Consider the following 69,319-nt stretch of genomic DNA (forward strand, 5'->3'; position numbering starts at 1 on the left):
ATGTACAACTCCTACAATTCACCTTGCCGAAATCAGGAGAGGTGGCATCATATATGTGCCTACATGCCTTAGTACTATACCTGATAATATATGAAGCTGTCTGTTCATCTTCCCCAGCTGTATCCAATACAGTGTGTTATTTGTGCACTATCCAAACTCCTAAATGGTTGCAAACATGAATATCCTCAAGAGCTTTCCTTCAACATCCTAGTAAAGTACTTTACAAGCAGAAAATATTGTGTCTCCACAACATTCCTGGAGGGAACAATTTCCTCACTCTACACTTTGGTAAATTATGCACACAAGCTACAGGCACCCATCAATTTAAAATAACCGATCTGAGACTTTTATAACTTTACTTTTCAGGAAAAAAAAAATCTGTTTTGTAGCTTTATAAGCTTAAAACAAAATTCCAATAGCTGTGAATGCTCAGCATTTCTACAAAACAAGCCACAGGCAAGTTGTTATGCCGAGGAAACAAACACATCTGATCAATCATCCTTTGTGAACATGTCCACGTCTAAGTGACTTCGCTTCTGCGTAGGTGAAGGTGCGTAAGTTCCTACCTCTTTAGGGCAGAGGTAGAGGTAGTTTTCAACCACAAAACATAGTCTTCTACTCCTTCATAGTACAGCCATGGATCATTTTTAAAGTCTGTTGGTCTGCTTCATCTTCAAATAATACGAGAGCGCTGTAGGAGACAAATCAGCATATGACTATGCTTAAAGAATGTATATGTCAACAAATTTAAAGTTACCCAGAAATTTTTTTTCTATTAGCTTGAGTGCTCAGCTTTGCACTCTTCTTTTGAGATAGTGCATGCTTATGCATGCTCCTGTATGTGTGCATGCATTTTCACTCCTCCACTGAGTTCTTCTGTCCCTTGACTGTTGTCCTCTCTATGGACCAGTGTTAGAGGACAATAAGAAATATAGTTTGCTACTTATCTCATAATTATTGTCAAGAAAGCAATGAAGAAGGGACCTGATCTGTTCTAAGTTCAGTTCCAAGTTCTGGAAAAGGACATGTCTAAATTCTTAGACTCCTGTATCTCATTGAGTCAGCCTCTTGCTATCCCTGCTTCTGCCCCCACCTATCAAGTACCTTGACCAGTGAACCTATCTACCCATCATTTTCTCTTTCCTGCACATTCAGTCATTCCCCCAATCTTCTGGAAGCGCTCCTTTTCTCCTACTGCTACTTACCCACAGCTCCTATCATCTTCCCATTACAACTGAATGGAAACACTTGAACTTCCCAATGGAAAAATTTTAAGAGTTTAACTGGGATTGAAAACAAGAAATAACCCCCCACCAAATACCCTGCTCCAAAACAACACCCTATCCCCCCAAAAGTCTCAGAAAAAGCTAAGTTGCTTTAACTAAAACTTAAAAAAAACATATATAAGGTGGACTTTAAATATTAAAGAAAATAATTTCAGTCCATGGAAAATAAGGTTGGAAAAGTTCCCAGTGCCACTGATATGCACAAAAATCCCAGCGTTTCCAATAACGTGAATGATTTGACCATAAGATAACAAGGATAGCCATAGGAATGGCACTGCAATTCTTTGGATATTTCTTGACTGTAGGCCAATGTGGCTGAAACCTTTTTTTTTTTTTTTTTTAAATACACAAAATCATTCATAGCATCCAAACAGAATTTTTAAAGGGTGTTATTATATAATTATAAACAGAGACACAGATGTTTCAGTTAACTTTCTTTTGAAAGGTTTTTAATTTATATTAATATTTACTATAAATTGCTACCCTCCAGGCATACAGGTATTTTACTGGTACAAAAGCATGAGTGCTTTTCACATCAGACAAGACAATATGAAGTGGCTTAGAAAAATTGTGACTGAATTATGTACATAATTTATGTTTAAAGACATATTTTCTATGATCTGGCATATTACAGCTAAAATCCTCTTATAAAAGCATCTCTGGGGTGAATTTACTCTGAAGACAGAAGATAACTTCACACAGGAGATTAGCTTCATCTAATAAATAATTTCCTCTAAATATATCTACACGTTCATCTATACAATAACACAAGAAATCTTACATTGCAGTCTTTCTCCATCATTGCCTTCTTGCTTCAAATTTTCTTCATCTTTGTATGCACACTTGAATTTTGCTTGATGCTTATTAGATAGTACTAAGGTCACCACAAGGAAGAAACACTAACCTTAAATTCAGTTAGTATTACACCACAATCACCTATAAAGAAATGTCTCCTTTACGAGATATTGTTGTGCAACACTTGCAAGCTTGGCTATAATTTGTAGACAACATACTAGCCTAATATTTGACTCCCTAAAGTCAGTGTAAATTTACAACACAAAAGTAAAGGACTAAGGACTAATCTGTTTCCTTAATGGTAAGGCAGAATCTTTCATCCCTGTTGCTACTAGCTGAAATCTGGCTTCTGTTAGGAGCTAATAAAGTATGGTACAATTGTTGTTTAGCCTGTTGATTTTTAGTCCTAATTAAATGTTCCATTTTCAAACAAATTTATACATTTTTGGCAGCATCAAAAAATGTATTACTGTTTTCAGTATTTGGTGATGATCTCTCCTAAGCAATATTAAAGCACAATTAGAATAGCCTGAGGCACTCTGCTCTGTCGCCCAAGGTGCACTGGTTCAAAAGGTGAGAGATTTAAGGTCCCCAAGACAGTCACATCAGCCAGTACAAAGCTGTTTGATGCAATGAAGGTAGATAACAGCATTCACACACTCCACAAAGGTATTAGTACGAACAAAATGTGTACTGAGATTAGAATTGTGCAACTAGCACTTGTATCACTATGGGCTGGCAAACAACATACTTTTGAGTATTGCTTCAAATTGTTTTCTTACACATTTATCATCAAGGGAATTATTTACATTTATCATTGCACATGCTAGGATTTTCTGCAAATACAGAATAGACACGTACAAGGGGACAAGGAAATACTGGTTTTGTTTATATTAGCCTGACAATAGTTTCTAGAAAAGCCATAGTCAGGTTGGTCTTTTGCTCCCTCTCTCTGTAGGTGCCTTGCAAGAAGGCTACAGGTTGTGAAACACCTGCCTGCATATACTAGCATCTTGGGGAAGACAGGATCCTACATTTTAAACAGGAAGGTGCAGCTCCCTTCCTGGAGGGAGAGAACATACACCAAGGAAGAGATGGGGAATGGCTGGCACATGGTTGGAGCATGACAGGGGACTGAGATAATATGACATAACAGGCCTGAGGTGGCTTTCAGCCACAAGCTTCCCCCGTCTCCAGCACCACGTCAGATAAATCCCTCCCTTCTGTACAGTGAAAAACTCCTGTACAATCATATATAAGTTTTGAGGATCACTACACAAGCAGTTATCAAATGTGTCACTTAGGACAGAAGACTGAGTGACCAAGCAAGTCACTGTTGCACATGAAACCCCAAAACAAGAGTCTTAATACGCTAAAACTTTTAGCCCTGTTCATCCCCTTATGTAGCTAATCTAAAACTAGAAACTTTTATGAGAACCAAGGTAAAAATAGCAAGTTAGTCTTGCAAATACTTACACAGAGCATGTCAAAAATGTGAGACATAGAACAGCAAAAATATCAAAATTCCACCCCTTTTTTTTTTTTTTTTTTTTTTATTTTTTGAAAGTTTAAGCATCAGGATCTCCACAATGGTTTCCTGAACTGGCAGTAATATGAAAAATAAGTATCAGAAAGGACCTTGACAAATGCAACACATCAACACATGCACTTCATGCTTCATTCAAGAATGGGTCCATACCATGATTCTTGTCAAGCGGGTCAAGCAAGAGATACACAAAGCAGCTAGATCGCTCTGAAGTAATGGAAGTTATATTTGAAGCACCACTTTGAAGAGCTATGAAATGTTAAACTGCAAACAAGAAAGAACTGGAACATGAAAACCTGCAATAAGACTGGAGTACAGATGACATCTAAAGGGCTCAAGGGACAGACAGAATGCTGCTACTATTTACACTGATCAGAAAAGGATCAAGACATGCAGGTATTAGGAAGAAATGTTAAAAGCTGTCATGCTGATTTTGAACAGAGTTAGATATTCATGAGGGAAGAGTCAGAATCAGCTGAAATTTTGATGTGAACAGAAAACATGCCCATAGAATGGAGAGGCAATGTCCGGGTCTCTGCAGAAATCTGGAACCGAACCTGTATGTATTAAAGAGGCACAGTAGCTTGCTAAATTCCACATGCATACAGGCTTTTTTTTTTTTTTTTAAGGTGCTGATAAATGTATTTTGTTGCCTTGAAAGAAACAAAGCTGAAGGTGTTACTTGAATATTGTCCACTCAAATGGAAGAAAGAATATACACCACAGCCTGTACTGACATGCAACCACATTTAATATATGGATACCTGAGGGTGTTTCATTTTTTTGTGGAGGTTCTACAGAACATGACCTCTATTCCCCTAAACACATACACTCTAAAACTGGTTAACATTTCAGTTTTTCTCCCTCCATTTGCTTTCCTAAACCTCTCCTAGGCATCTGTATTATGTTATCCAACACACTGGCTGCTAACAATACAATCAATACAAAAGGTTATTTCAGGGGCATATCTTTTTCACTCTGTCTTCAAAATGAAAAGCCTATTTTAATAGGGATTTAAACTTGCTCATTGTGAAAAATGTCTTAGAACTAATTGAGAAACAAAAGAAAAATTGAAGCCTACTGCAATTCCAATTTTCTGGAGTAAAAAAATAGGAAATTTACTTTAATAGTTTGTCTTCATGTCAGCCTAACACATTTTTTTAAATTTCATAATGCAATTGTAAAATTTTATAGGAAAGGAATTTGGCATAGGAGACTGTGGCCTATTGTTTCACAGTTTTTAGAAAAAGAATGCCGAACACTCATGCATTACTATCCTCATGTAGTATTAACACATGTATCCCATACTGTTGTGTTTCAAATATTGAAATTTGTTCTTACCACAGTGACACTGACCTCAGTCAGGTTACAGCAAAGATGAATATATTATTTTATTTACCAAGCTGAAGGTAATAAACATTCAATCAGGTAACAGAGCGATCTGTGTTGATTTGTACATAGACACTGTTCCCCTTGTGCATATGTATTTTGTACAGCTTTGCTTTGTGTCCAATCACTAATATGAAAAAGCAGATCATTAAAAGGATTTTTTTTTTAATGAGACAATCAGGTACAAGCAAAATTATTGTACCAGTTTGTACATTTTAGAAAAGTGTGGTTAAGTTACATAACATGGGGATACTTTCTGTAAGTAACAGTGCACTGCTTCTATAGGTCTCAGTGAAAATATTCTTATCTACTTTCATTTAAATACTGTAAAAAGTCCCTCCAACTGCTTTTGAACTGGAAGGAGCTCATGCAAAACAAAGGGATTTTCAAATTAGTTTTTACTAGCTTATAAAATATTACGTGACCCAGACACTTTTGGAATTGTAAGGAAGCAGCAACTACCAATGACTGAAAGTTAAGATATTTGTACCATGGTTTTTCTTTCTATAAAGAAGTTACGTAATCTTTTATAACATGTTAACTAATGAATGAGTATATGGATTTAGGTTTTTCATAGCTAGGCCCTCATCCAAAAGTATATAAAATTTTCTCATGCATTGGATTAATGTGTGTAGGATTATAACATTCAACTGCTCAATTTACGATTTTCAAAATAAACATTTGCTTACTACAGTGGGAAAAAAATTTAATTGTATATTTAACTGTCTAAAATTAGACACCATTAAAACACTTGCCATTTACTCTGCCTTCCTTCAGACTACGTAAATTAAATCACAATTCTGCACTCATCCACAGCTCAATACACAGTTCAATGGCCTAACACAAAGTTAAAAAAAATCCTACTGAGGTTTCAAATCCCAATTACTCTTTAAAGTAGAAGGCAAGCCAAATGGATGTATGCTCAGAGCTGCTTTACAGCAGAGGATGAGATCTTCATAAAGTCTTCAGAAAAGGAGGCATGTTTCAGGAACAGCATTTGCATCAGCCTTAGTAAAATGGCACTGACTCACAGGGGGCAATATCTACGTTGTGTCATACAAACTATAGACAAAACGGGAACAATGCAAGCAATTTGAGATCAGGAACACTGATCAGAACAGTTGTTTATGCTTATAAATGAGAGCGTTAAATATAATGTGTTTTATTACTAAATATCTTAGTGTTCACCAGCAATAACATACTTTTTGCATTAAATAAGGCCAAAATATATACTTTTCTCTTAGCAACCAGGTATAAAAAACAATGCTCTCCAAAGCAACAGTTGGAGCCTGTAGAAGTGTTCCTGCAGCATGCCAGTTTGCTGCTGACAGGCCCTGATCCCCTGACATTTGTGCTACTGCAATAACTATCAGCATTATTGCACCAGGAAATATGTCCTTGTTACAAACTACTTTCAAGTGAGCATTCAGGCTCCCACCACACATTATGAGCACACGTACTTGCTTCTTAATCAGAATTAGCATGGAATGAGATCAAACAGTAAAATACAGACATGGTCTTGGGAAAGTGTGGACTGCAGGTATAATCAGCTCCTCCAGGAGTCAGTCTATCTACAAATCCATCAAAGTACGTGCTGTGAAAATACACAGAGGGGAACTCAAGCTTTATAATCTAAGCCCACACGCAGAGGACACCAAACCAATACTGGCCAGAATGCCTTAGATATTTCAGGAACAGCAAGGTGCATTTTATTCTGAAACTATTTTGCATTTTGAACTTCACAAAGTTCTTGCTAATACAATCTAGAAGTCATTTTAAGGCAATATTTAGCATCTTTGTGATGACTTCACAGCATTTCTTCAGATTACATTGCTGGGTTCCTGCTTCATACAGGAGCACAAGAATTTAGGCTTGGAAAGAACTACCAATCCATGCAAAACCACTGAGACTGATATTTCAGTCCAGGAAAGGAAATTCTCTTCTGCACACCAGAGCCCACAAAACAGACAGAAAAGATTGTTCCAAGATGCATCATCCTTATTTCACATAAAAATAAAACCTGCAAGGGAAGTTAAACAGTCTGACCAAAGACACAGAAAGTTAGGGTCTGCCCACTCTTCAAGTTCAACCTTGCCTATCACATGCTCTCATGGGACAGGAAAAAGGTACCCTTAGGGCAAAGACTATAACTGGCTGCATTTTAAAAAGTAATCCAAGATCTGTATCTGAAACCTTGCAAGGTGAATCAATCAATTTGTTTTTTATATAGCAAATCTTTAAAATACCAGCTAGGAGGAAAATGTGAAGAAATTGGGTCTGTTTAGTCTAGAAAAGAGGTCTGAGAGGAAGATGGGCTAACAATCTTGCAGTATGCAAGAAGGAATAGCAATCACTTGTCCTGCTTGGCCAATCTGGATTAAAAAAGTAACTTTTAGGCAAGATAAGCTTAGGCAAAACAAAGCTTATGTGGAATTTTGTTCATGGGAAGTTTTTTTTAAAAAATAAACACTACAGACAGCATAAAACATTTGAAGTCTTATTCAATTCTCTATTGATGACCCTGCGTGGATTTTAAGGTCACATTACAAAACAAATTCTAATTTGAAACCTAATCATTTTGGTCATAAAATCAAGATGTCAACCCAGCTCTTTCTGGAAAACAGAACTGTCATTCCCTAGTATTAATATTCATACAAGTGTAAAATGACAAAGTAGCTTATTTTTAAAACTAATAGTCTTGAAATTGTATTAACATATCAATTTTCACAGAATAAACACTGCCTAACAAATTTGATGTTGTGGTATACAGCTCTCCTTATTTGAGTACTTTTTCCTAAATGTAACTAATCATATGTGATACTGATTAAGAGGAAATGCATAATCCAGCTATTGTTGAATTCCACTGAAAGCTTCACTACTGTGAACTATTTGTAGGAAAACCTTGGAATGGCAAGAATGCTGAGAATCTCTGAATGTTAAGAATTATTCTAAACTTTTAAAGTGTTAATTGCAAACTATTTCAAATGTCAAACAGGAACTTACAAATATTCATTTTAACATGTGAACAAAAAAACATATTTACAATAGAAAGCACTTTGATTAACCGCTTCCACTTAACATACGTTCCTTCACATAAGTACAGGCTTGAAAAGCCTCAGTCAAGTAAACTGCTTCCTGAATACACAACTAATAGATCATAACCTGGGAAATGCAAAACGTAAATATAGAGAAAAAGGATTATATACAAGAAACAAAATGCATTTTCTCTTATTTTTGGCCTACCATAGTTTTACTTTCCAAACATTCATTACAATAGATCTATTTCCCTTGAATGCTTATAGTCTTACTGTGAATGTTTTACTATAACTGAATTCACAAATTTTAATGAGTTACTTATGCACCTCTGAGCATTTGTAAGCAACCTCCCTAGAGAATATCCACTTTACTACTCAAGCATGATTTCACAGTTACTGTCCTCAGAGGTGGCAAATATTCTCAACAGATTTTTCTGAATCAGGATTATCACATTAGCTCATGTGCTCATCCATTCAAGCCAGCAGCAAAACTCCCAGTACTTTCACTGGGTCAGAACAGTACCGACACAGCGCTCCTACTCTGCATTATTGGGATCAATATTTCACTAGATACATGCAGAAACTGTCTCGCTAATTAAGATGTGATGTATGTAATGCATGCAATGAAGATGTAATTTTCTCACAGTGAAGAGTAACAACAGTTAAAATGTTAAATGAAGCAGAATATTCTACAAAGTTGAATAGTTGGGCTGTGCAGAACTGTTACTTCCCAAACTGCTATTAGTTTTGAAATACATGAAACACTCCTTAAAGACATATTTACAATTATGAGCAAGCCAAATGTCTTGGCTAAATGTATCAATCTGCAGTGTATTAACAATTCTTAGACTTTGACAACTGTAATTCAGTGTTCATGTTGCCATGTGGCTTTGAAATAAAAAAAGGAATCCCACTGTTCATGTCAAGAAACAGAAGCATACAATTCCAAATCCACCAAAAATGGATGTCTGACCTGTATTTCATGTGAATCTGAATTTGATCCTATTGTATTATCCTAGCATAATCAAATGAATCTCGTTGTACTGCAAACCTTCCTGCAGGTTGTGAATACCAAGGTGAACTGCTTACAGAGTATCAATTTTTGTAATGCAATGTATCTGACTTCTCAAAGGTCTTTCTCTGCAGCACCATAAATACATTATGAATTTGAAAATTCTCTTCTCATGCTGCTATAGATCTTCTGTCCTGATGGACTCTTCCACATGTATGCCATAAAACTCCACAACTTTTGTTCTTTAAGCACTCTCAAGAGAGGGGATACTCACTTTTACAACTCCAGAGATGTTATTGGAACGCACCATACTATTTTTGATTAGTTTTCTCCAAGTTTTCTCCATTAATATATATTGAGAGAAGTAGAAAGGGTACAGCTTCAGGTTTCATCTGTTCGATACAAGAGACTACTTCCAACTGAAGTTTAGAGAGTCTGGAGGTAGCTAAGTAAAACCTGGACCAGTTTGGTAGAATTTTATTAAGGAAAAAGGCTAAGTTTTATTTTATCCCAAGTTTTGGGGGAAAATGTTCTTTTTACTTTTCCAAGATGATTATCTCAGCATTAACACTCTACTGGACATGAGTGTTTTTCCTCTTCCACAGATTTCCCTCATTTTTTCCCTATTAATTACAAAACAGCCTCATCTTATCAGTGTGTGGTTGATATTATAGTGCTTCACACTAAAGAGACCATTGGCATTCACTAGGTTTATGAGAAAATGTAAATTGTACCAACTGAAGTTTTCCATTGGGTCCTTCTCCAGCTAAATTTTAAGTTTCATCTAGAAAGGTAAACTCAGTTTAACAAAAGTCGTCTCAGGTCTAGTGTTTGCCCTTGCTAAAACAACCACAATTTTAATCAAAAAGACCTAAAACCTTACTGCTTTGGATTAAGGAATTTCATTTCCTAACCATGCAGGCAGGTGAGAGTAACTTCACGTAACTGTAGACCTCTAGAAGGTGAATATCTGAACCTGATTATTTGTCTAAACTCCCTTTGTAGTCAGAGCAAAATGTATCTAAATTTGAGAAGACACTCAACTCACTCTCCTGTGTCATTTTGTTAAAATAAATTCCCGTATTTCAGCCAAATTACAAACTGTTGGAAAACTTCAGTTTGCACACAGATTGTTTCAGTTCTGAAAAGTAAGATCTACGTGGGTTCCATCTTCCTGTGCAATCTTAATCCACCAGATGAACCATCAACAGCTATCACACACTTCCTGCTTCAGGCTGGAACAGAGCTCCAGCCTGAACACTTCAGATGTTCAGCTCCAGCCTGAACAAGAGTTCAGATGATTAATCTGCTCTCATCAGTATCTGTGAAGCCTAACTGCAAAGCATGAAGCACTGTACTCTTGGAGTGGTCCTTAAGTAGAATGAAATAGTATGAAGTCTTATAGTTGAGAATCGAAAGTTCAGATTGTGTATGTAACTACATTTCCACAACTATTAAAAAAAAATAAAAAACATAGCAATGCTCTTTTCCTCCCATTTACCTGTAACAGATTTCAGCACTTAAAACAGAGGTTTCAATCACTTCCATGCAATCAGATTAAGCACCCAAAATTAGAATAACTTTTCACCATAATTTCTGAATTTTGAAAACAATTCTCCAACATGTATTACAGGAGTCCAGCTTGTGCATGCAAAGAAATGGCAGCCCTCCCAACCAAGGTCTCCTAAGCACAGGTTGAAAAGAGTTGCTCCAAATACAACAAAAGCCCTCTTCTAGCTCACCCTATCAAGCAGGCATACATTAAGTTCTATAAGATCTAAGAGAAAAAAATAAATAGGTGACTGAAATCCCTCTGCAAAACTACTCCCTGCTGCTTTTACTTCCAGCAGCTCTTCAAGCCCAGGTAGGTAAGCAAGCACATACAGCTTAATGCAACACACTTCAGGTACATCAAAATGCCTCATGAGGATGATGGGAGCCATTCACCAACTGGCTTCGATTTCAGCACGAACACCACACACTACGTAGCCCAGAATCCAGAGCCCGCCTCATGAAAGTGTGCCAGGCCAGCCAGTTCTCTTTTGGTCCACTAGCAGCATAGCTTGCAATTGATCTCCAAGGGTCATTTTGTGTGTGCTTACACAACTTTGGACAGCAAGAACCAAATTTCAATCTCAGCAGTACACAGGCTGTTGAATCCAGGTACTAAGCTCCAGTTTGGGAACCCATTTCCTTCTCTGAATTTAACTGTACTAGAATGGAGCATCAAAGAAAAGCAAGCTATAAATGCTATTATCAGACATATCTAATCATACACTTTTTTTAGAATGCAGTTGCAAATAGCCTTATAAAAATACATTTAAGCATACATGTCCTTTATTTGTTTTCAAATGGGAACCAAAACTCTTCGAAGCTGCAACTTAAGGTAGGACAAAAGGGTAGGTGCGCTTCAGTACACTTCTATGTACAAGGGCAAAATATTTAAGCTATTAGTCAAACTGAACTAAGGAAGCAAGTTTTTCAGAGGCTTTCAACTCTATTTAATAATTTTAATTTCTACTTTCAGCATTTAAAAAAGTCTAGTAACTCAGTGAAAGATCTGCAACTGAAACTTCTACAAAACTGATTTTTTGTGATTTCAACTATATTAAAAAAGTGCTGAATAGAAATTGGTAAAATTCATACATTTGTGTGAATAACTTCCCTCTATAGTATCAACCCCTTTATCTATAATACCTGCTTGATATGAATTAAAATGTTTGACATTAGTGTTTAACATCTCTCTACTGAGAAATCAGACAAGACTAAATATTTTTTTTAAAAAACCAGACTTGAAATTGTTGACTCCATGATCAAGTACATCAAGAATCAAATACAAGAACCTCACACCAAAAGCCACTCAACCCTAGCTGGCACTTTCTAGCAGTTAGGCAGTCACAGGGCCAAAAACTTGAGCTGTAGGATAGTGCATCCAATCACCAAGCCCAGCTTCTGAACAATACTCCCACATGGAGGCAATCTCTCCCTACTACCTCCTACTACCTGTGAGATCAGGGGTCTCAGAAGAGGGGTTCCATAAATGGTAATAGCAAGTTTGAGCTCAAGAGCTTAAGAAACACATTTGACTCCTCAGCCTGCAGGGGCCCAGCCCACATTCTTCATAACCTTCATACCTTATTTATCAGGATAACAGAACTCCTCATTACTCCAGTTACAGCTGCTCTACTCTGCAAAACAGAATTTGAGAAATATGCAAAACACAGATAGAAAAGGAATGAATGTTGAACTCCAATTCCAATCCTGACTTATTTTCAACACAAGAAAATGAACAAAAAGTCAGCTCAGGAGTTCAGCTACCCAGCTGCCATGATGACCAAAAACTCCTACAAAATTGAATTTAAAAGTATGAGAATATTTCCCATAAGTAGAAACTAATTCAACACACAATTAGCTTCAGAACTGAGTGAAGAAAATATACCTAGTCCTATAAATTCTCTGCACACATTAAAATAGCATTTAAGAAATTCCTGCAACATCTCAGAAGATTTGGGTAACAATTCAGGCAGTTTTCCTCACTTGTTTCAGTAGAGGGAGCCAAATTTTCATCACAGATGCAGCAGTACTTCAGATTTTCCCAAACATGTCACTCAGGAATCACTGCAGCAATATAGGCCCAAGCACTGCCAAGTCAGATGCAACCAAAGGCAGTTTCAGTACTTCCGCAATTCATAAGCTGTGCAAACCTCTGTTAGTTGTTAACCTCTGAAGCAGAAGAGGAAACAGTAGCACCCTAGATTTAAGAACTGCAGGGACACCCCACTATTTTCTCAGGAAGCAGACAGCATTGAAAGATTAATGAACTACAGCAAGACCTATGGAGTCCTTTCACCTTATTATCCTTATAATACAAAGCTTTCTTCCACAGGTACCCACCCATCAATCACACATACACTAGTCAGGCTCAATATTTATTTTTCATTCATTTCTTGCACTTGAAGTACTCTTCGATGACATCTTTGGCCTGAGATTCCTTGCCATAGTCCTGTTAGACAAGAAAAAACACATTAATATCATACAGACCCATTCAGAAATTTATAACCTATGTTTCTGAAGGCACTCCCAAATACATCCCTCTAACCAGGTAACCTCAAGCAGAATCACATTTGCCAGCTACTTTTTCCTAATTCACTAAAAAAGGACTACTCTATTCAAATTTAACACACCCAGTGGTAGGGATCCAAATGCAATGTCTTCATCTCTGCTTAAAGGAACTCAAATCATTATATGAGAAGAGTAACAAAAGTATGAAAATACATGCAGAAGTCAGTGTTTATTAGGAAGATGTAGCCATCTCTTGGGACCTCAAAGACAACAAAGTCTTCAAGGCTCGTACTGTGGCTTTACTTTGCCAGCCTTATCTTAAAATGTGCTCTGCAAAACATTGTCAAGTTAAGCAGACATAACTAACTGGCACTTATTTTTTCAAGCAGAACCTCATATCTTCCAGTAATAAAAGTGTCTTATTTAATGTTTACTGGCAAGTGAGCATATATACTTGAAGGACTCCAACATTAACTCACAAAATGAATAAAAATACAATTTTAAATAAATGTTTCACAAAGGTGAATATTGAACAAGGAAAAGCAGGCTTGTTTTCACTATCAACAATGCAGAGCAACTATTTTAAAATATAAGCATCCTAATTTGTAGTTTAAATTTAAAATATTTACTGCTCATTTTCAGAAGATATAAGCTAGAATTAGCGTCATCTTACTTTGACAACCACACAACTGCAGCCCACTACTTTGCGAGGTTTTCCTTCTCTGTCGATCTTGCAGAGACCTACCCATTCACCCAGCTTTTTGTTGTCATCAACCTGTGTAAGACATTGCATCACATTAGGACTGGTCATCTATAACATAACTAAGTTGAACAAAAAAGGCTGCTGTACTCTCAGAAGAATTGGGTAACGTATGGCTGCTTTCCTCACTAGTATCAGTAGAGGGAGCCAAAATATCATCATTGTACAGCCCTCCTATGTGTTTTAATTTGAAGACTAAGCCATGTTAAGACTTGCAGCAGTATCACTGCAGTATTAATTCTCTCAATTTGATGCTCAGCTGACTCAGAAACAAATTTCAGCTTTACAAAATACTCAATAGTATCCCTTCTCTTTGTTATGTCCAAGTTTCTTGTACTGCCAACATGACCAAATAGAAAGGCGGGGGGAGAGGGAATCATCACTGCTATGAGAAAATATTTACTTAACCATATATGGAATTACAGCAAGGTGCTTCAAAGATTCAGCACTCTGAACTGAAACAAGTAACAGACCGTAAACAGTTCTTCTAAACTTCACCGCAAGTTCTAATACTCACCTTTATTAAGTTGATCTGATGTTCTGCACAAAGTGCTTCAACTAACTTTACATACATGGGTTCATCACAATTTGAAGCCAGAACACAGAGATGGGCTTGGCGTCTAAAAAAACAAAAATTGTAATTTCAAAGGCTGACAAATTTCTCTTTAGTAGTCAAATCTCTGAAGTACAAGAACCAGTGCACGTATTTGTAGATAGCCACTTTAATTTTTGCTTTTGCTATATAGACTTTTACACACTAAATATAATTTTGATATACTTAGCTACCTATGCATTTACCTTTTCTTCACATATATAATACACTAATTAGACACTATTAGCTTTATTATCAGGATTTACTCATCTTGAAAGCTTTTTAAAAGCCCACTGAATAAATTCCCAGTCTTTGAAAATGATGTAATGACCAGATAAACACCACGTCCTACAACCAACCAGTGTCACCACTACAAAGCAATCAATTTACACTTTGCTTCTATTTTTTACTTCAGATCACGTTAATTCAATATTAGAACTGGAATTATTAAATTATTAAAAGCTTGAATTATGTCAAACTGTTATAAGCTCTTCAGAACAATCTTTTCTACTTACGTCCAAAGAAGCTGTTATGACAGGGCCCCAATTCTAATTAGGATCTTTGTATACTGCAGTACAATGTTAAGAATATCAAAGGGGTACCTGACAACAAAGAGAGCTGTATAGGTCTTCTATGTTTAACTTGATATAATTTGACCACTATAAAAAAAAGTCAGTCTTCTGTCTTTTGTCACTACCAATTTCACAAGATTGTTTCAGAAACAGTTTTCAAGCAAAAACATTCCAACAAAAATCCATAGAAAACACACACATACAACCACCTCCAAACACGTACTATGTAATAATGTACCTTAAATCAATAGAATTCTTAGGAATCATTTTCTACTCAGCAAAGTTTCACTTCTCTTTCCTCCTCTTTTGTTTGGTAGCTCATATAAGAGCTTGTAATGTACAGGTTTGTCAGACTACTGTTATCACTCATAAAAAGAGTGAAGGGGTATCCGACAAATTGGAGAGTCATCATTCAAACACTGTAGCTTTGCCTTTAAGCATCAAGTCTATTCTTAAAAGTATTTGTCTACACTATCTCATCTTGTCAGCGACCATAACTGAATGCTGCTACTGGCACATGTATAACAAGTTTCAGTTTAATACTGTTTTGGTATAGTATCTCAAAATTCCTTAAGTTTCAACACAAGAAAATGAGGCTAGCAAAAAAGCTATACTGAATTTCAGATTTTCCTTAACTACAAAAAAATCTTCCAGTTTAAGTATTTCAAACATATATACTACCCCTCTCAAGTTCTTCAAAAATTTTACAAAATTTTAAAGTTTCTTAAAACAGAATCGTTGCAACAAGATTCCTGAGACTCAAATTTCCCTAGTGTATACTGCCAACACCACTTACTTCAGAAAACTCAATCCATTTAAAAATTCTGTGGCACTAGGATCACATGAAAAAACAGTCTCACTGGAGACTGTTATTCTTGGGTCATCTAATTTAATGCCTGTATTTTAAGGTCATAATTAAAGGCCTTGAAATACAAATAGCAAAGCACTGACCTCACTGATAAAAAAAAATTATCTTCCAAACCAAAAAGCTTTCAACTAAGTATCTAGACAAAGCAAGCACTGTGCACGCAATAACATACCTTTCCTAGCTTTACTATTCGCTGTCTGCTTAGGGAAAGCAACACTTACTTGTCCAAGGCTTTGGCTGCTTCCCGAATACCACGAGCTAGGCCATCATGGATGAGTGCAGTCTTCAGCACTTCTTGCAGGGCGGTGTTGACATCCATTACACCTCCAGCAGTAATGCTGAACAGAAAATAGACATTATTCAGCTATCGCTGCTACTATCTTCACAACACGAAGCAGAAGCTTTCCAATTCTCCTGCAATCTCCAGTCGTTACAACACTGAAGGACAACAAACTAGAGAATAACACGGATTCTAGTGCTGCCGGTGAGGCAGCCACCTGTGCTCCCCCCACAAATACGAAGAAAGCCTGCACACCACCAGAGCACCCAGCTCCTCGCCAAGAGGAGGCGCGGGCAGCAGCATGCAGGCCGGCAGGGCTCGGCTCTCAGGGCACGGCCGGGCCTACAAAGCGAGGCCGGGCGCGGCTCCCACGCGACACCCCCGCCCCTAACGGCCCTAACGGCCCCAACGGCCCTGCTCACCCTTCCTCGGCCATGGCGCTCTCGGTGGGTGCCGCTCCCGCCCGGCTTCCTGCTGTAAATACAGACACAGAGCGGCGCGGTGAGAGGCGGCGAGCGCCCCGGCGCCCCGGCGCGGCCCTCCCCCGCCGCGATGCCCCGCCGGCCGGGCGGATTCAGCCCCGCCGGGCCCGTCCGCCGCCGCCGCCTCCACCACTCACCGCGCCGCCGCCGCCAGCCAAAGAGGGGGCGGGGCTTCCGCAGCGCGCTCTTATGGCGCGCGAGGACCCCGGCGCCGGGGTGGCTGCGGCGCTGCCTGAGCCGCCGCCGCCGCCGCCGCCGCCGCGCGCCGGTCCTGCGTAGCCATGGAGACGCGGTGCGGCGCGGGCGGTGGCGGCCGCGGGCTGGGCCGGGCCGCGCCGTCCTTCGCGGAGCGGCGCCGGGGCCCGCCGCTGTGCGAGCGGGAGGGCGGAAGAAAACCAGTCAGTTAAACCTCTGCCGCGTCAACAGCGGCTGGCTGTAACCGTGGGAGCCACCTCGCAGGACTGCGTGCCACCGTGTCACTATTCTGTCCTTTCCAGATCATCAGGAGATAACAAAAGGGCCCTGGCCAGCCATAAGATATATTAATACCTCCTATATATGCGTGCAATGTGTAGTCTATGTAGGAGATGAAAGTATGCACACCTGGAAGACTTGCGTTACATCTAAGGAAGGAGATAATGACAGATTGTAGTACAATATTCTGCACGTGGAATACGCAAGAACAGTTTTCTTAGTTCAGTTGCAAGAAAACAAACCCACACTACGATAAAAGTCATCTTTATGCTGTGGGGAGGTTTTCAGCTGTGCTGAACTCTGTGCTGAAATGTTCATTTATACAGTGCAGTAAGTATTTGCATTTGTGTGTAGCACGTAGTGAACGTGCGTGATCCTGCTTGAAGTCCGCTCCACAGCAGCGTGCTCATGCGACCTGTTCACGTGAGTGCTCTGCCTACGCTGCTGGCACTGCTCCAGCTGCTCTACTCTTCTCCCCTGCTTCCTGCAAGGAGCAGATAGTTTATTAGACTGCATTTCTTTCGTTTTGCAGTTATGTAAATAACCCGCCATTTCAATGCTGGCACAAAAACAAGTTTGTATGATATCTGTTTAAACCAAGGACAGCAGTCCTGTGCTGCTTAGCGCAATGATAACTGCATTTTTGCACCCTATATTTCCTTATGGAGTTCTACAGAGGCAAAGGATCTCCTTATCTCATCATTACTTGCAGAAAGAAGGCAGAAAGATATAGGAAGTTCTTGAATTATTACATTGCTAGGAGAGTACTAATAGTCTACTTAGTTTGGTGAGTGGGGTAACAAGCAGAAGGCTAGAAAAGAAGAGCTTCCAGATGCAGTGCAACAGCCTGGCCAGGGTGTTGAGAAAATGCCAGTGTGAACACTGGCCTCGTGTTTTACTGAATTCCCTGTCACAGGAATTTATTCAGTCCTCTCAAGATCTGCTCATCTTACAAATAGTTACTATAATGTGCTGTCTATAAAGTTGGATTCAGGGAGAGGAACAATACCTGCAAGATGCTGTCATATAACTTTCAAGCAGTTGGATCTCATCGCATAGACATTTTTGGCGATTTATTCAGACTCATCATCTCACTGCATGCATTTAGAAATATGTTGGTCATAGCTACTGCTTTTGCTGCTTTCCATTCTGTTTCTTGATTTCTCCCTGACTGTCTCCTCTTTCTACTGTGGCAACATGCCTCTTTTTTTTCCCAGTATGATCAAAACAGCAAGTGCACTTTGGGGGCTTTTTCAAAAGTGTGGTGCTGCAGTGAAGATATAATGATTTGTTGCATCTCAGCCACCCTCTTCCTTTCTCAGTTCGTTCGCTGGTCTCTTACTGTGGTAACTTCTCTACTTTCACCCTGTGCTTACCCTGGCAACCATGACCCATCTTTTCTTCAGCATGACAGCCTTTGATCATAGTTTGACTTTAAGTGCCATCTTACAAACCATAGAGATTTAGCAACTGAATGACGAGCAGTGCAAACAGCTGCACAGTAGAGTGAGGCAGTCAGATAGCAGAGAGGGTTAGCCGTTAAAAACTGAGCTGTATCTATTCATCAGAGTCCCAAGAAAGGTCCTGACACTGCTAGCCTCTAAAGTTCTGAACAAACCTTGCAAAACTTATTTTCTTCTGAACTCTGTGTTTCTAGGAATACAAAATACAAGCAGTGCTGTGATAAATTTCTAATGTCGTAAGACAGAATTGTCTCACCTTTATTCCAAAACAGCCTAGACTTCTCAGGCTTGTGAAACATCACGTTGGAAGCCTCTTCTCAAATAACGTCAGTGCACATTCCACCCTAGTCTTCCTAAACAATCATCTTATTTATTTCCTGGTCACATAATTCAGAAGTATGTTCTGCATCATAAATATTTTTGTAGAGGGAAGCTCTATAAATTTTTTTACCCATTTTCTCACCACAGATTTTTTTTTTTTTTATCCATCTTCTCATCCGCATAAGTCCTGCTTACCAGCTCAGAGGTGGCAGATGTAAATTTCTTAAGCGCCTCCAGGAACCAGTTCAGAACAGCTAACCAAGTGCTACTCAGGAGTACAAAAGCCATTTGCATCAAGTTTTGAAACCTGTAGAAAGTACGGTGAGACCATTCTACAGTCTCAGAAGGTGGAGAAACTATGGCATTTCAACACTGACCAAAAAATCTTTGCTGTCATGACAACTGAAAAAAAAAAAAAAAAAAAAAAAAAGCTTGCTGATTTTCTTTCCACAGGTTTTGTGCCAGACTGTCATGAATGTGGTTATCCTGCATGTAGTGGAGCTCAGGAGGAGGGAGAGAAGAGTAAAGATTTCTTGATTTTAGTAAAGGGAAGCTCCATCCCAGTTTGCAAACTTGCATCCCAAGTGGCTGCTGATTACATTACAGCTGTTATAAACTTGCTGACTACCTGGATGCAGCCACTATGACTTCTGGCAATGGGTAATGTGATGCATTGACTTCTGGCTTCTAATGCAAAAAATAATTTTCTAGGATCTCTACAAACACAGAGTACAATAGTAAGGGATGCATATTCCCACTTGTGCTAAACATTTCAAAAATATAATGGCTGTCCATACAGCAAGTTGTTCTTAAAGCAATTGTTCTTAATTTGTTTTCATGTTGTGGACATAAAAAAATGTATGCAGGCTTTATTTACAGTATTTATAGAGGGTTCGTTGCTCCCAGATATGAATTCTGCATATGACCTAGTATCTGAAAGATAGATTTTTTTAAAGTTGCTACAGACATGACATAAGAACTAACTTGTATGCTTTTAAAAATCTTCTTCTTGTTAGACTTGAAAAGGCTGGTAATGAATACCAGTTCAAAGGCTGATAGATATTTATAGTTATTTTTCAAATTTCCTTTTTTTTTTTTTTGAGGTATATGAGGAATTAACGAGCATGTCCCATGTAACCAGTTTCCTCTTATAACTATAAATACTGCATTAGTAAACTGTATACAGACGTGCAGAGTTCATAGCCCCATTTCATTATTTAAGCCATAGCTCTCAATAATCACAGCATATCATTGCTACTTACTATAGGTATTAAAAATTCCAACACTTTGTCCTTTTCTTGCACATGTTGACTTTATGGAAATCTGACTAAATAGGCCTTATAGGAATTAATCTTTTTTTTGTATGTAATTGTTAATGAGAAGAGGACTGGGTCTTGAAAGTAGTTGGAAGCTATAGACCGAGCAGAGTCTAGGCTGAAGAGAGCAAGAAGTGGAGCTCTGATTGGCTGTCTATCTCAAGGCTTTATTTTTTCTTCTCAATTTTAATCTAAGTTTCTCTTATTACCTGTAGTTGTGTCTTATGCTTTACATATATCAGCATTTCATTATTGTCCTCTTGCCGAACTCAGGATCACTTACAAGTACCCTTCTTTCTTTTCTGTAATGTTGAAAGAGCAGGCTCTATGAAAAGGATTTATATCTATGTATTTTTCTGGAGGCAAACAGGAAAAGATGAAGGCAATTTCATAGCCCTAATATATGCAACATATAATATGTTGTCAAAATGTTTCAGCAAAGGAGCGTGTGGTTGCTGTTCTTTGTGACTGCTAAAAGGTTTTGAAGTTTCTTAATCTTGTGAAAAGAATTCACACATGGTGTGTGGGATTCCAAAGTTAGATAAATGGGAACATTTGCTCTGAAATGTCCTTATTAGGAATTTTAATACTCTACCTACAGCCTAGATGGAATACTGATAGGATATTTTGGCTTAAAATCCAAAATAGTGCTTTTAAGAAGTAATTATTTATTATTCTCCTCAAACAAAAGTTGTTTCTGTTAGTTTGAACCTTTGTCCCTTCCTTTCTCCTGAGGTTATTCCTGGTCTTCTTCCTCACTTTCCTCCCCTCCCTACAAAAACTTGTGCCAAATGTGTTGATTAGATTGCCTCTTTCTCATCTCCAGCCTGCATTTACTCCTGGCTAGTTTATAACCATCAATTCTTGGGACAACTTTGTCATTTAGCTCTTCTTTTACTGTTTTATTGTTCCTGTGACTCACTGAATTTCCTCTGTGTAGGTGACTAGTGATCTTGCTTGTCCTACCAGTCTTGAAGCGATCTAGCCTACTAACTATACTAAGTAGCAATGATGTACTTTGATCACTGAATCAGTAGAAACGTTATAACTCTTTAAAAATAGATTAACGGTTGTGCTTACAAGATAAATTCAGCAGTCTTAATGATCAGCAACTGCCAGTCACATCTGAAGAATCTTCTGAGTGCAAAACTTGGCCAAAGTGGTTATGTTTCCAGGATATGTAATCAGGCCAGTCAGTTATACTGAAGTGCAGTCCCTAGGGCCAATCCCTTCGTCGCCGTCAGAGTTTCATTTAGCTGCACAGAAGTGGCCAGTATTTCCCGAGTCATCAACCTCAGCTCCCTACTGTCCATAGCAATCACAGTAACATAATGTTCATAAACAACTTTAGCCCATACTTAGGGTTTATACTTCCATTGGGAGGCTTTTCTAGAAATTGTATTGCTCTGCTTGCTGCAAACGTCTTTCTAATGTCAAAGTTAAATTTACTCATAACCAGCAAATGCCCACTTGTTCCTGTGACAGCTTTTCTTGCTACCTCCTCTGTTACCCTTAACCTTCAACCTTTACCTGTAAGCTGCTGTATCCACAGCACAAGCCTCATTTCTTGTTTTGCCCAGCCCAGTAAGCAATAATTAATTCAGCTAAGCCAGATGTGGAGTACATATTGGGTTATTATCCGGTTATTATCAGACTGTGTGAAGCCTGGTGGCAGTTATACCACCACCTGTGTGACTGTCGGTACCCCCCCCCCCCACACACACACACACCTGCAGAAGGAAGTTTGGAAACACCTTTCAGTTTCAAGTTATAGGTATGTCCAAAACCGGCTGAAATTCCTGGAAGTTCCACGCAGGAATGCCGCTACCGGGACGAGGACTATTCGGCGTCTCCTCGTGCACACTCTGCTTTCCCGGCCAACCTTTCCGGGCGTCCTCGCTCCCGGTGCTCTGCCTCTCCGAGCTGGCAATCCCCGCCCGGGGCCACCGGCGCCCGACAAGGCCCGCGGCGGCTCGCGCTGCCCCGCAGCGCCCGCCCGCCCCGCGCCGCCTCCGGCCCCCGCAGCCGGCGCGGCCCCGCGGCGGCGGGCGCGGCCCGAGCATGCGCAGTAGCGGCCGTGCCGGGCGGCGGCGGTGGCCCCGGCCCGTGCCGGCGCGGGAGCCGCAGCCGCAGCCGCGGGCGGAGCGGAGCGGTGCCGGGCGGCGGCGCGGCCCCCATGGGGAGCCGGGCGGCGGACGGCGCGGAGGTGCCGGCGCCGCCAGGTGGGAGCGGCGGGGCCCCCGCTTTGCTGCGGCGGGGCAGCGCGGAGGGAGCCCCGCCGGCGGCGGCGGGTGCCGCGGGGAGCGAGCGCGGGCCGGGCCGGGCCGGGCCGGGCGTCCCTCCTCCGCCCCTTGTTTTTTCCCCACCTGGAAACCCCTTGTAGGAACGGGGCGGGGTGGCGTTTGGGGAAGGCAGCTGAAGTGCGCAGCGTTTAACAGTCCGCTGGTGCGGGGAGAATCGAGCCTCGGCGGCTGTGCCAAGGGCTGAGCGGCCGCTCGGCGAAAGAAGTCGGTCAGCGTGGAAGCGGCGGCCGGGAGACTGCCGTCGGCCTTGCCCGGCTTGAGCAGAAGGCGGCGAGTCCGGACCCGTTGTGTCTTAACGCGCTTCAGTTGTGAGAGGTGCGCGGTGCGCACGGTAGCGCCGGGCGTGCGAGCAAGAGCGGAGCCGCAAGCCTCGCTCCGCCGCTTTATGCGCGTGGCCGGGCGCGCTGCGCAGCCGGGCAGCGGCGCCGCGGGAGCCGCGTGCGCCGGGGCTGCGTGCGCCGATGCGCTGGCAGCGCGGGTGCAGCTCTTGCAGAAGCACGTGCGCTTTCGGTGAAGTCCGAGGGCGGCCTGCAGGCTTAGAGGTGTACTGAAACAAGTTTCAGGGCTGGAGACGACTCTCTGTACGCTGTTCTAGTAGTGCATTGAGAAGAAGACGGAATTTTTGTGGCAAAATTTGCGTGCCTAGACTTAGGACGAAAGCGGTGTGCCTTGGCTTAATTCCAAGGTCTAGGAAGGTGGAATCCTGTATAAACGTTTATTTTCAAACGTGGTTTGTAAGTTGTGCCTCCCTTTATCAGATTATAATATAAGTTTTCTGTCGTTGTTGTTTAAAGAGGATGGCATGCCGGAAGTGCTTGGTGAAGAATCAGGAAGATTTACCAGAGAACAGCTATTTACAGTGGTTGCAGCAGCTTCTATCAACTTCAGTTCAATGATATGCTATTCGATACTGGGACCCTTTTTCCCTGCAGAGGTAAACTAACAATTTAACCAGCTACTCTCAAATTATTTTTTTGTATATTGAAACTTTTTAAAAGATCTTGAGCATCGTAGGACTTTTATGCCTGTGTGAGCTCTAGGCTATAATTTTCATTTGTGGGAATTCATATTAAGAGACAGGTGCTGTTTAAAATACCACAGAGCGTATGTTACAATGACCTAGATCCTGTCTATAGACTAACTTCATCTTCCCTGCAGCTGCAGAGGAGACAGGAGACTAATAATAAGGCAATGTATGCTTGCTTGGCTTCAGGTGTCTTCAGGCTTTCTGATAAAATCTCAACTCAGCAGCCATTTCCTGCTGTCACCTGTGTAGGCATAGCTTCCTCATGCTCTAAAGTGCATGAAACAGATCTCCAAGCTGACATCCAGTCCTCAGTATGGAAAATGTCAGATTACTCTGGATTATACAGACAGGACAGATAAAGAGAAAGAAGGAAAAATATATACTTGGAGAAGTAAAATATTTTCTTTTTTCCTTGTGTTGCATAGCAGTTTGGTGGTAGAGCTGAGATGAAAACTCTAGCTTGGTCCTGTCTTGCAGTGCAGTGCTTTAGCTGCTCAGTGACTGTTTTTCTTTATACCTACCCACTTCTTAGCTCATATTGTCCATCTTTCATTGTGCTAAACTTACTGGCCTGGCAACAAGTGGAAAAAAAGTTCTCATTGTATTGAGTGAATACAATGCTTAAATAGGAATGAAACATAAATTGTTATGATGCTTGTGCAGCAGAAGTCCATTTATTTCAAGGCCAAGTTGTTCCCAATTATTCAAGCTCTAAAAGAAAAATCTTAAGATCATTTTTCTGTGAATATTCCAGTGTGCTGTCTGTAGCTCAGGAATGTACTTTGCCACTGCAAGCTCTCAATTGGACAGGTCAATAATTTGCCTGGTGTTTGTTTTGGGGAGATGTGATACAATGAAGATAACAAGCTTTTCTGTTTGCTGCCTTCCCATCATGTAAGGGATCAAATCTCTGCAGCTGGCTCCACTTGCACACCAGCTTTAAGGGATCTGTATAAAGTCTGATCACTTACCTGTTCAGTAGTACAGCATACAGCCCAGAATTTCCACTTCATTGTGGAATGAACATTACTTTTTTCTTCTTTAACTATAATTCAAATAGAGGAACAAGATGTCTTTAAATTGCTGTATTATTACCTTATGAGCCTCTATTCTCTTTGAGAAAGAAGACAGCTTTGTAACTGAATTGATGGAGAATAAAAAAAAATAGTGAAAGGCTTAAATGTTATTTGCCTCAAGAGTGTGCTTCCATCTTTATTAAGTTATAATCTTATTTTCTTCCTCTACAGGCAGAAAAAAAAGGTGCCAGTAACACAATTGTTGGCATGATTTTTGGATGTTTTTCTTTGTTCAATTTCTTGAGTTCTTTAATCTTGGGAAATTATGTAAGTATAATGCAAGCTGTAACTTACTTCTGTGATGATACAGGCTGACAAGTGAAGATAGTTCTCCAAGGCAGATATCTGTTCAGTAGTGCTTTGAAGGCTTGTCTCTATATTAAATGGAGCCTGGCTAGTCAGTCTGAATGAAGCTTGTCAGTGCAATTTAAAAATTACTATTCACTGCAGTTCTTGAAGATAGGATAAGGTGGTTGACATGTCTCTGTTTTGCTCCTCTGGTTAATTATTTTTACTTCAGAGTAATCCACTTATTTATTTTACCTCCTTTTTCCATCAACCTACCTTTCTCCACTTTTTTTTTTTTCATTTATTGCATTTATTTATTCTGTTTACCTTGACCTATTTTATAAGGGCTTTTTTTCTTCTTTCGTCTGCTGCATTTTTTCTTCTTTTCTGGCATGTTGCCTTTCCATAACATTTCTTCCTGTTACCACTGCTCCTTAACTCCCTTTCCCCTTCCTCTTCATTGTACCTCCGTTTGAGGTAAATGTCTCCATTTCTTGCAACTTAAGTCCTCACACAGATTCAGGATTTTTTTTCTTACTGGAGTAATTATGAATGAATAAATTATGTAACATTTTGTATGTTCATATGCTGGAGTATCACTGTTAGTACTTCCTTGGCTAGACCTGCTGCTGGATCATACCCTGTCTTAGCTAGGGTTTTTGCAAATTCACCATCTTCTGTTTCTTTGGCTGTGCAGTCTCTCCCCTGACCCATGGTGAATGACTTTCTCCTGGGGGTGAGGTGGCTTATCAAGATGTTACACAAGTGCTATTGCTCAGTCCAAACTAGGTGCCTGTGGTGGCCTTCAGCTACGGCACAAACCTCACCAAATACTTTGCAGATGGAAGGGAGCTGTCTTCACTGAAGACACTGAAACAAGCAAGTCTTTATCAATAGGTGCATGGTCCAGCAGTCAGAAATCACAAGGATTTCGCTGAAACTCAACAAAATACTGGCTTCAGTAATAATGGCTGAAACACAAGGACTTTGCCCAGGCCTGAACATGGCAAATAGACTGAAATGTCTGCCATCCTTAGGGGAAGCTATGGCGTGGAATTAGAAGCTCAGACATACTTTGTTACTGGATTGAGTTAGCCTTATGGTATGCATTTCATCGTCCATCACCCATCACCCAAGTGATATAGTCTGAAATGAATGACGATGAGATCTCTTCTTCTAGAGGAGTTACCACATTGCTTATTCTAAAACTTTGTGGTGTTAAAGTTCATGATAAAATTACTTTTGAACCAGCTTCCATTGACTCTTTCCTGAGAGAGCCTCAGAGCAGCTCTTCAGCCTCTCTTCTGCCATGAATGTGGTGGGTGCTTTATTGCTGACTTGGCGTCACTGACAGTACTGGAGGGGGACTGTATTTCAGTGTAAATTATTGTTTGTAATGACGAATGCTGCTGTGATCTGCTGCTGTACAGAAGCCACAGCAAACAGCTGTGAAATAGTTAACTACACCAATGTCTTACTGTTCTGAAAACTGGGTTAAGTCACTTAACCATTTAGAGTATTTTTAGGTTCAGTATTGTATGGAAGCACGCAGGCAGGAGAAGTTTCTCCAGATCTGTTAGTTATATTTTCTATGAAATGCCCATAATGCTTTGATTTCTTAACAGTAATATACTTTAAAATATTTTTGATTTAATTCTGAAATAATGATATTTAATTTGCAGCTTACACAAATTGGGGCAAAATTCATGTTTGTGGCAGGGATGTTTGTTTCTGGATGTGTTACAATTCTATTTGGGTGAGTAGTTTTTGTTTTTTATTGCACTTTGCTTCTGATTTATTTTCATTCATATGAAAAGCTGTTCATAAAACAAAATTGAAAACTTGCGGGCATTTTTTAGGTGTTGGATACATCACTTAGCTTTCCTGCATCTTTACTTTTTGTCTCCCTTGTAAAGCAGAATGAACATTTTTCAGCAGATTTCAAGGCTTGTTTAGTACTTTGAAAGCAAAGGATGAAGGTCCAATCTATGTAAATGACTACCCTAGTTAATGGCAAGAAATCTGTCAACAGGCAGCAATAAGGGAACTACTTATGCATAATATTTTAATTATTCTTTTCTTTAAAAAAGGTATTGAGTGCAAATGAGAAGATTTGCCTGGCAGCTAGTGAGAATAAGCTACTCATTTTGGCAAAATAAATATTTTATTTTTAATAAAAGAAGCTCTTACTAGGTAGTTTTAACTTGTTACATTAGGCTCCTCACGTAGTGGTTGGAAAAGCTATGAAATATATCAGAAAGCATTGGAGTTTTTCACAGGCTAGGAGAGCATTGCCCTAGTTTCTTATCCCTTCCACCACCAAAGAAAGAGGAAAGGAGAAAGCTGTCAAAAATCATTTGAGAGAGGTTGAATGACTTTACCAATGGGATTCAAAAAGATGTAGCAATACATAGCAGTGAGACTCTTGTAACTGTGACCTTTAACTGAGAAGCAGCACTTTTGCAGCAGTCTACCAGATGGCTTGTCACATCTTAAGACTGCATCTTAAGAACTTGCTCTTTTTCAGAATACTGAAGAAGGTGCCCGATGGACCAGTGTTCATCAGTCTGTGCTTTTTAGTAAGAGCAATGGATGCGATAGGTTTTGCAGCAGCAATGACAGCATCATTTTCAATCCTTACAAAGGCATTCCCCAATAATATAGCTACTGTCCTGGTAAGTACAAAAACTAATATTATAGCTGAGTATCCACAATACAGGGAATGACTTGTAGGCAGCCTAAAACCAGCAGGATAAAATTTGATCTCTCATATTCAAGTGTATTTGAAGTTGTCATGCAATGTTCGTTCATAATCTAGAATCACAGTTCTAGAACAAGCTTACAGCTTAACAAAACTTGAGTTAAATATAAATAATCAGGCAATACGTATTAGTTGCTTAAATTTTGAAGAAAGCTCACTGAATTGATGGTAGTAGTAACCTTTTCTGTTGAAACCAGATTAAAAACTGCATTATCATATTTTAATAATAACTATTTCCATTTATATGGGTGGTAGAAATATACATGACTCCAGTTTATTCAACAAATTTGAATAATTCATTCAAATAGTGTTGGTTTAAATGAATGAAAGATACAAAACTGGAAACAACTTTGTTTTTTTTCTCCTTGTGTAATATATTGATAAGAGTGATAAGATATTGATAAGATATGAGAAAAGGAGAGCTAGAACTTCTGGAAATATGAAGAGCAGTGATTCCGTCCAATTAGAGATTACCTGTATTTAATTGTTTTTATACTGTGGGGAAAAAAACACTTTATACGTAATAAAATACTGCTTTTTCTGTCTCTTCTTTAATTCTAGTTTCAGTCAAATACAGACTGACAGAAATAATAGAGTTAAACTTTAATTAATGAATAAAAGTTAAGAATATCCTTCAGAATTTTTAATAAAGTTGAGAAACTTGATGCTTTTATTAAGATTCTTGTTAAGCCATGTAGTTGCTTCTATAAATGTATATAGAAGCGATGGATATTAAAACCTACTAAATTGTATCAACAATGAGGTACTGGCATTTTCTTTGAAAAGCAGGTAATACATTGTAAGCATACTTTGGATTTATTCAGTCAATAATGTAGAAGTTTCCTGGTTGCAAATTTAAAAATGTAATTGACATAGGTAAATAATGTAACCTTTACTTAAAGGAGCCTAGCTGAAGATGAAAGCTGTATACAGTTGTTTGTCTTACCATGACTTCAAGAAAAAAAATTGTCTAACATTAATGGCAAGCACAGTAAAAATGATGTATTGCTGAAAATAGTAAGTGGTGGTGTAAGTCACCTTAAGAACACAATTACAAATATAACACAGCTGTAGTTTGGTACCTACCTTTGCTTAACTGTTAGAAGACATGTTGAGATTTTTTTAAATGTTAATCTGTTTGCCTTATCATATACCACGATGACATGTTCTGCATAAGAATAAAACCTCTTCAAATTCGTTCATGTAAACTTCCTGCCCTTAAGCTTCATCCCTTCAAAATGGAAGTGATGAAGAGCTGCTCTTGTTGTTGTGTGCTTGTGGTGATTGCAAAAGCAGTAGGCAGAAAGATAAGCTGGCTAGGTTAATCAAGGTGTATCCTAGAGTAAAATAAAGCCTGAAGGAATGGATGAGGAATTTTAGCTTTGCTTCCTGTTGCCCTTCTCGATATTGCTAGAAACTAAAAAGCACTTTTCCTCTCCTTACCCTTTTGCTACTAGCTTTCTGCCCACTTTTTACCCATTGGATACCCTAGAGAATGCACAGGGGAGTTAAGTGTAGGCCTGTCAGCCTTGTTGAAGTGAGAAGTCTAGCATCTATCAACGTTGTCCCTCTGTCAGAGGAGGTATAAAACTGCAAAATGTCAGCAGTATCACTTTTCATTTGTACTGATGTGTAACAATCTAGTGGCTTATTCCCCCAAAATGGATTAGTTAATTCAGGAGGACTGAATGATACATAGTCTGATTTTAAATTGGAGTCTCCTCGAACATAAATATTTCAGTCTCAGAGCAACAGAAGTAAAAGCGTAATTTGAATGCAGTTTGGATGCTCCACCCCAGGGTGTTTGCTGTGGATTATACTAGTAAAGTTAAACAATTTTCTTGTGTAGATGAAATTCTGATCTTTTGGGGTCCCAGAAGTTACCAAAACTTTAACTATAATTAACTCTTTTGACCAACTATTGTTGCAAGGGTTGGTCTATGCTTTGAGTTAATGAAATGTTGAGACAAGTATTGACAGTGTTGACTATGGTGTTGTGATGCAAGGAGATTCAAATGCAACTATATTACTGTCCTTTTTTAAAAAATTAAAATCTGATAATGTAACTTTGATTTTTTTGGGCTATAACATAACAAGCTGAGTTTTCCCCAGTGCAGTTTCAGTGTTACTCCCTACCTATAGTCACTAAATCCAAACAGTTGGTTATGGAGGGAGAGCTTTAACCTGAAACATCTAACTCCTCCTACAAGATGAGATTCATCCAAATAGGCTTATCTGAATCCTTCCCCTTGAGCTGTAGTGTAACTTTGCATGTGAGAGAAATAATCACTTCATCCTGAGTTGTCCTATGGACACTGTCTATCAGTGTAGCACTTGTCTCAGGAATTAGACATATTTGGTGGCATCTGAGTTGCAATGGATTCACATACAGGTGGTTCTCTGTAATGAATCAAAAGAGGTAATACCTGTTACCCAGACAACTGTAAAATTCCTTTTACTAACCCCTTTTTTAAAGGTCTCTAGTGGTGATGAATTCTCTCTTTTTCCAAGCCTGATTACATTGTGTAGCTCCTCAGAGAAGCAGTTAGCTTTTTATTGCTACATTGGAATTTCTTAGCCAACTGTTTTTTTTTTTGTTTGTGTGTTTTTTTTTGATTTGTTTTCTTTCTCATCCTGTAGGGCAGCCTTGAAATTTTTACAGGGCTTGGACTGGTGCTGGGTCCACCTTTAGGTGGCTTTTTATATCAATCATTTGGTTATGAGGTCCCTTTCATTACACTGGGATGTCTAGTGTTGGTCTTCGTGCCTGTGAATATGTGCCTATTACCAAAATACGGTAAGCTTTCTTCTTTCTGACTCCTTTGGTTAGTCAACTTGAGACAAAAAATAGCTAAACTAAGCCCTAGTTTCTCATGTATATAAATGTCCGTTAGAAAAACATCAACTTCTGGAGTCTGATCCAGCTCAGAGGGCAAAGTGCCAGCTAAATTAATTTGCACTCTTGATCAGGCCCTTGTTTCAATGGTAACTAAAACTAATGCGTGCAGGTGGCCTAGAATGAATCCAACCTCTTATCTCCATTTCTGCAAACACTAAGCTCTCTGTGGAAGTGAACTGAAATATACTTTTGTTTTGTTGTGTCTCCTTAGCTTCAGGGCTTGTACAGGATCGCTTGTATCTGCTTTGTATCAGCCTATCATTGTAGCTAGTTGAGGAAAGGCTGGATATATGTTTTACCTGGAACAACAGAACTTGGCATATTTGACGGGTTAATGCTGGGAGTCCTCCCCACCCCCCCCCAAATTGCAGGGAGAGCAAAGAGGACTCTATACTGTGGTGCAAGATCTAGTTAACATGAATGGATGTTAAAGTTAAACAGAGGTTTTAACTGTAATGCTTCAGGTTATCTAAATTTTCCTAAATCTTAGATAGTGCTGTTTGGAACAAAGGTAGCTTAAAGATAAGTCTTCATGCAAGATGATAATTGTAGGTTACAATTGCATAATAGTTTAATATTGGCTTCTATTTAGTTGTTAGATAACAAGCTTAATAGGGCTATAAAAAGGAAAATACTGTGCTTTTCTTTTTCTTTTTTTCTTTTTGAAATAGGAAAATGACTCATAAGCTTATGCTGTGAAAAAGAATGCAACCTTCCCTTTTTTTCCTTTTGAGACAGATTCAGTCCCTAGCAAGGACTCCTTTTGGAAGCTCGTTCTTCTGCCAAAAGTCTTGCTTCTCTGTCTTACTATATTTTCTCTAAGTGCATGCTTGGGATTTTTGGATCCTACAATGTCTTTGTTTATCCTAAAGAAGGTAAGTCTTTTTAATGTGCAAGAAAGTAGTGACTTCCTAAATAGTGGATAATTGGTTGTAAATCTAGTTTAAATACTGTAAACAATATTAAACTTTGTCCAAATCCACTGATTTTATTTTGCTTTTAATAATTTAGTTTCCACAGTGCTGTCAAATCACAGTTCCCATTTACTTCATCTGTTGATGTACGATGTCAGTACCTCTGAAAATGAAGAAATCTAGGGCCTTTAAATATGTATTTTTTCCAGTTAAGTGGCTTTCAACTGCAGAGTCCCGTCTCTGAGCAGACACAGCAACTGATTTTGTAAACTGGGACTTTTCCTTTATGAAAGTAAATTCTGTAAAATTGCAATAGCTACTAACAATGTTGTATCTATAGATGGAGACAGTTATTTTGGGAGATGTAATGTCACTGCTTTGCCTTCTCTTAAAGCAATGCCAATATTAAATTGGTTGTAACTGTGTAGCCTACTGGCTGACTTTTTTCACTCATTAGAAAGCAAATACTTCCCCCCACCCATGATGTCCACAGTATTTAGGAAAATGAATCTGAAGTAAACAGTTCTGTTACAACTTGAAGTCAGGTAATGATTTTTGAATGGTTTGTTTCTTAATACCTGGTCTAGGGAATAGCATTTCACAGTTTGTAGTGCTCCTGTAACATTGTTTTTCTCTCTAGTCCAGCATTTAGAGCACTCATACAGGACAGAGGAGACTTGGAGCTAACCTATTCCATCACTAGAGATGTGAATGTATGTTTTGACCATCCAGGCAGGGTCTGTAACTATCCCACTATAGAATATTCTGCACTGGTGCAACTCTTCTGCTTTTTCTCTACTTTGCACCAGCAAACACTCACTGTAAAAGTACAGTAGCCTTGGTGAGTGTTTTCACAACTAAGTTAGAGTTATTATCATGTTCTTGCACACAGCAAGGAAATAATGAATTTCCATGCCACGTGAAACACCTTGGAATACCCTATAAGTGGCAGTTAAAGTGCTCATTTGAAAAACTAGTACACCTTTGGTTCATTCCGTACTTTACTTCAGTATAGGAAGGTGACTCTCCATTAGGAAACCACAGACCTCAGGGTACTTGCAAAAAGCTTCTTATTCATTTAATAAAAGTCCTCCTCTGGTTGAAAAGCCCAAGTTGTGTTTTGTAGGACCATTTGCTTTAAAGATGCAGTGATTTGCAATGGATGACCACAATATTCATGCTTTTCAAAGTGAAAATAAAACTGGTATTTGGAAATGTAAAGACTAAATCCACCTCAATTGTTGTGTCTGAAATGTCTCTTTCAAATATGCCAGATATCGATGTTAGAATCCAGTGTGCTGGCCTAGGGACAAAGCTCAGTGTTACTCTTAGGATTATTTAGGCTGGATGTCATGTCAGCCCTTGTCACTCCACACTAAGACGTGGAAGAAGGCTGGAGTTCTGCTAATCATTTCAAATATTTTACAAACCTCTGTATGACACAATAAAACTCAGTGTTAAAAATCATACATAGACTTCAGCAGTTTGACCTAAAATGTAATTCTCAGATTGTCCTTCAATAAATGTTGCATGTGTGTTTTCAGGGTTTTTTTTCTCTTTCTTTCTTTCCATAGTTCAAGCTCCCAGCTGGTTATGTCGGCTTAGTATTTCTAGGTTTGGCACTCTCATATTCCCTGTCTTCTCCCCTCCTCGGACTCTTAAGTGACAAGCTGCCAGTGAGTACTGTCCTGTTGTTTGGGTAGAATTAATAAAGCACTGTATATGTATAGTTAATACTGGAGAACTTTTGATATTGAAACAATAAATGTAGGCCCAGTACTGTAAAGGAATCTGTCTTTCAGCATCTTGCATATGCACTGAATCCTGTGCAGGGTTCATATGTATAAGAATATAAGGAAGTCCAAAATCATAAAAGACAGTGGTCAAGTATCCTGTAGTTGAGATACATTGAACTTTTGTGGTGAACTAGACATACTCCACTTTTCAGCCAACATGGAAGGTAGTAAAACTCATTATAGTTACTGTTTTTTTTCCTCCCCTTCTAATTTTTGAGAAAAAGAATAAAGATGTTTTGGCCAGCTATATTGACTTCTATCTCCTAATAAATGTATCATCAGAATTATTTGTGTATCAGCACACCTATCGGCTGTGACAGGAGAGATAGCCTTTCATAGCTGGTTCTCTAGCTCTGTTTAATCGCAGCATAGGATGGTTATATCTAATGCTACCTTGTTGACAGCTGCTGCTGTCTGATCAAAGACACAAAACAACCTAGATTTTCCATGATCTGTATGAACAGCAATGCCAGTTTTCTGGTATTTCTTCTCTCTAACACAGACTAATAGTGGCCTTTGACCATACATATATAATTAATTGCAATGCTATATGATATTTCTTATCTTAAGGAAGAGTAAGACCTAAAACATTTTACTAGTGGAACAGTACCACTGCTTACTCAGCATCCTGAAGGAATCTCTGTATTAAGCAGCTCCTGCCAGCAATTACATCTGTTACAAGAAAAGATGAATTCAGTGTTTCTTGCTGGTATTCAGAACCAGCAGAGAAATTGTGAATCTCTAACTGGTGTGTAATGATTGCCCCTATACGAGCAGTACTGTTTAGAAGAAAAGGATTAGGAAAGGTGAAATGGTTATGATACAAATTCACATCTTTAAACTACATACCTTTTTCTTTTCTTTCACAGTACGTCAGGAAATGGCTGCTGGTTTCTGGAGGCTTACTAACAGCAGTGTGCTTTTTCATGTTGGGACCCGCTCCTGTACTGCACATTGAAAGGTAAAGGATTGCTTCTTCTTGAACCATCTCCTTAAGTAATATTTTCGTCACAACTATAATGAGTATAGTCATATATGTCCACAAATCTATAGTTAGAACCTTTGACAATGAAAAAGCAGTATTTTCTTGTTTCAAACATGAGACTATGAATGTATATCAGTGGAAGCATCTGAAAACTGAGGTGTGGCTAAAATACAAGAGAAATGACAGCTTCTTGATATGAATCCTTTTTCTTTACTTTTTGTTATTGTATTTGCTCGTGTTAAGATGTACACAGTGAGAGGAGTCCTGCTTTTTGTTTTCCTTTCATCCCAATTCTGTGGCATTACTAGTGCAGTAAAACAAATTCCTCTTTCTGTCTTATTTTTTATAATCTGTTTTATCAAAGTTTATGAACTATGGATTTTATGTGCGTGCCTGTGCAGCGCTGTTTACTCTCTCCCAATGTAGATTACTGGAGAAAATGCCAGGATATAGCTTTGATTTCAGTTAGATGAACAGAGACAATGTTCTCTTACCTGAACATTACGTTACCATGTTAATTCACAACAAAACAGAATCTGCTACATTTACAAAACAACTGTAAAATCCTTTTGTCCTGGGTTATGTACTCTGTTAAAGCTGGTGTGCTAATGTGTAGAATTAGTTAATCCTGTCCTCCCAGACTCTCACTTGTTGAGGGCATAATGTCTTTTGGGGACATAATGTATTGGGCTACAAAACTTCACCTGCAAAATCCTTCATTTATGCAACAAACCAAGTCTGGAGTTTGAACATGTATGTCAAATTAAGCTCATTTGCCTACTGTTTCTGTGCATGCTCCTCATAAGTTGAGCTCTATTTGGCTCAAGTGCAGGATTTTAAACATTCTTTTACAAAAACTTCTTTATATGGAGAGCTTTATTTTCCAGTTCTAGTGTTCATTTAAAATTGAGTTCATTTTGGTTTCAAGAAACTTAGTTTTTTGATCAGTTGTGGAGAGCTGGTGCAGCAGCCTTCAGTCAAATGATGTGCTGACTTGAAAAAGATTCTTAAATAATTAAGTACTTTTAAGTGCCTCTTTTGCAGTCAGCTGTGGATGTTTGTCCTAGTGCTGGTTTTGATTGGCTTTTCCCTTGGCATGACTGCTATCCCAGTATTTCCAGAGATACTGCAGTGTGCATAGTAAGTAATTTTGTCCAACATATCTTTCATGTTACCTTTCTTAGTAGAGAGCTCAAGTTACAGGATATTTACAGGAGTGAATGTTAAGTGGGTTTTTGGTATGGCTTTTTTCCCATTTTGTGACAAAAGTAGTGAGTAATACTTGCAAGCTTACACTACTTCTGGTCCTAAGTTTTTTGATTGACCACCCCAGTAAAACTCCATCATTATGTTCCCAAATACAGTTTTGTCAGTGTGTATCTGTGTGTACCCCGTATAGTAAGGGGTAACCCTGGTACAGTTTCATGTAAATAAAATTTATTTCATCTTCTTAGGAAGATTGATAGCAATTTTCACTGGATTTTCAGGGTGCATTGGCATTAACAACTGCACCTACAGGAGTCATACTTGCTCAGAGTACAAGTTTCTTGTCAGAAATGACCTAAGATGGCTTAGTTTGCTCTTATTTAAAGTATATTCCTCTTAAAACAGGATCTTTTCTTCTTAAAATCCATCTCTCATTGTTTTACCCTTGACATACGATGTGTGGGGAATGAGTGATGCTATGATAAACAGATACGACACTACTGTGCATTCTTGCTTGTTACTATTTGTCATGTGCAAGTTAAAAGGAGAGAAAAAACCTGTCCCTGTAGGGGAAGACTATAGATTGAGATGTAATGCTGTATTACACCTGGTTTAACTGGTCTGTCTTTCCATAGTGAGAATGGATTTGAAGAAGGTCTGAGTCTTTTGGGATTGGTGTCTGGGCTCTGCAGTGCCATGTGGTCCCTTGGGTAGGTAAAGTCACCTTTAGATAAACTGTTAGTGCTTGGTTGTTCTACAGTATTGTCACATGAGAGCCTGCCACATCACAACTCAAAATCTTTCACTGCAGACATTGTTTTGACCTTCATTCAAAAGGGTCTAACTAAACAGATATCTAGTGGACATGTTAAAACATAAATTGTTGCTCAACAGAGGGAAAGGGCTCTGAACTCATCTTCCTTGAAATATATTTCAAGGAAGAAAAAGCTACTGTGATTAAGTGGATGTTAGTGTGCCTTTCTGTGTGTTCATTTTTTCTAACCACTGAAATCCTTAGTGTTTAATATTTAGACAGATGTTTAATATTTAAAGATTCTTTACAGAGCTAAGTCCTCATACATGGAAGTAGATGGCATCTGCTTCTGACTTGCTTCTTTTCCCCTTCTCTCAGTTTTCACATCTACCTTCTTTTGTCCTGGATAGCTTAGGACATAATATTTTCTTCTCTTTCAGCCCCAGCCATTATTCAAGGTCTATGTTTGCACAGCTTAGCAGAGCACATCTGAACTTTTTTCCCAGTGGTTGTAACAGAAGTGGATGAAGGATGCTACCAGAAACTCCTTGTAGCAATCAGTCCTTGCAGTCTTCTGTGACTGCTGGTGGGTTTTAATGGTACAAATCTGCACCATTTTGAAAGAAAACTGAAGAACTAGCTGTCCTGTTTATCTGATCTAGGATTTAGTACAGGTACATGTAGTACAAAGTTACTAAAATGCAAATTTCTATTGTTACCAGATATGTTCCTCTAGGATGTTGTTCTAGCCTTACAGCAATTTATCCCCAGCTGTAGCAAGTGACCATGTCATATAATCCCTTTCATAAGATGACAACAGCTGCATAACTTTGAGAACATTTTTACAGAGGTGTAGAGGTGCAGGGAGGTTATGTACAGCTCAGCCTTGTAGTGACTACGGTGATGAAAAACATATCTGCCACAGTGTGCCTTCCTACCTGCCTGTGTCCATCAGTCTTTTGTCTTGAAGTCTGGAAAGTTTAAATTTGGAGAGATGAGGGTTTAAACATTTTTAGTGACAGAGACGATCTATGTAGATATTCTGTTAAAGCATGGTCCTCAATGGAGCTTCTAAGCAGTCCTGGGTACAGAAAAGAGTGTGTTCAGTGCTATAATATGAACTCTTTCTCTAGCTGACACTAAACAGATTTACTAGGGCCATGGCAAACAAAAATTCATACTTACTGTGAATTATAGGAAATATGTCTGTGGAAGACAATCTGTTGACAGAGAAGAAACCAATGGAGAAAGGCCGCAAGGCGCAACATGCTGATAATATGATCTGTTATTTTTTATTTGCCATGACAGCCCCTCATTTTGATTTGTTGCAGGGCATTTATAGGTCCCACTCTGGGAGGATTTCTATATGAAAAGCTGGGTTTTGAATGGTCCTCAGCCATCCAGGGAGGATGGGCACTGCTAAGTGTAAGTAACCACATATTTTTGCTTGTTATATCTATTGCAATTATAAGTTATTGCATTGGGTCATTATTATTAGGATTGTAATTGACTCTTTCCTCAAAGGGACTCGCAATTGGAATATTCTATATCACTGAGGCTACAAGGAGGAGGTATGGTGAGATATTGATTCTTTTACTTACAGCCTTATAAAGTAAATTTTCTAATGCTGTACTTTCATTTTTTACCTCACTACCAATGTGGTAATGACAAAATGAGCTGTCAAAATATTGCTTAAATACTTTCTTTGTCTGTACGCTTTGCTAAATTGCCACTGAGCTAAATAGAGACCTAAACCAAGTAATGCCCATTCTATACACAGTACTGGTCATACTATACAGGGCAAGTAGTAGGTCTGTGGCATTAAAGGGCAAATACTACTGACAGCTTCTCCAGAAGGATGTCTGTGAGCTGTGTTGCGTCAGTAGGAATGATAGATTTGAAAGCTATTGCTTGTATGCATGTGCTCGCATGCAGATGTGATAGAAGGAAACAAATTCTGTGATCCAAGAATTTTGCCTGGCTTTTATGCTCTAATGTTAGTATTGTCTAGAAATATCTAGAGAATATTAAACCTGATTCTTCCTCCTCCTTTTATTTTCCCTCTGCAAACAGTTCCAGTTCCAGCCTGCAAAACACTCCTGGTAATAATGAAGAAAGAACTCATCTGTTGGGTAGTGAAACATAGCCAGACATACTTTTGGATTTTCTCTTTACTATTGTCGTTTAACTCAGTCTTCAGATGAGTGGACTTAGATGTGTTTCATTGTTCTCTAGTTGGGATACATGATCCACTAGTGAGCACCAGTTGTGGTTTACTTGTAGCTGCATCTCTGTTTTGAAACACTATACACTGACCGCCTTTCTTTTTGGAAGTGCTCATGTGAATTGGCTGAACTGATGAATAATTCTCAGATGTCAGCGTATTTAACCATGTTCCATATACAGTGCACCACTATATGCGAAGAGGTCTATTTTCAAATGTCGAACTTTTACACGTGAGTCTGCTGTGGGTTATTCATAGATAAAACAACTGTTTCTACTACCATGATTTTTCTCTATCTTTTTTAAAGGAAGATCATAATCCTGTAATATCTCAACTGATGACATAAAGTGTTGAAATAGAATTTGAAATGGTAAAACATTAAGCACAATATTGTTTTCAATAAAGCAACTTTCTTCTGAAGTTCTGTGGATTTTCTTAGACAAGAAAAGCCTGAAAGACTTTGTGTCTAGTAGTAGCTGTATTATATGAAAGTGCACCTGAGAATGGCAAAGGTAATGAAGAGAAGACTGCATCTACATGCAGAACTCATCTTCTGTCCTCGACAAAATTTGACATGCGTGTGTGCATGTAGGTGTGTACATTGTATATAAGTTTCATATGAAGACTCAACTTGATCTGTGGGAGGTCCATATTGCTAATAAATGCCAACTGGTATGCTGCACTAATTGCCTCTGCAACAGAAAGTCTCTCAAAATCTAAGGCAACCATTCTCCAACATTTGTGTGCAAAAAAACAAACCGAAAGAAAATAAAACCAAAAAAGCCCTCATCCTAACCACTAACAAAAAAGCTCTTCTGTTCTGCAGGCCAAGCAAAATAAGCAAGGTGAACTGAGATAAGGACACGACTGGGGAGCTGACACTGATCTTTAAAGTCTTCATATGTGGCACGAGTCTTATTTTTTTTTCTTCTTGAACCCACAACTGTGTCCTAAAAGGGATTTTGTGTGACAGCCATTTTTCCATATGTAAGAAAAATGGCTCAATTTCTCATCTCAGTGATTTTTTAGTCAGATTCTTTTGTTGTGAATAGATAGTGGTATTTACGTGAGAAATACTTCAGAATTCTGCCTGTACTGGAGCCCTTTTTGAAAGCTCCAAAACAAACTGCTCTGATACCTAGCTGAGCTGTGAAGGATCAGGGCAGCAAATGGAAAGTGTCTTCTGAGAACATCTTAGCAATAGCTCTCTTTCCTTTTTTTTTTTTTTTATTGAGGAATATAAAACTCATGCTGTCATAGAAGTTCTATTCCTGCAATTGCTGGGGTGAGATAGATAAAGAGCTGTGAGAGTCAGAAGTAGCTGTAAGATGAGGGGATGTGGGATGCAGAAACTTTCATGGCTTGTTTACCTACCTGATATGTGCTGTGAGGACTTGAAGCAGCAGGGGATTATCGGAAGAATCACTGATTTCTATGAAATTTATGTTCTGTCCTGAAACTCAAACTTGGACAAATTCCAGTAGAAATCAGACAGGCTTAACTAAACCTGTGTAGTTTTATGGCAATATATTTATTTTCCCCTCTTCATCCTTTCACATACACTGTGGAGTTGAAAGAAGGTGGAAAAAAAACCTAGAGAGGAATCCTGGTTTCCATATTCGTTTAAACTGGCTCACAAGCATGTTATCCTGCCATGATAATCTATGGGCTCTAGAACCGCACTTAAAGGTTGATATGATAGAGCTGTGGGACATGTGTGTGAAACTTTGGCATTTATTTTTTCATTTTGCCTTTGAGCACGCCCCTGCTAGTGCTGTAATTGTGTCACACAATGGCATGTTTAAATACCCAACTTGTTGTACCATCACGGTTGTACAACCTGTGCACCCGTGGATGAGCAGGGACTGTGCTAGGTATAGCCAGACTCGCTCACCTAGATCAGAGCATTCATCCCTGAAGCCCCATGGCCTGGAGTTGGCTCTGTGCTGAGTGGGCTTGGATGCGACTGGCAGTGACGCAGAACTTGGGGCCATGTACCTGCCACCCTGCTTGCACCAGGTGCCATTAGGTTTGGCCAGGAATGTGTCTGTGCTGGTTTTTGCTGATATCCTCTGGCTTGTTTTCCTGCTATGACCTGGCCTTGCCTTCAGTTCCCTTCACTGTAGCCATTCCTGTGTTGCTTTGGTCCTGTATCCTTGCCTGTATCGTTCTTAAATCTGGCAGGTGACATGTTTCTTCAGCTGAGCACGGTGGTGACGCAGAATTGCTCAATTTTTGTGGCTCTCTTGCTCTTGATGCGCTGAGGCTTTCTGGACATGAGGATTACATCACTTGGTGTCAGCTTTCTGGCACTGTGGGGGAATTACCAGTTTTATGCAAGAGTTTCCCTATTAAAGTCATCCATCTTTGCTTACCGCTGTCCTCCTCTTGAACAACTTCCAGACTTCAACTATGGAGCTTTCTAAAGCAGATGCCTCTGCTGCAGGTTTTTATCCTGTCTGTTCTTGAGGCCTGTGCCCTGGAAAGCTACATTGTGGCCATCCATGAGCACAATGTCATCTTGTCACAGAACAGTGAAATACCTGTTTTGCCTGAGGATGCCTTCATGCTAATGGACAAAAATATGGATATTTTGGAAGCAGCCATCAAAGCAGCAACAAAACAGGTATTATGACCTAGTTAGAGACGTGCAGTTTGGTAAACACTGGTTATTCATAGGGGGGGGAAATCCCTCCTGTTTTTTTTTTTTGGTATGTTTGTGTTAGAGTGCCCATATCATTGTGACTCCTGAGGGTGGCATTTATGGCTGGCTCCTCACAAGGGAAACAATATACCCTTATCTTGAGGATATCCCAGACCCACAGGTGGACTGGATTCTATGTACTGATCCTGAAAGATACTGCCTCTGTTGTGGAAGTGGGAGTGGGCTGATGGGAATGAGATCTCCATTTAGAAATGGTTATGGATAATTTAAAATGTGAAACGAGGACAAGTTAGATACCATGTACTTGTCATAAATAGCTTCAAACAACTTCATTCACCTTTTTTTCTTTACAGTTTTTTCTTATCGTAATCCTTTTGATTTTAGTTAGTATTCTCAAAAAGGTCAAGATTTATTTGAAAGAAAAATATTAAATATGCAGAAATTACATTTCTGTAATATATTCCATGCATGCTGTAGGACACGTTTAAGATATAGGAATATCTGTGAATACAAAAATAGCTGTTATTCAAAGGTATACTGCACAATTTTGGATTTATGTTTTTTAATCTGGACTCTAAATTAACAACAAGCATGACATAATGACCTTTTCATTCTATAAAGATATTTCCATCAAATTAAGTAATGATACTGTTCAGCCCAGTTTTGTTGACGTATCAGTATTATAAAGGAAAAGAAGCTTAAGTTTTATTTTCCTTAATAAATCACACTATTTTTTGAGTCTGCATTGTTTAGGTAATGATAACTAAAAGTAATGTAGAAGAAAGAAATGGTAAACTATCTTACTCTAGCAGCTGAATCCAGAACTGAAGCAGAATGTTGAATTAGCATATGTCAATATATCACTGATATTCTGTCCCATGACAGCAACAGAAGGGAGACCTGAAGGTGCGAAGATTTGCTTTCACCATGAGGTGATCCTCAGGAAAATAAAGATATGAAACAAAAGCAACTTCCCAGGCTTAAGTGTATTTCTATAGTCATTATTTAGCAAGCGTTACAGGACAGGTAAAAGTCATTGCCTTCAGAGAGCTTTATTCTTGCTATTTGAAATAGCAAGTAATTGCATCAAATTAATTGCAACTCAAAAAGCTGTGTATTTTTACTGCTTCTCGGTAGGAGGTGGCACATGAGATGAGAAAACTTTAATATTATAAACTCTTGATAATTAAATGCAAATCCCCTTCACTGTTATAAGCCAGATCCATGGATATTTGTGCTTGAATTTTGTTGCATGGTATGAATTTTCCTCTATAAAATGAAGGTAGAGCAAGTTCACAGAACTTTATGCTCAATTGCTTGTGGTTAAGTGAATATCAGTATTCAATATTATCATCTGATATAAGTGGTCTAATTTCTTTCTGAATCTTCTTTTTTTTCCCCATTCCTTCCTTTCCACAAACAGTACAACCTTTTGTGACAGAGAAACAGTTTAATTATCCCAAGAAGCCAGAATTTGTGACTTTCAATATATCCTTCGAATACTTTGGCATTTTCACTTGTGCAGACATACTCTGCCATGACCCTGCTGTGGTCTTGACAAGCAGATTTCAGGTCGACACCATACTATTCCCAACAGCTTGGGGTAATACTCTCCCACTTCTGTCAGCTGTCCAGTTCCACTCAGCATGGGCTGTGGGACTGGGTGTCAACTTTCTTTCAGCGAATACACGCAGCTCCAGTTTGGATATGGCAGGTATTGTGATATTGGTCTAATTGATCTTGTTCTCATGGATAGTATTTTTATCTGTGTAATCCTGCTGACCTGAGCAGAAATACCCATAAACTTTAAGCATGCATGCACATGCCAAGAAGATTAGGAAGGGAATCAAAATGTGGTTTGTATAAGAACTCAGAAATGTTTAAATTAATTAGAACACCTTTAATCCTGTGATTAAATGAGTAGTCCTGAAATGGAATGCATGCGATGCATTATCTTCTGAATCCTATCTTGATGTTTGTCAATGCTTTATTGATCCGTAGGCCAGTATTTTTTTTCTCCGCTAGGTGGCAAACAAGTGCTGAGAAATGTTCTCAATATGTCTTCTTGCAAACACTGCTTCTTAAATGGAGAGCTTATGTAAAATTTTCTTTGTAGGCTCTGTTTTCACTTTATATTTTTATAAAAAAAATGCTAGAGTTCATGCTTAAGTTTAATGAGCATGTACATACAGAAATGAGAGAAGCTCACTGAGTCCTAAGTTTTGCCTTCCAAATGAAAGCAATTTTGGGACATTCCTATTGTTCTGAGGCATTGGTAATCTTAAGCATACAGCCTATATTCTTTATGAATATGTTTTACTCTTGGCTTTAAAGATGTATTTATGTGAACAGCTTGCACATATGTGTGACTTTGGTAATGTTTTTCCTTACATTTTTTTTTGATATGATAGTATTACCATTCACTCTAATCAGAAATATTTTGTCATAGAGACAAAAAAAATTAATGAAGATTGAACTTCATGACTTAAAATATGTGTAACGGCATATAATTACTGCTCTGATCTTGTCACTTACAATATATCATAGTTTGGTCTACTTTCCACTAGCTGCAGAAAGCGTTAGATCATAATTGTAGTCTGTGAAGGTTTAACTTTTATGAAAGAGTCTGGTCAGCATTAAAGTAAAATTTGGTGCTTTTTTAATTAGTAAAGACTGCTTAATTGCACCTCACACTTGCTTTCATATTAAGAGTTTTCTGTTTTTATATTTTTGCAGGGAGTGGTATTTATGCCCCTGATAGTCCAAGAGCATATCATTATAATACAGAAATGGAAAATGGTCACTACTTGGTGACAGAACTGAGTTCACACCCACATCTGTCTCCCACTTATCCTGCTGCTGTTAACTGGAAATTGCATGCCAGCAGCATCGAACAGCTTCCATCAAGTGACCAGCACTTCAGTGGAGTTTTTTACCATGATATCTTCTCCTTCACTGAACTCACTGAACCTGAGGGAAATCCTGCCGTTTGCCAGAAGGACCTCTGTTGCCATTTGAGTTACAAGATGGCAGAAAAACAAAAAGATGACATTTATGTTTTAGGTGCTTTTGATGGGCTACATACCGTTGAAGAACAGTATTATTGGCAGGTAAAGGTTTTCTATTCTTATTTGGACAGAGGGAGAGCTGGAATACTCTCTTTTCATCCTCTTTGCATTTGCTCCATTTTTAACTGTGGTAGTTTATAAGGATACCTATTTTTAGGCTGCCCACAAAGTATTTTTCTTCATGAATCATTTTGACTTTATTAAGGATATTGCTCCTTTTTTCTGTCTGTGATACAAATTTTGAAAATCAAGACCTTGAGTTGATCCTGTGCTATAACACTTGAGGAAATTTCCATATTTGTGTATGAAAGGAGAGAGACCTTAGAGTTCTTACTGTCTCAATAGGCTCTTGTCACAACAGAGAGCTAGTTTTTGCTATGGATGTTATCACAGTGCTAATGAAATGCTCCAGCTGGTAGTAGTTTAATAAAATGAAGAAATTATATATATACATAACCTTTGTATTCACACGTATTTATTCTTTATTTTTTTATATAATGCTTTTTCTAATGTATTAAACCGTTATGTCTTCTCTTTATATCTTCACAGTATTCCCAATAAGAGTAGGCAAATATTTATGACTTAGTTTTATTTAGAAAACAGAGAAAGCTGAAGTAACTTACCTAGGTCACAAACTGTTCAACTTCCCTGACTAAATGCATATGCATTATTCATGTGTGCATACATAAATGCATGTGTACACACAGACGGTGATTTGCTGTGATGCTGGTGAAGAACTGTCTTATTTCGAGTGCCAAGAACATCCACAGATCCCTTTAGTCTAAATAAATGAGTAGATATATCGGATTGTTCCTTCATCATGAGAGCTTTTCTTCCTATCAAGCGCAGCTCTTGATTGTTAAAAGCTTAGAGGTAAACTGCTTTTTTTATCCTCTCCCCCACAGATATGCGCACTGCTGAAGTGTAAAAGCACAGACCCGAAAAGCTGTGGGCAGCCCGTGGAGACTGCACAGACCAGGTTTGACATGTTCTCCCTGAGTGGCACGTTTGGCACTAGCTATGTCTTTCCAGAAGTCCTGTACAGCGGGGTTCAGCTGGCCCCTGGGGAATTTGAGGTAATGTCACACCCTTCCAGGTTGTCAGACTTGCAACACAAATGGCCAAAAAGCCACTACAAGACACAGGACCAACTTGGAAACTGTCAGTGCCCTCTATTTCAGTAATTGGTTTGAGTTCCAGGTAGCTTTATTTCTGCTTAGTTTTGCATTCCCAAAGTGGTGTTCACCACGTCTGAGTAGGCCAGTATAGTCACTCCGTTTCCCTCATTCCTTTCACCCATTCTAAATGATTGGAGTACTTACAGACTAAAGGCAAAATCCCCTATCAATACCTACTTCCCCAAAAATCTAGAATGAAATTTTGCTCAAGAGAGAAGAAGTCTAGTTTTTCTCAGACATTATGGTAGCTCTGTCTGAGTAAGAGACTTGACTGTGCTTTGCTTTGTCTTTTTTCAAGATGTTGCTTAGCTATGTCAAGAATAGTAAAAATAATACATTGTGTCTGTCATGCAATAATCCGGCTTTGTTGATGTTCGTGTTTGTTTTACTTTTCCATAATTAGGTGCTAACTGATGGACGTCGGATAAGCCAGACTCGTACATCTAGAGCAGTTTTGAGTGTAAGACTCTTTGGAAGGTGGTATGAAAAGGACCCACCACACACAGAACAAGCTTCACCGTAATTCATTGTAGATCCTTTAAGATCTCACCTGTTTATTCCTGTGATTCTGATGAATCATAATGTTAATTAATGTTAATGCCCATAATTATAATGACATTCTATAGCTCAAGTTGTGCTGTCTATTAATATTATCATTGCACATTGATTTGTTGGCTTGATTCTGCAACATAAATAATTTTTTTTTTTTTTGCAATACAGAGCTGGACAGTTCTGGAACTCTGTTCAGCCCTGTCTCTAAATATACCCTTTTTAAAATCAGAGATGAGTAGAAACTCTGAGCCAAATGGGTAAACTTTTAAAATTATCACTTAGAAATAGAAAGGAAGCCTCAAAACACTGTTGCTTCAAAGCTAGATATTCAACTCAGCACATGTTGCTGTAATATTTTTCTGGGTTGTGCCCTAAATTACAGTTTGAGAAGCCTGCTTTTTCTGGCCACAGTTTTAAGGTGTGGAAAATGACCTTTCCACAAAACTAAGTGAAAACTGTGCCATCTTTTTTGAGCAGTCAGGTGGGTCTCCCTAAAAAAGTTCTCAGAAATTAGCAACTTCGTAGTTGTCTGTCTCCCAGTGAAATGGTTGCTCATGCTGACGTGAAGGAAAGTCAAGACTTTGCAGGCAGATTTTAGGAAAAGCTGGCTAGTAGCTTGAATGCACTTGCACGTGTGTGGGTACAGGCACTACACTGAAAGCGGAGTGTACTTTCCAGAAAACAGCAACAACAACAAAACAACAGAAAAGGAGGTGTGTTTGGGAGTAAATTATTCCGGTAGTATAGCTAAGATAACTATGTAGAGTTAAGTCGATTGTTTATTCTGAAGGTTCGTTTTGAAATAAAAACAATATTCACATTTAATCTGACTAAAAACATATAAAAAAACTTAGTGGACATAAAATACTTTGTATTTGAACAAAGTAAACAAAGTAAATGTTGTGAAAGTTAGATTTTAGCTTATAGAAGGATATTAAATTGTAACCCTGTGCTGCAGTTGCATAATAGAGGTAATGGAGAACACTCTTATTTTGTACAAATGAAAAGTACCCTGCTTCTACATTTTTGTCTAAATCCTAGTACACAATGTTCTGTCATAGCTAAGCAACATAACCATGTGCTGTTGCTAAAAAGGGATTGCTCCTGCTCTCCCCACCCCTGAGTGCATACTCCCACTGCTTCTGGGCAGCGATTGCATGGTTGCAGGTGTGTCTCTTCACACAGGTTTTTCCAGAAAAGGATTAACCTTGCACAGGATCTCTCTCAGCACAACAAGCAGAACCACGATTGGAAGGTAGGCTGACTCCACAGCTAAGCTGTTTTAACATCAAATTACATTCTGTTTTGTGCAAGTAAGTTCTCAGAAAGCCCTCATCTTCAGACAGTAGCAGAGGGAGCACAAGGGTGGGACAACAGTCGTGTGAAAGGTAGCAAAAGCTCTCAGATAAACTTCCCCATATGCTACCTATAGCCTACGCTGCTGTTGTTTCGTAAGGCTTTATTCAGCAGATTTGTATTTTTAACCAGAGTTACTACCTTGGTGCTAGGCTACTTCCTCATTTGGCAGGCAGTGGGTGGTAGTGCCTGTTGCACAGAGGCAGCAGGATTGCCTCCACCCAGCTGAAACCTCCTTGTCCTGTGGGCAGTGCAGAGCAATGCTCTGTCCCCTACAACTGTCATTTTTTGCTCTCGATCAGTCACCTTCCTGGATTTACTGTTTCCTTAGCTGGTCCTAAACAAGAGGACATTCACTGCTTCCTCCTTCAGGCTTGTGTCTGATTGTGATTAATGTGACCCAAGCTGTATTTCAGCTGATGTGAAAATTGGAACTAATAAAATAAATTAATAAAAGGTTCCAAGCTATATTCCTTCAGTTATCACCAAAATCTCTACTGAAGTCCTTTAAAGGTTCACATCTATGGCTCCTGAATGAGTATATTATATCTAGTAAAGTGTACAGAAAGATACTTATTAGAGACGAACATTGTCAGATGCACATTGATGTTCATAGTGCTTGAAACCCTCAGTCGGCACTGCTCTTGCAGGGAGCTCTCTAGCTATTGCTTTCATGTGCAACACTTTTGAATTAGAAGAGAGAGCTCTACAAAGAGAGCCTGCTGCAAGCAGAAGGCATGTACCCTGTTCTGCTTCCTGCTATTCGGGAAAAGCCTTTACCAGTGAGAACCCTACTGGTACTAGAGTGTCCTTTCCTGTGGAAAATATCATAGGAAAATGTATCTGTACTGAACTGAAGTAAGGAGTTAAAGGTGAAGACTTCTTCAATAAGCATATTTTTTTCCAGACGAGAGGAGCATAAGCTGAGGCACCAGCATCCCAGTGAGCCTGGGGAACAGCCCATCCTTCTGCTTCAGGTGAGTGGCAGCCAGGTAAGGAGGTACTTGGGAAGTGGCCAGGCTGGCAGCTTACCTGCCTGATTTCAGAGGAAAACATTCCCTCTAGATACATATCTTCTTGTGGAAGGCTGTTGAAAAGTAATCTATAACCAAAAAGACCCCTAAGCATTGACCTCCTCATATAGTCGGATATCCTCAGATGATACTTAGAGCTGTTCTACAGTTTAGTTGCCCCTGTTGTATTGTCTTAGTGGGAATGAAGCCAAAGAGTAATTTTTTCTTCGGGGATAAGATGATTTTGTGTAAGCACTGAAAGATGAAGCAGCTCAAAATGTAATCAAGTTCCTTTAAATTCTCTCTCTCTCTCTTTTTTATTATTACTCTTTAAGAGCTGGCTTAATGAACAATGAAGTTGAGTTTTGTGCCTTTTTTTAATCAGTTTTGGAACTTGTGGGAAGTATTTTGTTCTGTTTTAATCTTCAATCTGAAAACTAGTGGGATACAACTGTCCCTTCCTTTTATCAGTGGCACGTTAAGTGTATTTCATCTAAATATAGTGGGATAACGTAATGACTTTGGTCCAAAGAAACTCTGGGAACCAAGCTACAAACAATGACATGTAGCAAAGGAAACGAGGAGTGTAAAGACACTGGAATAAAGCAAATGGTTCTTTGGGCCCTTGTTCTTGCTGTTCAGACTTTATAAAACACTTGCACCAGGGTTGACAAATCTGCCTTTTATCTGGGTATCAAAACTGATACAAAGTACACAGCAAAAATCTATCACAATGTCTATTTATAAAGAAAAAAAAAGTGCAAAGTAAAAAAGTGTGTTGAAATCGGGAGCAGAAACAAACATAACAACAGAACTTGGACAACTCTTTCTGGTCACATGTTTGATAACCTATTTCTGTATTGGCGCAGCTACTCTTGGCATTGACAGCAGTTTTGTGACCGACTATTTAAGTTGCCAATTTTCAAGTATCTTGAGTTTCAGCAGTGTAATATGCTTTCTTGTCTGGCACCACAAATGTGGATTCCAAGATAATGCTTTAACAGATCAGCACTTTGTCCCTCCTTTCTTTAAGTTAAACTTTACCCTTTTATGTGTATGCTCCCTTTTAACCATTTCTCTGTGACTGTGAGCTTTTCTAGGGAGTACAAGGCACCAGCCATGCTCGCTTTCCAGCCTCTGGTACAGGGCATGGTTTTCACCCTCTCAGTGCTCCAGGCCGTTGCTTGGGACAGCTTCACCGCGGCTGTGTACGAGCACTCGGTGATCCTGCCAGCGCTCACCAGCAAGCCTCCCTCTCCCGACGATGCTTTGGCATTGATGAACAAAAATATGGACATCTTGGAAGGGGCCATCAAAGCAGCCGCCCAGCAGGTAGTAGATGCACTATTAGCACTGTCAGTTTGTGTTTTCCCTTCTGCTGATTCTCCTGATTACCTGAGTACTGGTGAATTCTTAATGGAGCCTGTCCTGCCAGGGTGCCCACATCATTGTGACTCCTGAAGACGGCATTTATGGCTGGCGTTTCACCAGAGAATCCATCTACCCCTACCTGGAGGATATTCCTGACCCAGAGGTGAACTGGATTCCTTGCACTGATCCCAAAAGGTGAGTGAGTCCTTCTGCAGTGCTGTGTGTGGTTTCAAACTAGTGTCTCACAGAGAAGTGAGCTACTCTCAATAACTGTGTAAGAATTGCTAATTCTTCTGATATCAGGGTAAGTTTCAATAATAGTTGCATAACATGATATTAAGGTAAGCTCTATGATAAAATATGTAGCATGTACATGACCAATTGAAAAAGGAATCCTGTTTTTTTTAATGTACATTCTGAATAAAACATTACAAAGAAAAATTCTGTAAACAATATACAGAATTTCGATTGATAAATGTAGAGAAAACTTCCACTTTGCATTTAGAAAAGCTTTGTAGCCAGAATATAGCACTTCACATTATGCTTTCATTTTTTTTCTCCTACACTATTTTGACTAGTGCTAATTGAAAATATTGTAACAAAAGGCTTTTATTATTTATTTATTTACTTATTGCTGGAAAATGCTATGTTCAAATAAAAACATACATACCATTTATGTGGAAAACCAGTTTATGAGCAGCTAGTAACTGAATGATGAGTTTGTTAGTCAAAGTCCAAATCTCTGTGTTATATAAACCCAGGAACTTCAAATCTTAGTTTTTCACAATCAAGATAAGATAAGATTATAATTACTGGAGTCTCTGTGCTCTGAAACAAGATCAGTCATTCAAGGATCATGTTCCAGCAAGGACATGACAACCTGCAGTTGAGCACTGGACTTTATGTCCCTACTTTACAGAAAAAAAGTATTGGAGTCACAGAACCTCAGTTATGGTTGCCTGCCCTTTTCACATCTGCATGCTTGATAACGAGGTCTAAAGACCATAGTATTATAAATGTGAGAACATTCCTCAATGGATTCGAGATGAAGATTAGCAGTATGGGATGAATGCTGGGAAAGGTGCACGTCTTGTGATTCTTAAAGTGAGACACAAGTAACATAAGTATTCACCACCTGTTATTGAATATGGTGTGTGTGGTGGCAGAACGTCTAAGCATATCTTTATTCCAGTTCTTCATGTATTTAGGTTTCAGGAAAGTAGATCTGTGTATTGCACTGCAAGAAGAGTGCTGTGTCTGGGGCTACCCTGCCTTGTGCATAGCAGTATGTTCACAGAGCTGGTTGGATGCATCCCGTGAGCCTCCCAAGGCATTTCCCTCTGGTTGCTGGTGGGAGGGCTCCTGTGCATGCCCCAAGCGCAGGAAGCACCTGTAGGAGTGCTGCAGCTGCTGCACCTCTCTGCCCATACTGCCTTGGGACAGGATCAGAGGTGCTGCCAGAGGGTCCTCTGCACTCTGTTTATTTGTCTCTTTTTCTTTTGTCTAAAACATGTTAGATTTGCTCCTGCTCCTGTGCAGGAACGACTCAGCTGCATCGCCAGGAACAACTCTATCTATGTGGTGGCAAACATTGGGGATAAGAAGTTGTGTAACTCCAGTGACCCCAGCTGCCCCAACGATGGTCGCTATCAGTACAATACTGATGTTGTCTTTGACTCAGAAGGGAAATTAGTAGCACGTTATCATAAGGTAAGAAATGGTTTTGGAAAGACAGGAGCTATTTTTCCACAGTTTCCAAAATGTCTCCTTTTAAAAAGTGAATTTAATGTCATTTATTTGTCCCATGGAGTTGCTTTTTTTTTTTTTTTTCTTAGCTGTTGTTCATAACTTAAAAGAATATTTATTTTTTTGGGAGATACTGACTCTAAAGCTGTATATGCTGTGATGTTTCTAAACGAAAGCAGGCTAGAATGAAAAATGATTGCTCAGGTCCGATTTAGTGCCAGACATTTTTGGCTGAGTTCCTCAGTTTATTAACTACCTTTTACCCTTTTACTAGAAATTTTGCCACCTGAGCAAGGGAGTAAAAACAAACAAACAAACAAACAAACTCTTTAGTTTTCTTAGCGTTGCCTGAGACTACTCCTTTGTATTCCAGAAATTTAAAATGTTTTCTACTTCTCATCCTACAGGAAGAATCTAATTTAAGGCAGGCTGATCTCTTTGCTCCCTTGCTCTCACACTTGCTCTCACTTTGCTCTCTCTCACCCTCTCATGTTTCATTTCAGCCCAATTTTTACTTATCAGGAATTAATTGGATATGCTGAGAGTAAAAGGAGATGACTGAATTGATACTTTCACTGGGTATGATTGCTTGCTTTTTTCAGTTTCAGGTACCTAACTGTAAGGTACATTGAGGTTGTTTGGGTTTAGTATACCAGATATCATGCTGATAAAGATGGTCTGAAGTTGGTTGTTTATTTAATGCACTTTGGATTCACTATTTCACCTACTTCTCCATGGATGATGCCAAGATATTTTTCTGTGCAAACTAGGTGAGGGGAAAACTGATAATTACTGAAGTGAAGTCCCCTTTGTACCAACTAGGCCCACACAGCTTGGAGCTGAGTTCCAAATTCAGGTTTGAAATATTGCCCCAACAAACACGAACCTGCTTTCTGGCTCGGTTACGTATGTTTATTTTCTGAGCGACTTGTACAGTAAAAGGACTCTTTTAGTAAAGTCAAATCTTAAAGGAGAATAGAAGCTGGAAGAAAAATGTTGCACAGCATGAGAACATCTCATGCTTGTGTTTTTGCTGGCTGAGACTATCTGTCTCTTTCCCACCATCACAATATTTTTTCTTCTCTGTTTCAAAGTCTCTCTGTAATGGTGCACAATTCTTCCTGGTACTATGTGCTTCCAGTCCTTCCACACATCCCTACATCAAAGTCATCAGTTCTGTATCTCTCTTTTCTTTCTTTCTTTTGTGTTCCTCTTCCATTATAATGTCTCTTGTCTTTTGGGTTGTCAGAGTTTTAAACTACGTGGGGAAATTGGAGAGGGTATTTTCATGGGAGTAGCAGGTGGCAAATCAAAGCCTACAAATCTACAGATAGCAAGCTGCTTTTTGTCTCGATGCTAGAGCAACATATATATCCCCATATTCACCTTTTGGGCCCTATAGTGATCACCCGATCTTAGCCTGACTTTCTACATATGAAAAAGACTTCAAAAACAGGTTAAAAAGCTTCTCTACTCATTCTGAATAGTCTTATTCAGTGGCACAAGGATATTGCAGGAGTTATCTTTAACTGTTTTCTCTCTCTCTCTCTCTCCCCCCCCCCTTTGTTTATTTTTTTTCCTATTCTTCCCTATAGTATAACCTGTTTATGTCAGAAATTCAGTTTAATATCCCTAAAGAGCCAGAAACTGTCACTTTTGAGACACCCTTTGGGAAGTTTGGCATCTTCACTTGCTTTGACATACTTTTCCATGACCCTGCAGTGGTGCTGGTGAGGGATTTACAGGTGGACACCGTGCTGTTCCCAACTGCTTGGATGAATGTCTTGCCTTTTTTGACTGCTGTTGAGTTTCACTCTGCCTGGGCTATGGGCATGGGTGTCAATTTACTTTCAGCAAATACACACAACATCGACTTGGCAATGACAGGTAATTAATTTTAACTCTCTGAAAAATCTTTATAAGCATGAATCTCTATTCTCTGTTCTACAAGGTGCTTTTTGCAGAGGCTTATAATGCATTTATTTGGAAGGTGAAGACTTCAGTCACCAAATTTTAAACCTGAGAAGTGCTATCCCAACTCATGCTATATAAGGCACAGCAAAATTCACGATCTCGTCTTTTTTCCTCTCTAGCTTCTTAGGAACTTCCTTTCCCTATTTTACTGCCCCAAAGCAAGTAGAAAGTTAAGCTACTGCCTCTATCTGAGTAGAAACTTCTGAAGCTTATGCGTTATTCCCTGTTGCCTGTGATCCTACTATTAAATGCAGAATCATAAACATACTTGCAAATCCAATGCTCAGCTCCATTTATTCTGGCCAAACTCAAGATTTGTTTGTAGCTGCTTTTAACATAGTTGTGGGAAAATTTTTAAAAATAAATTTTCAGGCTTGTTGCAGAAATGCTGCTAATAATGTAGCAAATCTTAAGAGCATGATGCTATATTTTTCTAGAGCTTAGCTTATGGGATAATATATTTTAGCCAGGCAAGTATCTTTATTGTGTTCTGAAATCACCGTATTGCCTAGGCCTTCATCTTTGAAATGTCTAACAGTCTGCTGCTTGTTATCTGATATTATGTGATTGAGGGGCAGAGCTCTTCAGCAATGTAGTGTGTGATATATGTTCCCTTGTAAGTGCACTGATTCTCCCTCCCCCCTCCACCAATCATTTGGCATTGGTCAGGTGTGAATTCACCATGCAGGGAGGAGTTCTTAACTGGGCTAGAGCGCTGCTATATCCTTCCATGTCCATCAGGATAGGCCTGTGATAGTTGCGTGTGTTGTGTTTTGGACATTCCCAGCTAGTGGATGGTTCTTTTACATCAACAAACCCAGAATAGAGGCATTATTATGCCACTCTGTGTATGGGAGAAGAGAGAACTGGGGAGGCCATAAATAAACCTCTGCCTTTTGGCTACACTGAGCAGATCTCATGAGGAGATATAAATTGTATTCTTTGCCAAAGCATGATCCCTGTGAACTAAGGTTTTAAAGTTCCCCTTTGAGGACACTAGAATTTCTGCAATACTTACATTGCATGATGTACGTATTGATGAGTACACTAGCAATGGGACAATTAAAAGGACAATATGAAATGTCTGATTCTTTTTGGACTCAAAATTGTGCTCTTTTCAGGAAGTGGTATTTATGCACCAGATGGAGCCAGAGCATATTATTACAATATGAAGACAGAGGATGGTCACCTCCTTGTTGCTGAACTCAGTTCACACCCTCGCCTTTCTCCTACCTACTGTCCTGCTGCCAACTGGAGCTTATATGCTTCAAGTGTCAACAGATTCTTACCAAATAACTATGATTTCAGTGGGCTCATCTTCCATGACCGCTTCACTTTCACTGAGCTCACTAAGTCTGAAGGGAATCTCACAGTTTGCCAGAAGGACCTCTGCTGTCACTTGAGCTACAAGATGGCAGGGAAACAAGAAGATGAAGTTTATGTGTTAGGTGCCTTTGATGGACTTCATGTTGTTGAAGGACAATACTATCTGCAGGTAATGATTTATTTGGGAGACTATTATTTTAGGAAGCTTATTTTCTGGGAGAAACCTTCAGCTCCTGATCAGGTTGGGGAGGAAGGACTATGACTTTCTTCTTGTGTTCTGCAGCTCTGGAATCCTATTTGTCAACAAGGAGAAGTAGTTACTGAAATGCCCAAGTCTCTTTACCTTTAAATCCAGCATGCCTCCTTCCTCTCCCCTCCTAAAGATCTGAAAGGGTTATGGGTACCATTTTAGGGAGCAAAAGGGGTAAGTATTAGAGTGACATGCTGGTCCAGAACTAACCAAGTTCCTGCATCCTAATTTTGCTGACAGTCGCACTATCTATACAGCTCTTATAGGAGCACACATATGTGAACAACAGCCGAATAACATCATGAGTCTCTCTGAATCCTTCAGAGCAGTCATCGCTCACCCTTCTCATTCTCCATAACAAGAATGTGGCTGCTGATTCCAACTGAGCTGGCATGCTGTGGACCTTTCTCATGGTGCTGAGGGTGCTTATAAGACCCAGCATGTCTGTCTTTGACATCGAGATGTATGTAGACATCAATATTTACACAGAAATCACCTGATAAAGGAAACATGGCATCTTGTTCTGCATAAGTTCTGTTGCAGTGGAGTGGAGAGATCTCCTTTAAATTCCCAGAGTGCACTGTTCTTTTTTTTTTTTTTTTTCTCTTAGGCAGCCAAGGACTGGTACTCTGTGAGTATCTCTAAGTAAGGGTTCTTTATTTCTCTCAAAAGATCTCTATTAAATAGTCACTCTTTAAATATACATTTTATATATATATATCCAACTTTATGAGATGCTCTGATAATTTAATTCTCAAAAATGTTAACATTTTGTTATTACTCAGATCATAGCAATGAGGTTTACGGAAATGGCATACGAGTGCTAAGGAAATGCCCACTCTTCCAATCTCTCAATCAAATGTTTGGGAAGACAGTGAGTTACACCTTTGGTTGAATTTGCTTAAAGCCATATTGCAAACCCTTATTTGCTTTTATGGTTAAGTGATTGTACCAGAGATTAATCATTCTTTTATTTACTTGCTTCTGTCTGCCAACGGGGCCCTTGCATACCAGCTGGTGTAGAAACCACAGTGTAGGGGAGGTCTTAGCTCATCTAATACCTTTAAGAAGGTACCTTGAATAGAAGCGGTGTTCTTGGTGAGCTTGCCTGGAAAATTTATTTCAGTCCTTATGAAAGTGCACAGTTGGTCTCTACCGGTACTGAATGTTCTAGAGAAGGCAGGAATGTCAACTCTTCCCCCTCATTAATTTTGTCATTTCCTTAGAGCAGACTGAGAGAACCAGATTCTCTGTGCCTGCTGATTTGCACTTCAGCAGTTTGCTGATGAATAGTACTCCTGTTGTTGGCGGAGATGCTTTTCCTGACTCCCTAATATCTAACACAATACTAGGCAGACTCCTCCTTCACCCGCCAACAAAGCCAGCCGGCATCCTTTGAATCTTCACAGGAGTGCTGGCCCCATATATTTGTTCCGGCACGTTGCTCATAAACACCTATTGGATTAAAGCTGGAGAATTAACCCTCAGGACAAAAGAAAAGTCAGTCTGCATTACCATCACTGTTCTCCTCTATGTGCTGCAACTGCTAACACAAAGCTGGGGAGCAGGGGGTGCTTGCTTCATTACCTGGACAGCTCTTCACCAGGAAATAATCAAATTCAATGGGCATAATCAAATGGAGATAATCAAACGGAGACAATCAAATTCAGTTTTCCCATAGACTACCAGGCCATCTACGGGGTTCTCCCTAGCAACATGTACAAATGCCAGGCAAAGGTCCTGAGCTTACAGTTGTACAATGTACTTATGAGGAGACCTGTTTCATTTGTTTCACTTTGTTCCAAGCTTCCATCCACTGTCTCGTCTTAAGACAGGTGAAGAGGGAATCTTGATATGAAAGAACTGGGCACTGGAAGAATTAGTGCAAGTAACAGGACTGGCCTTCAGGCATGAAATAAATTACTCTGGCAGAGCTTTCTCCAGAAAGTTTGTTTGTCTACTAAATCCGTGCAGTTCTGGAACATGCTCCAGTCAGATCCAGGGGTGAAAAAATGCACTACAGCTAAAAAGAAGTTGCTTTAAGGTTGTGAAAGATGTCCTGTGTGAGTCACCTGCTCTGTCACACACTAGATCTGATGACACAAAGGTTTCCTACCAGAGTGTTTCCATCTTGCTAAATACATTGTTGTCTTCTTTCCCCCACAGATATGTTCGCTGCTGAAGTGTAAAAGCAGAGACCCAAAAAGCTGTGGGCAGCCCGTGGAGACTGCACAGACCAAGTTTGACATGTTCTCCCTGAGTGGCACGTTTGGCACTAGCTATGTCTTTCCAGAAGTCCTGTACAGCGGGGTTCAGCTGGCTCCTGGGGAATTTGAGGTAATGGGATGCTCTCGAGCTGTTTCACATTAGATTTCTCTGGGTCTTAGTAATGGAAGAAGGTGACTCAGAAAAGCCAGAGGAAACTTGCTCATAGCAAGTAATTGGATATATTCAACGTCCGCTTCATGAAGTCACTGGTTTCAGTGAGCAAGGTGGTTTGACGTATCTTCTCGTTATTTGGTCACATCCTTGTCAGCTTTTAACTTGTTCCTGTGAGTACTCCTCTGTATCCTTCTCTTATCTTTTCCAATTAGGTATTGAGTGATGGACGTTTGATAAGTAAGATAGGACCAACAAAGCCAATCATCACTGTGACGCTTTTCGGACGCTGGTATGAAAAGGATCATCTGAAACAAGACCCACAACCACCAGCCTCCCCATGCTGTTACCATAACTGAAGCTGCACACTGCTGACATTGTGTCCCAATGAGACATGCCATCTTAGGCTAAAACAATCATAATTATGTTTCTTAGTTCCAGATGCGCAAGCCTCTCCTCAGTGTGCTTTGCTTAGTGATAATGCAGCATTCTTACTTCGTTGCTGTCACTTACGGAGAAGTAACCCTTGAGTGTGGTAACAACAATGTGGGGAAAACTGTCATGGGGTGCGGGCATAATGAAAGGAAAGGGCCAGAGCGGTCATTGTATCCTGCATCTGTGGCTTAACCACAGAGCTCTGACCTGCGTATTCTCTTTGTAGTTCTGCTACCTTTGTAGTTCTTTACTCTACTTCTTAGCTTTGTAAAGCTTGCAGATTGTCTGATGTGAGCTGCTTAGTGATGTCCAGTGCCTGTCAGATGTGTAGAACTGCCTAGCCCTAATAAACTCTTACACTTGACCAGTGATGCCCTCTCGAGTTCAGGGCGACTCACCCCGGAGCCTGACAGAATCCCGGACGCCCCTCTAGTGCTGCGGCACACACGCATGGGCCCCTTGAGCCCTGGTGCGACTCCCGTCACTGGCACGTGCACCTCCATCCACACCCAGGCACACAGAACAGAGTCTCCTCACCCGGGAAAACACTGAGAAGCGGAGTTTAATGCGGAGACGGGAGCAGGGCCAGGGGGCTCCTTTCTCCAGTGAGTGATTCCATTCCCCCTCCTGTCCCTGCTCTTCTGGGCTGCTGGAGGTGAGAGCCTGTTGTCACAGAACCCAACAAACTGTGGTCATTGGGATTTCTTCAGGAGCCGTTTGCTCCCGCCTGGCTGCCAACGGGTGCTCTAGTGTCTCGGCTGCCCTGTCTGTAGGTGTCACCGTTCTGGGGGTGACAGGCTCTTCAAGAGCTGCCTCCGAGCCTTCAGCTCCAGGGCAGGCTGAGCCAGGGCCTTTCCCTGGCACAGCTACAGCCTCTTGCTGGACAGCAGCAGAGTAACACTCATCACCTCGCACAGCATCCAGCACGCCAGAGTCTTCTCCTTCTTGGGCTGTTTCCAGCCATTGCTCCGCTTCCCTGTCTTGCCTCTGAACACCTTCACAGCTGGAGGGTTCTAGGAGGTCTTGGGGCCTGGCTGCTGCAGCTGCTTCTGAGCCAGGTGTTGCTGGAGGGAGGGCAGAGGCTTCTTCCTCTTCCTGCACGCACAGCTCGGCAGTGGGCACTTCTGTGCTTTTGAATGCAGGGAGCCCGGAGGCGCCTTCCTCTGCCTGGAGCGATGCCTCCCCAGGAACTGCTTTAGCCCCAGCTTGGTGTGCTGAGTCCAAGGCAGGAGGTTCCTCTTCTCCCTCAGGTGCGCAAGGGACTGCAGCGACAGCGGCTTCCGTGAGCTCTGGTCCCACGGGGAGGCTGTCACCGTCGCCTTCCAGCTGCTCAGGCACTTCAGCTGCAGCCACTGCAGTGCCCACAGGCGCCAAGGCAGAGGCTCCTCCTTTGTCCACATTTGGCACCTGAGCAGAAAGGGAGCAGAGATGTCAAGAAAGCGCAGGCAGCTTGGAAACAAAGGGCCACCCCAAAGAAGGGACAGGCAGCAGCCCCTGAACCAGGGACAAAGGCAGGAAGAGATGGTGGTGGGAAGGCCGGGAAGAGGCTACGAGCACAGCTGCCACCATGGCTCCTGCACATTTGAAGCTGAGGGAGTGGGGCCACTTCTGACCTCCCTTTGCACAGGTACCTCAGCCACAACTGCATCTCTGCCTGCCCCTGAGGCTACGGTCAGATACGGAACCCACAATATCACGTCACATCCTCTGTCCCATTGCTCTGTGAAAGAGGCTGAACGGCCACTGGGCCTGCACCTCTGCATACAAGCACACCACCTCCCGACCCCTTCTCTGCAGGAACTGCGGCCACCTCCCTCTGCACGCACATGCCTCCGCGGAGCCCCTGCAGGACACTCTCGGGCATTTGGACAGTTACCCCTGGAGGACAGCCATGCCTCTTTACCATCTTGGCTCTCTGGGCTGGGTATCATTCCAAAACTGCCAAGGAGCATTCAGGCAGGCCTCTGTTGCTCTTTGAGATTCCTACCTTCTCCTCCTGATGGGGCTGTTTCTCATGCTCCTCCAGGTGCTGAGGCTCAGCACCCTCTGCACCAGGCACTTCCCCATCCACAGCCTCAAGTGGCTGCACCTTGGCCAGCTCTTCTTCTTGCTGCATCATGGCCAGGAGAGCTTTCTCCATCGCGCTCTCGATCAAATCTTCCACGATGGGCTGGACTGCAGCATCAAAGTCAAACTGCTGCAGCTGGGAGTCAGTGAAACAGAGAGAAACCACTTGAGAACATCATCATCCTTAGCAGCTTCTTCTCAGGGAGAGGGGAGGACGAGCAAAGCACTTGTGCTGAAGGCAGTGCTGGGAAGCACAGTGGGGGCCCCTTTTCAGCAACAACAGGAAGCACAACCCCAGCCAGAGGCTAAATAACGAGCAGGGTGGCAGGAGTCTGAGCCTGTTGCACGGACATGACAACACCACAGACCTCCTCACAGTCAGCTTGGCAGCTGCCAGGGGGAGACAAAGCGCTCCCCTTGACCCCCTGCCTGCTCACCTCTCTCTTCCCAATCCCTCTCGTCCTGGCTGCTATCACTATGGGGGAGAGCTGGAAGCAGCATGGCCACTGCATCTGCAGAAGCACCTGCCACAGTGCTGCTGCTCAGCTCGGGCAGACCCAGGAAACCAGGGGTTCCTTCCTGCTCTCTCTGAGGAGAAGGTCCCCAGCATTTCTGCTCCTTTGCCCATGGGCCACCTTGTGACAGTGCTTATGGCCCAGACTCTGCCTCCTACCTCTCCTGGTCCTACTTGGGTGCCCACGTCCCTTCTTGGTTCTTTCTCGGCAGAGAGGGGAGAGCGTGGGGTGTCCGCAAGCGCAGCTTCCTGACTGGGCATGTGCACCAGCACCATACGCTCCAGAGGCTCTTCTGCGTGCAGCTCTGCAAAGCAAAAGCAGGAGCAGTGCTGCAGGCTGCATTCTCTTTGCCTTTTGAGTGAAAGCCATGCTTTCTACAGCCACGATTCAGCAGGGCCAGCTGCCTGCAGGGCATGGGCAGCAAAATGACTTGTGTGCAGAAAAGCAACATCCCCCCACCCCAACTCCAAACATCCACCTGCTTTCGCTGTTGGTCCTTGGAGGCTCTAGTCTATGGAAGTCTACCTGTAATGGAAGTCTACCTCCCTGTCTCCCGCTGCACAGATAACTGACCATGCTCAGGAAATCAGGCCTGCCGCATACTCCTGCTCATCAGCCTTTGCAGTGGGGAGGGGAAGAGAGCAACAGCGCCACACCAGACAAGCTCCTTCCTCGCCCAACGGTACTCCATGGTGAAAAGCCGCTGTGCGCATTGCAAGTACTGCAGCTGGCTCAGCAGGGCTGCCACTGAGGGAACGCTCCGAAACCCAAGGCCACCTCTGCCTAGCCCGTGCTGCAGGGTCTGTCTTCCCGATTTGTAGGACAGACACCCAGAAACGATTTCCAAGGGCAAAACCTTTGGCCGGGTGCCCATGGTGATGCCAATGCCCACTTTCACACTTTTCCTACAAAGACATGGTCTCTGGTTTCCTGGTGACAACCAGGTGGGCTTTCTCACATGATTCTTGGAATCGCGGCCTGAGAGAGACACCAGCTCAGATGATCCCGCTAAAGCAAAGGGTCAAAGAACATGCCTTGAGTGCCTGGAGAGGGGCACCAAGGAAAGGCTCAGAGACCCTGAACTCGGGGTGCTGCTAGCAAGCACAACGCAAACTACACTGTGGAGGTGCCTGTGGAGGAGCGAGTTTGGGGTCTGGGGTGAAATTCAAGTCCATGCCGCTGTCTACCTTTCTGCCGTTTGGCGTGCTCTCTGCCTTCCCCACGCTCAGGCATCTGTGGCTGCATCCGCCTCTGTGCTCGCGCTCTGGCCAGTGCTCGCCCCACTGCCTCTCTCTGCCGTTGAATCTTCAGCCACTCAGGCTGCTCAGCGGGAAGGGAAGAACATTCACAAGAGCCTTGCTATGCAAATGCCACTGATTCTCTCAAGGGCTAAAAGAGACTTCCTGCTTGTCCTGGGGACAGCCTGGCTGCTCCAGCCATGCCCGGCCCTTTCTGCCGCGGGCTGCCTGGAGTCGCCTGCAAAGGGCTCGACCCTTGCCCGCAAAAAGGGCAGGCAGTGGGCAGCCCCCTGCAGCTCCCACGCTGCCGCCCGCCCGACAGCTCTCCCGCACTGCTCCCTGTGGGGCCCTGGGCACCTCCCGCCAAACCACCTCTGCTGTGCTACGATACCTCCCACCAACACCCAGCCACTGCTTACGTCCGCCACAAGCAACGCCTCGATGGTCTTGGCCGTCAGCGTCACCGACTAGGCAAGAGAACAAAGCACCAACGTGAGCAGCTCGTCGCAGGGGCTCTTCCCCAAAGGCCGGTGGCTCTCCGGCTGGAGCGGAAACCCCCGGGACACTTACCGGGTTGTAGAACCCGACCACCTTCACCAGGAGCCGAATGGAGGGCAGCCGCGTGACCCTGGGCTCCTGGCCTCCTCGGCTTTGCCTGGGCACAGGGCAGGGACAAAGGAAGAGCTCTGTCACTCCCAGCCCGCTCTGCTGCCTCCCCTGACACCAGCCCGCGCTTCCACGTGCCCCTCACACAGCACACCTTCCCACGGGCATCGCTGGCAGCGCCGCTCTCAAACGGCCACGGGCCTGCTCGCTATGCGCCCCTTCCCTTCGGAAGTGGAAAGCGGCAGCTCGGGGTCTCCATCCATGCAAGCGAGGAGCTGTGCTGACAGCCCCATGGCGCTGCGATTCATTTGCAATCTCAAAGCTAAGCCACTTGCACCGTTCAGCCCAGGAGCTGCACTGTGCAGCGGGTGTCCCTTTCCCCCCCACCACCGCTGCTGCACTGCCGGCTGCAGCTCCACCTGGAGCTCTCCGCTGCCTTCAGCCTTGTCTCCACAGCTTGACTTCCCCGGCAGGGCTCACCTGAGCATGGTGTCCAGCCAGAGCTCCTTCCCCTCCTGCGAACTGCAGAGAAAAGGAGAAACAGCCTTACACCGGGCTGCTACTCATCCTCTGACCCAGCGCGGGCCCCAAACGCATCTGCCCGTGACCTGGGCAGAGTCCCGGGGATGGGGCCCAGCCGCATGGGGCAGCACAGGGCATCGCCAAAACTTCTGACGTCCTCTCCCCTTCTAGAGGACCTACGTCTCTGTCTCCCCTCTTCCCTTCTCCCCCTCCCTCACCACAGGGAAGCAAAAGACCTGCTCAGGGTGTGGCACGCAAAAGGGGAGACAGCGAGTGCCCTGGCAGAGGGATGGGGATGCATGGCGGGAGGTGCAGGGTCCCTGCACCAGGTAGTGTTCACAAGGGCATCTCTGACAGGAGCAGCTCCTGCAGTGGAGCCTGGGGGACCTGGGAGAGGCCATGGGTCTACCAGCACCTTGTGGCAAGAGCCTGCCCTTCTGGGTGAGCTCTGCCCCTCCTGCACGTGACGTGGCTTCCCTCCCTTCCCCGGAAGGCGCACGGCTTTGTCTTCCCGGGAGGGGAAGCAACAGCCCCGGCGGCCCTGTTCTTGCCTTCAAAAACTCATGGCGTCCCGGTGGGAAACCAGAGCGGGGCCTCTACCTTCATCCCCCACAGCCTGACCCGAGCCCCAGCAAGCCCACGGAGCACCGGAGGCGAGCGCTGCCCTGCATCCCCCGCGCCCAAACAACGTGGCCCCACGGCTCACCCAAAAGTGACCGCACACATCTTGGTGGGCCAGACGAGGATGAGGGTGTTGCTGCACTTGAGGCCGAACTGCTCCTTCTCTTCGTGCCCACAGGCAGCCTCGTCCTCACCCTCGCTGCACACCACCCACAGCTCACTGAGAGGCACCCGGTGCTTCAGCCAGAAGGTGGAGCCACACCTGCAGGCAAGAAGAGCAGGCGCTGACTGGCAGGGTGCCCTTGTGGGGGCAAAGGCCTTGCCTAAAATCCCACTCTGCTGCCCAGCTGCGGCCACCTCCACTGCCATTCCGGTCTAGGAGGCAGCGGGGGCCGCTTTGCTTTTGCAGCCCTGCCAGAGCTAAAGGGAAGCAGCGCCTGTCCACTGTGGGCCAGCCGCGGCGCAGGCAGCCCCAAGGAGGCCCTTTCCGCCTTGCTTGCTGACCTGAAGCTGGCGACAGCGATGGCCCCAGGAAAGAGCAGCAGGTGCCTGTCCTTGGTGCGGTGGTGCCGCGTCACCTGCACGCGGTCGCAGAGGAGGAGCCGGGGGCTCCTGCTCGCCACAAAGAGGCTCGGCGGCTGCTGGGGCTGGGAAGCTTCCCTGCCCGGGAGCCCGAGGCGGGCGCGAGGAGCCCCCCGGGCAAGGCCAAGGCCCCGGGGCCGTGCCTGCCTGCCGCCAGCGGGGCTGGCAGCACCCGTCCCGCCGCAGCAGTTCGCCTGGCCCATGGTGCCACGAGCGGGCACCTGAAGCCGCGTCCCTGTGCCAGGTAGTGCCGCTGAGCTGGGAGCCTGCGTCTCCCCACGCTGCCCTGCGCCGGCACAGAGTCGCACTGGGGCCCGGGCGCTGCTGGCCGCGGCCGAGGTCACTGTGGGACCCACCGCGGCACATTGTGATGCGGCGGCCGGGCCGTGGCGCAGCTCGGGGGGCGCGGGCCGGTGCTCTGCCCCAGATGCCCAGGGCCTCCGACCCTGCAGCATATTCTTGTTTGCTGCCTGTGCTCACAGCTGGTAGGGCGGTAGCACCACTGCTGGCTCAGGCTACGCACACTGTGCTCTCTAGGTCTAGGCCCCACATGCCCTGCACCAGTGCCTGCCAGTTAGAGGCTCTAAAAGATGTGCTCAGCGACTAGGAGCTGCCTTTCTGTGCTGTGGTGGTAGCTAAGGGGTGGGAAGTACTGCCTGGCACCAGGGAAGCAGTGGGCTTGGTGTTTGAGGAGCTTAGGTGTTTTGTAGTAGTCTTATTCTTCCATATGACTGCATTCTTATGCAAAATTGACAAAGATACAAGCTAAATTTGCGGCGTATATCAAACATCTCTGAGGAGCGTGGCAAAGGAAAGAGCAAATGAAGAGGTCTTCACTCCAAACGTACACTGAAAACTGAAACAAGAACCTCTGGAAAACATCACTCTAAGTAGCCAAGCTTAGTAATATTAAATGGAGCTCACGAGAGGCAATTGTCAGGGTTGCCTGAAGGATCAGAGAACCCTCCCTCCAAGCGGTGCTACCAACTGCATCAGCAATTTAGTAGCGAGGCAAGTTTTTGCTTCTAGATGACACCCAAGCCTTTCCAGCCTTCCACCTGCCTGCACATCTGCATGCTCTCCGCCTTGCCCGCGCTCAGCTGTTTGTGGCTCCAGCTGCTCTTCTGCTCACCTTCTGGTCAGGCTCTCCTCCACGCTTCTCTCTGCTTGGGAGTCTCAAGAGCGTTGCATTAGGGAATCGGGGCAGCGGTCAGGGAAAAAAAAAGATAGGACACTTGGTATGTACAAACACTACTCTTTGCTCTCCACGGGTAAAGGAAGGGCTATTTATTCTTTTTCAATTCCACAAAGCTACTGTTTCAGATTTGCCTTTCCTGTTCCTGACCCTAAACTATCAGTCACCTTAAAGACTGTAGGGCATGAAACTCGCAAAGGATGCTGCCTGCATCCTTTGCATGGGGGATCCCACACCAAGAGCTCTTTGGAGAAGGGTATTACAGACAGAACTTTACTCTGTAAGAGAAAGAAGGTAAGAAAAAGGGCACGTTCTTGCTCACAAATGAGCCGAGAGTTGGCGGGCAAAGCTTTTAGAAGGTCCGATGGACGCAAGCTCAGTTCTCCCACTGTCAAGAGCGTGGCTGGCTAGATCCTTCTTGTGGATGAAGGAGGAAGCAGAAGAAACCCTGACTCACTTTTCAATTCCACGCTGTGCGTGTGGATTCAAAGGAAAAATCGCTGGAGACCCTTCTAAACAGAGCCAAGATGAGATTCTCTGAAGAAACAGCTACCACACAGTAGCTGTTGGATGATTATTTGTCAAGAAAGAGTCTCCGAAAAGAAGGCACCGCTGACGCATTCCCTTTTGGGACAGGAGAAAATCCTGTCACCCAAGCAGCCTGCCACCACAGAAGCAGCTTTTGCCTAGAGCAGGCCCTGCGACCTGCACCGCTCTGCTTCTAGAGCTGGGCAAGCCGCACTTTCTGCAGAAGAGCGAAGCCCCCAAGAGCGGCCACCGCCACCGCCGCCACCTGGGAATAACCGTGGTGGCAGCGACGCAGCGCTAACTGCTGCTCTGTATGACGGCACGAGAGCACCGGGGCCGGGAGGGAAGGGGGCAAGTAGCTCCCCGAAGAGAAGAAATCGGAGTAGTTCGTAACCCAGCCGCAGAGCCTGTGACGGGCTGGAATATTTCACCTAAAATGCCGGCGTCCACAGGCACCGCCGCCCTTGGGCCCGGCCTGCCCGGCCCGGCCCGGCCCGCCGGCGAGCGCGGGCGCCGCCTCCACCGCAGAGGCCCCGCAGGCCCGACCCGCCGGGCACCTGCCGCCGCCCCCTCGCAGCGGGGCCGCGCCGGGGCCTGGGGGACGAGGGCAGCCGGGGGCCGCGGGGCGGGGCGGGGCTGCGGGGAGGTGGGGGCGAGGGGGCGGAGCTGAGCGGAGGGGGCGGGGCGGGGCTGAGCAGAGGCCGTGGGGCGGGGCTGAGCGGAGGGGGCGGGGCCGAGGGAAGGGCAGGGTAGGGGGCGGGGCCCGGGAGAGTCCTGGCAGTTGCCGGGGTGGGGCGGGGCAGCGTGGGGTGGGGCGTGGCTAAGGAAGGCTGCGGGGCGGGGCAGAGCGGAGGGGGCGGGGCGGTGCCGGGAGCGTCATAACCGTCGCCGGGGCGGGGCGGCGGCCGTGGCTCTCGTCAGCCAGTGCCGGGGGGAGGAGGGGGGCGGCGGCCGGGGCGGGCCGTGGCCGTGGCCGTGGCCGTGGGCGGCGGGCGATGCGGCGGGGGGCGGCGGACGGGCCCTGGGCTCGTTGCGGTCTCTCCCCGAGCGCTGGGAGCCGGGGGGCGAGGTCGGCGCAGCTCGGCCTGGCTGCGCCCGTCGGGTGGCAGCGAAGCGGCCCCAGCGCTGCTCGCGTGGTTCTGGCGCAGGGCGGCGGTTTGCTGCGCGCAGCCGGCGTCCGTCTCGGCGGTGGGGCTGAGCTGGAAAGCAGGAGCCGCAGCGCGGCTTTCGCGGGAGCTCCGGGAGAGCGGGCTGCCGGCACCGAGGCCGGGCGCACGGTGCTGGTGGGCGGGCGGCACCCGCCCCGCTGGCTGCCTTCTAGCCCGCGCTGCGCTGCCGCGGCAGCCCCGGCTGGTGCAGCGTGCGAGGGCAAGGAACGAGGCAATGTAACCGCCAGGTGTTACTGTCCTGCTCTCCCTTCTTGGAGGAGAAGCTTTTCAGGAGAAGGAAAAAGGTGCCCAGCTAAGCTGGCAGCGGTTTCTTGCCGTGCTCTGTGGGATCCTTGGGCTGCAGAGTTTTGCCGGGGGATCGTACAGATGTGCTGGGTCGTGCGTTGCTGGCTAACGTGCCGGTGTCTCGGAAGGCAGCCTGAAATAGTGAGAAGCGCTCCTGGTTTTGCTTTTCTGTACAAGCCAAGAGTTTAAGTACCATGAAGATGTGATATGATAGGAGGCAGCGGAGTGCGGCGGGAGCTTAGTTCCCTGTTCGTAGCGAGCTGTATTCCCTTGCCATGGCAAAGAATGCAAACCTGTCTTCAGATGCTATGAAGAACTGTCACTCGGAAAAACCAGGGGAGCGTAAACTCAATTAAGGGACACTGACATAGTCAGTGATCGATAAGTTGATTACCTAATCACTTTTGTGAGAGTGAGCGTGTGAAATTCCCCTGCCCTTGGTGTCTGAAAGCTTTGGTTTGGAGGGGATATTTCAGAGGAAGTGCTGAAGGCCAAATACGCTTACAGTAGTTTAATAAGAGGACTGAGCTCCTGTCAGCCATCAGTGCACCCAGAAACCTCAGCATTCCTCCTTGAGGGGAATGCTGAGGAGGAGGATGAGGCGAGTTTCCTGTGGCCAAGCAGGAAATGGGTGGCAGAACATGGGGAACTGAAAACGAGATGGCAAAGACAAATGACAGAGTTTGCTAAGCCTGAAAGATTTAGTTGGGCTTCACTCTGGTTTTAGCTTTGACTGCCACCTAGGTCAGTGCAGTCACTCAGGTGGGCCCATGCAGGTTAGCGCTGTACCCTCACAGCTGCAAGTCAGAAGAATTCAGCTTCAAGACCACTGCCAAGGGGTGCACAGGTTTGCTCTCCAAACCAACGTTCCCTCCTTCAGCTCCTCGTGTGCTTTCTCACTGGCACCTTTTCTCAATATCCCTTCCATGGCGGGTCCTTCTCTATGCAATATATAGCAGTATAGCCTGGAGATCCTGTGGGGGAAAAGCAGCCAGGAAAGGAAAAGTTACTTGGGTGAAGAAAGGCCACTTAGCAGGAGAGCATTTGTTTGGAGAGAGAAGCAAGTTTTTGATTGGGGTGGGGGGAGGCTCTGCTTTACTTGGGCTTGGATCTAGTTCTCACTGCAGGTAGGCTACCTTGGTAGAACTCCGATTTTCCCCCCAACGCAACCTGTTTTTGTATTGGTGACCTCCACTGACCTGAATGGCATCCTGCCCGCCTTCTTCCAGAAGGAAACCAGCCTTCTGGTCCAAAGGCCCTCGTTCCCGAGGCAGGTGGACAGATGTCCAGCAAAGGTTGCTTGGGAGAGAAACAGGCCCTGTGCTGGGAAAGTCAGCTGTGTGGGGGAACTGTCACAAGATCCTTGTTAACCAGAAGACAGCGTTTAGGTATTCCTCAGCGTTGCTGACTGACCACTTTTCAGGGAAATGCAGAAATACTTCTGGGGTGCGACCTGAACCTCAGGTCTTGCTGGTCAGAAGCGAGCATCAAGGGGACAGCCCAAAATCCCCTGTGTTCCTGAGAGCCACAACTCAAGTGTGGGGGATGCTGCCTCGCATGAGAAGGCAGGAGAACTGCTTTGCTGGGCTTGCCCACCTGGGCTGCCTGAGGCGGTGTCCCATCTTTGCCACAAAGAGTTGCCAGAGACTGGCCAAAGAGAGGGCTCCTGAGGCCAAAGTTCAGCTGCCTTGGGCAGTTCCCAGTGGCAGAGGTTTGTCTTGGAGCAAGTGGCCAGGATACCCCCGTCTCTGTTTTCTTAGTGCTATCCACTGCAAGCAAAGTGAAAGCAGCGGTCAGTTGGGTTTAAAAAGCAGGAGGAGAGCGCCATGCTGCCTGTTGTCCGTGTGCAGTGCTGTGTGATGCCAAATGAAGAGCAGAGCTGCGTGTCAAAGAGTGACTCCGACCGGACGGAGGGGGTGTGTTGGACGGACGGACGGACTGAAAGACAGCTAAGGGGTTTCCAAGGAAGCAGTCACCTCAACTGTAAAACTGTGACCGTCCTCCTAAGGGCATTACCTACCCTGTTTTGTCGTCGTTGTTCTTGCATTTTGGTCGCTGCTCCTTGTCAGAAGGAGGAAACAGGGCAAAGAACTGGTGGTAGGGTATTTGACATTTACAGAGGATATTTACGCGGAGCGTGCTGTGATGACTCTGAGAGGCAGATCTGTTACCTGGGCAGCTTGCAGTGACAG

General features: G+C 42.6%; 4 protein-coding genes and 4 non-coding genes across 11 annotated transcripts; 3 read left to right on the top strand and 5 right to left on the bottom strand.

The window, feature by feature from the left end:
• Window positions 1-12,555: 12,555 nt before the first annotated feature.
• Window positions 12,556-12,640, bottom strand: LOC134139363 (small nucleolar RNA SNORD100). Its single transcript, XR_009958141.1, has one exon. It is a non-coding gene; the product is annotated as a small nucleolar RNA SNORD100 (small nucleolar RNA).
• Window positions 12,641-12,979: 339 nt separating this feature from the next.
• RPS12 (ribosomal protein S12) lies at window positions 12,980-16,844 on the bottom strand. The gene is made up of 6 exons (XM_062572532.1): window positions 16,817-16,844; window positions 16,620-16,671; window positions 16,139-16,255; window positions 14,403-14,505; window positions 13,799-13,900; window positions 12,980-13,066 (listed from the first exon to the last, which is right to left on the bottom strand). Exons 2-6 carry the CDS (start codon window positions 16,631-16,633, stop codon window positions 13,004-13,006), a joined length of 399 nt encoding a protein of 132 aa, XP_062428516.1. The 5' UTR covers window positions 16,634-16,671; window positions 16,817-16,844; the 3' UTR covers window positions 12,980-13,003.
• On the bottom strand, window positions 13,364-13,498 carry LOC134139361 (small nucleolar RNA SNORA33). The gene has a single exon (XR_009958139.1). It is a non-coding gene; the product is annotated as a small nucleolar RNA SNORA33 (small nucleolar RNA).
• Window positions 13,969-14,055, bottom strand: LOC134139362 (small nucleolar RNA SNORD100). Its single transcript, XR_009958140.1, has one exon. It is a non-coding gene; the product is annotated as a small nucleolar RNA SNORD100 (small nucleolar RNA).
• On the bottom strand, window positions 15,393-15,467 carry LOC134139349 (small nucleolar RNA SNORD101). The gene has a single exon (XR_009958128.1). It is a non-coding gene; the product is annotated as a small nucleolar RNA SNORD101 (small nucleolar RNA).
• Window positions 16,845-22,385: 5,541 nt separating the features above from the next.
• Window positions 22,386-39,177, top strand: SLC18B1 (solute carrier family 18 member B1). 3 transcript variants are annotated; one of them, XM_062570898.1, is made up of 14 exons: window positions 22,386-22,475; window positions 23,351-23,490; window positions 24,831-24,926; window positions 26,630-26,703; window positions 27,475-27,622; window positions 30,349-30,505; window positions 31,346-31,482; window positions 33,096-33,197; window positions 34,187-34,278; window positions 35,347-35,442; window positions 36,144-36,218; window positions 37,594-37,687; window positions 37,787-37,833; window positions 38,336-39,174. In XM_062570898.1, exons 1-14 carry the CDS (start codon window positions 22,430-22,432, stop codon window positions 38,406-38,408), a joined length of 1,377 nt encoding a protein of 458 aa, XP_062426882.1. In that variant the 5' UTR covers window positions 22,386-22,429; the 3' UTR covers window positions 38,409-39,174. The 3 variants fall into 3 exon arrangements, with proteins under 3 accessions (XP_062426882.1, XP_062426884.1, XP_062426883.1); XM_062570899.1 differs by lacking the exon at window positions 22,386-22,475 and adding an exon at window positions 22,560-22,871; XM_062570900.1 differs by lacking the exon at window positions 35,347-35,442 and having other exon boundaries at window positions 38,336-39,177.
• Window positions 39,178-40,917: 1,740 nt separating this feature from the next.
• Window positions 40,918-45,920, top strand: LOC134138861 (pantetheinase-like). The gene is made up of 6 exons (XM_062573060.1): window positions 40,918-41,112; window positions 41,213-41,327; window positions 42,575-42,865; window positions 43,888-44,261; window positions 45,125-45,295; window positions 45,801-45,920. The coding sequence occupies exons 1-6, from the start codon at window positions 40,918-40,920 to the stop codon at window positions 45,918-45,920; spliced, it is 1,266 nt and encodes a 421-aa protein (XP_062429044.1).
• Window positions 45,921-46,643: 723 nt separating this feature from the next.
• LOC134137809 (pantetheinase-like) lies at window positions 46,644-58,163 on the top strand. 2 transcript variants are annotated; one of them, XM_062570902.1, is made up of 10 exons: window positions 46,644-46,662; window positions 47,135-47,204; window positions 48,213-48,282; window positions 49,419-49,650; window positions 49,754-49,884; window positions 51,207-51,399; window positions 53,031-53,322; window positions 54,531-54,904; window positions 57,152-57,322; window positions 57,580-58,163. In XM_062570902.1, the coding sequence occupies exons 4-10, from the start codon at window positions 49,438-49,440 to the stop codon at window positions 57,721-57,723; spliced, it is 1,518 nt and encodes a 505-aa protein (XP_062426886.1). In that variant the 5' UTR covers window positions 46,644-46,662; window positions 47,135-47,204; window positions 48,213-48,282; window positions 49,419-49,437; the 3' UTR covers window positions 57,724-58,163. The 2 variants fall into 2 exon arrangements, with proteins under 2 accessions (XP_062426886.1, XP_062426885.1); XM_062570901.1 differs by lacking the exon at window positions 46,644-46,662 and having other exon boundaries at window positions 47,100-47,204.
• The last annotated feature ends 11,156 nt before the right edge of the window (window positions 58,164-69,319 follow it).

Source organism: Rhea pennata, chromosome 3 (assembly GCF_028389875.1).
Source record: "Rhea pennata isolate bPtePen1 chromosome 3, bPtePen1.pri, whole genome shotgun sequence".
NCBI classification, from domain to species: domain Eukaryota; kingdom Metazoa; phylum Chordata; class Aves; order Rheiformes; family Rheidae; genus Rhea; species Rhea pennata.

Excerpts from the sequence above, each read along its gene's own strand:
- RPS12 (XM_062572532.1), bottom strand. Across the intron at positions 14,506-16,138 it reads GCAGCCAAAGCCTTGGACAA|ACGCCAAGCCCATCTCTGTG; the intron begins GTAAGTGTTGCT and ends TTGTTTTTTTAG. Across the intron at positions 13,901-14,402 it reads ATCAGATCAACTTAATAAAG|GTTGATGACAACAAAAAGCT; the intron begins GTGAGTATTAGA and ends TGTCTTACACAG.
- SLC18B1 (XM_062570898.1), top strand. The coding sequence starts at position 22,430 with ATGGGGAGCCGGGCGGCGGACGGCGCGGAGGTGCCGGCGCCGCCAG. Across the intron at positions 34,279-35,346 it reads CCTGTACTGCACATTGAAAG|TCAGCTGTGGATGTTTGTCC; the intron begins GTAAAGGATTGC and ends CCTCTTTTGCAG. Across the intron at positions 36,219-37,593 it reads AGTGCCATGTGGTCCCTTGG|GGCATTTATAGGTCCCACTC; the intron begins GTAGGTAAAGTC and ends GATTTGTTGCAG.
- LOC134138861 (XM_062573060.1), top strand. The coding sequence starts at position 40,918 with ATGCCTCTGCTGCAGGTTTTTATCCTGTCTGTTCTTGAGGCCTGTGCC. Across the intron at positions 41,328-42,574 it reads ACAGGTGGACTGGATTCTAT|TACAACCTTTTGTGACAGAG; the intron begins GTACTGATCCTG and ends TTCCACAAACAG. Across the intron at positions 45,296-45,800 it reads TGGCCCCTGGGGAATTTGAG|GTGCTAACTGATGGACGTCG; the intron begins GTAATGTCACAC and ends TTCCATAATTAG.
- LOC134137809 (XM_062570902.1), top strand. The coding sequence starts at position 49,438 with ATGCTCGCTTTCCAGCCTCTGGTACAGGGCATGGTTTTCACCCTCTCA. Across the intron at positions 49,885-51,206 it reads CCTTGCACTGATCCCAAAAG|ATTTGCTCCTGCTCCTGTGC; the intron begins GTGAGTGAGTCC and ends AAAACATGTTAG. Across the intron at positions 57,323-57,579 it reads TGGCTCCTGGGGAATTTGAG|GTATTGAGTGATGGACGTTT; the intron begins GTAATGGGATGC and ends TTTTCCAATTAG.